This window comes from Muscardinus avellanarius (assembly GCF_963383645.1).
Source record: "Muscardinus avellanarius genome assembly, chromosome: 13".
NCBI lineage: Eukaryota > Metazoa > Chordata > Mammalia > Rodentia > Gliridae > Muscardinus > Muscardinus avellanarius.
The window spans coordinates 7,483,424-7,535,706 of NC_137799.1; the positions used below are offsets into that span (position 1 = coordinate 7,483,424).

At 56.3% G+C, this 52,283-nt stretch overlaps 2 protein-coding genes across 8 annotated transcripts; one reads left to right on the forward strand and one right to left on the reverse strand.

The window, feature by feature from the left end:
• Window positions 1–4,373: 4,373 nt before the first annotated feature.
• On the reverse strand, window positions 4,374–28,864 carry MIGA2 (mitoguardin 2; the record flags this gene model as incomplete). Of its 2 annotated transcripts, XM_080709619.1 has the most annotated exons (15): window positions 4,374–4,577; window positions 4,786–4,902; window positions 5,488–5,541; window positions 7,734–7,868; window positions 8,099–8,197; window positions 13,015–13,101; window positions 13,269–13,341; window positions 15,145–15,260; window positions 16,359–16,459; window positions 16,543–16,660; window positions 22,121–22,257; window positions 22,567–22,684; window positions 23,332–23,444; window positions 27,857–28,067; window positions 28,769–28,864. In XM_080709619.1, the coding sequence occupies 15 exons, from the start codon at window positions 28,862–28,864 to the stop codon at window positions 4,374–4,376; spliced, it is 1,779 nt and encodes a 592-aa protein (XP_080565745.1). The 2 variants fall into 2 exon arrangements, with proteins under 2 accessions (XP_080565745.1, XP_080565746.1); XM_080709620.1 differs by lacking the exon at window positions 4,786–4,902.
• An 8,427-nt stretch (window positions 28,865–37,291) lies between these two features.
• SH3GLB2 (SH3 domain containing GRB2 like, endophilin B2) lies at window positions 37,292–51,919 on the forward strand (the record flags this gene model as incomplete). Of its 6 annotated transcripts, XM_080708478.1 has the most annotated exons (13): window positions 37,292–37,354; window positions 41,829–41,970; window positions 42,444–42,572; window positions 47,022–47,155; window positions 47,403–47,495; window positions 48,260–48,271; window positions 48,925–48,987; window positions 50,237–50,260; window positions 50,601–50,690; window positions 50,952–51,052; window positions 51,339–51,353; window positions 51,436–51,676; window positions 51,812–51,919. In XM_080708478.1, 13 exons carry the CDS (start codon window positions 37,292–37,294, stop codon window positions 51,917–51,919), a joined length of 1,215 nt encoding a protein of 404 aa, XP_080564604.1. The 6 variants fall into 6 exon arrangements, with proteins under 6 accessions (XP_080564604.1, XP_080564603.1, XP_080564602.1 ...); XM_080708477.1 differs by lacking the exon at window positions 48,260–48,271; XM_080708476.1 differs by lacking the exons at window positions 48,260–48,271; window positions 51,339–51,353.
• Window positions 51,920–52,283: the final 364 nt, after the last annotated feature.

The window sequence follows — 52,283 nt, forward strand, 5'->3', positions numbered from 1 at the left end:
GTTGCAAAGGGCCTAAGTAGCTGAGGCTGTCTGTGAACCCAGATCCTCCAGTCTCAGCCTCCGAATGCTGGGATTATAAGTGTGTGCCACCATGCCCGGCTCTATTTTATATTTTATTTGGAAACAGGGTCTCACTAAGTTGCTGAGAGCCTCACTAAGTAGCTGAGGCGGCTTTGAACCTGTGCGGTCCTCCTGTCTCAGCCTCCCGAATGCTGGGATTATAAGCGTGCGCCACCACGGATGGCCCCCAAGGCTGTTTTAGAACCATCGATCCTGTCTCAGCCTCCCAAGTACTGGGATTAGAGGTGTGCGCCAGCCCACCTGGTGACCACTGTCTTGTGAGTGTTCTGGAGAACTGGAGACTGACCCAGAGCCAGTCTACCTCTGGGCTGCACACCAAGGCCTTTGTATGCTTTTGTTTGGAAATCGTCTCACTAGGTTGCTGAGTCTCTACATATCTGAAGCTGGTCTCGAACCTACGACCCTTCTGTCTCAGCCTTCCAAGTACTGGGATGAGGGGCCAGACGTAGCTCAGTGGCAAAGTGCCTGCTTTGCATGTGTGGCACTCTGGGTTTGATCCCTGGTTCCAAAAAGACCAAAAAAATTTAAAATAAAAAGAACCCCCCAAGTCCTGGGATTACAGGTGCATGACCACTGTCATCTTTACGGCGGCACAGCGAGCGGTGGGCAGGATGTGAACGGAAGCTGCACGGCTGCTCCTGGCTGCGGAAGCTCCGTCCATGGCGAGGGCCCTGGACAGAGGGCGGAGCATTGGGCTGGGGATGGGAGGACCCGTGTCCATGCTGGGGCTGCCATGACTCGTTGGATGCACTGGGCCAGCCCCCCGCCCCCAGATCCCCCTTTCACTAATGGGAGCACAGTTCCTACTTTATGTAAAACAAGCCTAAAGCCTGGTGCTGAGAGCTGCAGGTCTGCACCCGTGCCCGGCCTCCACTGGGGGCTGTGCCTGCCGGCTCCTGCCGCTGGTGACTCAGCTGGGCCTCTGTGGTCCCAGCCAGCCTCCTCCAAGAAACTGAGATTTTGAGCTTCCTAGGGCAGCGTGTTGGCGTGAGCACACACTCAAAGACCGATGGGGGCGTGCATTACAAAGACCACGGAGCCAGCTTGAAGGGGCTCCTACCGGCCAAATCTGTGACTATGTGAACATCAGAAAATGACTGTAAGCCGGGCGTGGCGGTGCACGTTTGTAATCACAACATTCAGAAGGGAGACTGGAGGATCGCAGTTCATGGACAGCCTCAGCTGCTTAGCGCAGCCCTTTGCATTTCAGGGAGACCGTTTCAAAAATACCTAGGGCTGGGGTGTAGCTTGGAGGTACAATGTTCCATCCCCAGTACCATTAAAAAAAAAAAAATACTGTAAGTGATTGTAACTTACCAGAGGCTGAGACGGGAGGATCGTGGTTTGTGGACAGCCTCAGCTACTTAGTGAGGCCCTCTGAAACTGAGTGAGACCCTGTTTCAAAATAAAGAATAAAAAATAGCCAGGCGTGGTAGCACAAGCTTGTAATCCCGGCATTCGGGAGGCTGACGCTGGGGGATTGTGGTTCGTGGACGGCCTCAGCTACTTAGTGAGGCTCTTTGCAACTCAGTGAGAGCCTGTTTCAAAAAAATTAAGAATAAAAAATTGGGCTGGGGTGTCGCTTGGAATGCCCCTAGATTCCATCCCCAGACTCACAAAAACAAAAACTATGATTTACCAGGTATGGGGGTACACACCTGTCATCCCAGCGCTTGGGCGGCTGAGAGAGGAGGATTGCAAATTGGAAGGCAGCTCCAGCAACTTAGTGAGACTCTATTTCAAAATCAAAAGTGAAGAAGGATGGGAATATAGCTTGGAGGTAGAATGTCCCTGGGCTGAACTCCCAGTACCAAAAGGAAGTAAAAGCCGTAACTGAACAAGCAGGAAAAAATTTGCTTGTGGAATAGCCTGCAACGACAAAGAAATAAAGGACTGACACATGCCGCAGGTGCATGAGGCTCAGAAACAGCACCTGCTGGAAGCAGCTAAAACCCCAGGAAGAACATCGCACGATTCCATTTATAGTAAACGTCCAGAAAAGGCAAGTTCAGAGAGTGCTTGGGAGACCGAGGCGGGAGCATCACAGAGTCGAGGCCAGCGCCAGCAACTTAGCGAAGCCCTCCACAACTTAGCAGGACCCTGTTTCCAATAGAAAATAAGAATAGGGCTGGAGGTGTAGCTCAGAGGTAGAGGCCCCTGGGCTGAATCCCCAGCACCACTGACCCCAAAAAGTAGACTAGTAGTTGCCTGAAGAACATACTGAGAGCGCGCTTTTGGGGGTGAGGAAAATATTCTAGAACTATATTGTAAGTTGGGTGCAGTGGCACATGCCTGTAATCCCAGTACTTGGGAGGCTGAGACAGAAGGGACACGGGTTCAGGACCAGCCTCAGCAATTTGGCAAGGACCTTGGCAACTTAGTGAGACTGTTTCAAAATGAATTATTAAGGGCTGGAGGTGTAGCTCAGAGGCAGAATTCCCCAGGTTCAATCCTTACTTCAAAAAGTCTTTTCGAACATAATTTATGGTTTCCAACTGCTTGTGAAAATGCCTAGTCCTGGCAGGCTGGCACTGCCTGTTCCCTACTGCTGGCCCCTGCTTGGGGCCTCCCACTCAGGAGGTTAGAGAGGGTGACCTGCAAGCCGAGGCTCAGAGAGAAGGGGCCTTCCTGCGCTGGCACCCGAGGGTGATGTGCACCTAGGCTGCCCACGACTGTGCCTTGAGCACTCCAGTGCCAGGACTTGACGACCCTGCCAGGCGGCTCCCAAGGGATGCTTCACCAGCCCTCCCCAGGCCTCCGACCACACCCAGGAGCTCCACCCCGCCCCGCCCTGGGCGCAGGCTAGACAGATGGGTTCAATCCTTTATTTGACTCGCGGTCCTCACGCTCCCTCTACCATACTGACGTGGAAGCTCACAGGTCAGGCGCTCGCGGCAGTGCACAGACAATGTGTAAACAAAGACCAAACCAGGACGCCACTTCTTGTGATTCAGGGCAGATGAGGGTGGCCGCCGCCCAGGCTTACATTCACAGCGGGTAAGGTCAGTGCAATCGATCGATCGGAATGTAGGGTGGAGGGGTCCTGAGCGAGCCAAGCTAGCGCCTGGGAGCTGAGAGATGGGCGCCACCACCTCTGCTGTGCCCCTCCCACTCCAGGACAGGGCCTGGTCCAGGAGCTGGGGCTCCTGCTCCAGAACTGGAAACCAAGAGGAGTCTTTCTCCTGCAGGCTTCCAAACCCGGAAGGGCCGACCTCCAAATAAAGTGTTAAGGCAATAAATAAAAGTTCCCAGCTCAGGCAAAACGCAGGCAGAGGGGACCCGCCGGGGCTGCGGGAGCCCTGCGGGCAGCAGCGGGACCAGTGCTAACAGGCTCAAGGCAGGCCAGCAGGTGGCACCCGCCGGGAGGCGGCCACGACCCGTGCAATGGCCAGACACTTTGTCTGCCAGACACCTTGTTGTGGGCCCTAAGCTAAGCGCCAGGCAGTTTCTCCTCCCAGTGAGGGTGGGGAGCTGGCCCTGCGGTGCGCACCCTCTGACCTCCTCTCGGGGCCAGGGCCCTCACTCCTGTAGCCAAAGCACAGGTGAAGGGCCTCACGGGTCCCTGGTCAGAGCCCCAGCTCCAAACCTTGCGCTGCCCAGGGAGCCCCGGGCTTGCAGGGAGGCGGATGGGGCTGCAGGGCTCAGGCCACCGCCTCAGCCTCTGGTGGGAGGGGCAAGGGCGGTCTTTGGCAGGGAGCCTGGGGACAGGGCGGCCTGGGTTTACCGGGCCTGGGTGGGGGAGCAGGCTCACCTCTGCCCCACCCTCCTGGGAACAGAGCGGCCTGGGTTTGCCAGGCCTGGGAGCGGAAGCAGGCTCACCTCTGCCCCACCCTTTAGTGGAACTGGGATGGAACCCAGGGCCTCCGGGCGCTGGGCAAGCACTAACCTGCTGCCCCGGGCACCCCTCCCCTGTGCAGCTGCTCCTCCCTAGGAGGGGGCCGGGGTTCTGAGCCCACTCAGCTGCAGGCTGCTTCCAACTGGGGCACCCAGACCTTGGCCCAAATCCAGCTGGTCCCTTCCTTTGCCTCCACCCTCCCAGACCCCTTGCCCGCGGCCCTGGGGTGGTTGCAGGTCCTAGGGTCCCACATTCTGGCTCTTCCGGCCCCAAACCTCCACAGCACCCTCCTCTCTCTGCACCGCCCTTTTCTGCTGGCCCTGAGCTTTGGGGATTCCCAGATGAGGGGGATGGGGCGAGCTCCGGGCACTGCCTTCGGCAACCTCGACATCCGGATGCCAACCCAAGGAGGGGCAGGCACATCCACGGCCACCGCCTCCAGCCTGTGCCAGCTATGCTACAGCTCGGTCAGGGGCCCGTTCTCCCGGGGCAGCGCCCCATTCAGACCAGTGCTGCTGGCCGCTGGCACCCCCAGGTAGCCCAGCAGGATGTCACTGCGGCGCCGGGACAGCTGCAGGATGTCGTCCGCCAGCGCCGGCACTGATGTGTAGCGTACGTTGTCCAGGTCGAACATGTCCCTCAGGTACTGCACAATCTGGTGCTGGGGCACAGGGCTGGTGTTGGCCTGGGCGCCCCAGACACCCCGCAGGCCTGAGGAAGTCCCCCTCCCAGCACAGGAGCCCGACCCATTCCCTCCGGTCCCTGGGCATGTGCCCTCCTGGGGCTCCCTGGGGCTTTCCCTCCAGGGCAGACTTGGACCCTCTGAACTGTGGCATCTCTGGGGCTGAGAGCGCACTGCTCCTGCATACCTTGAAGAAAGCACAGACTTCAGCCAGCTGGGGCTTGGGTCCAAGGAAGCCGAAGGCCAGGACGGGGCTAACGTGCTCCGATACGGAGTAGAAGTGGGAGATGAAGCCGTCGGGGACCTGTGGGGGACGGCAGGGCTGAGGAGCCAGACTGGGCTGGGGGAGGACCACCAGACCCTCATCTAAAGGCTCACTGACGTCCTGGCTAGATGGCCCTGGGCAAGCAACTCGAGCTCCTGCAGCCGGGGGTCCTTGGGGCGGCCAGAGGGGTGCCCGCTGCAGGGCCCTGGTGGGCTGGGCAAGGGCGGGCCCAGAGCAGTGGCAGCCGCAGCTGGTACCAGCTGGGCAGAAGGGCCCAAAGTAGAGGGGAGCGGAGACGGCAACCAAGGTAGTGCAGTCTTCCTGGGGCAGAGGTAAGTGTGGCCTGCTGGGCAGGAGGGCTCTGCCTGTGCCCCCGCAGTGAGCCCCCAGGCCGCCTCGGCCCAGCCAGCCCGTCCTATGCATAAGCAGCTCCGGGTGCCCTTCTCCTCCCCTGAGACAAAACGGACAGCCGACTCCACCAGGCCCCGGGGAGACCAAAGGGATCCACCTGCCCTAGGAGGGCTCCCGCCAACAGAGACAGCGCAGCGCCGTGGGAGGGATACAGGCCAAAGGGGGCCGGGGGGAGGGGCCCCAGTACCCTGCCTGGGCTGTTGGGTCACTCACCATCAGGAGCCTCCTCTTGGCTTTCAGGACCGACCAGCAAGCAGTGGCCAGGGCCTAAGGTAGAGAAGGCATGCCAGCATTGGAAAACTGCTCCAGTCTTAAATTTCCAAACTGTAAAAAGCAGTTGGAGTCTGGGTGCTGTGCAGGCGTGCAGGTGGGGGTTGGGGGGAGTCTGTCCTACTGCAGAGCTCCCCTCTCTGGCCTTTGTCCTAATGACTAACCTATAGTAAGAACGCAAAGAGCCCGGCGTGGTGGCGCAGGTTTGTAACCCCAGCGTTTGAGAGTCCAGATTTAAGTCAAGGATCGTGACCAGCCTCAGCTGCTTAGCGAGGCCCTCTGCAACTCAGCGAGACCCTGTTTCAAAATGAAGAACAAAAAATAGGGCTGGGGGTGCATCTTGGAGGCAGAATGCCCCTGGGTTCCGTCCCGAGTACCACACATACAGAAAAAAGAATGTAAAGGAAATGAAGGTCTTTAGCCTTAGAGGTCCTAAAGACAACTGAAGGCGTTAGTCCTAAAGATATGGGAAGGCGATCAGAGCCTCTGTGTGCCTCCTCTCCTCGTGGCCCGGCCTGGGTACAGGAAAGGTGACTGGGGCTGCTTCAAAGCATAGTTGATGAGCAGCCGATACAGCCTGATAAAGCAGAGGTGGAGCGAGGTGGGTACTGACCTCTGCGCTTAGTAAGCCACTGTCTGGAGACGAAAAGGTACCACCTGGCAAAAACCTGAGCAGCTGCTGCCTGGTAACTGCTAAGAACATCCCGATACAAAATCTGTATTTACAGGCCGGGACGGAGAGGGGGGCAGAGCTCTCCGGCGTACCCCACGCACACTACTTTTCTTCTCTTCCCTTTCTATCTCCTACGATTTTGTCATAAGGACTCGCTGAAGCTGCGCCAAGCTGCCTGTTAGTTTTAATTTCCCTATTCAACAAGTTTTAGTTGAATTGAGAAAAAGAGCCCTCAGCACCATTACAACCGTAACAGAAGCACAGCACCCCTCTGTCAGGAGAGGCACCACGCAGCCCCGAGCACCCCACCCGGCCCACACAGGAAGACGGGCTGGGCCCGAGCACCCCTGCTTCTCCTCATTAACCTGGCGGCTGCCCCTTGACTTAGGTCTGGGCTCCAGCCCTTACTGCCGGCTCTCTGGAGAGGTGCTGATCTCTGAGCCTCAGATTCCTCCTCTATAAAACGGCCCTGGCGCAGCCCCTGCAGCTGGTGCCTGTGAGGAGCCAAGGTGACTGCCGGCTGAGGAGCAGCCCGGGGGGCATGGCCCGGGCGTCGTGCCCGTCCCTGCGGGGCTCTCCCCCACGCCGACTCTTTTTGGTACTGGGGATTGAATCTAGGGGCACCCCACCTACATGCTACACCCCAGCCCAATTCCTATTTTCTTTCTTTTTTTTTTTTGTACTGGGGATGGAAACCAGGGGCAGTCTACCTCCCAGCCCTATTTTTTATTCTTTATTTTGAAACAGGTTCTCACTGAGTTGCAAAGGGCCTCACTTAGTAGCTGAGGCTGGCTTTGAACCTGTGCGATCCTCCTGTCTCAGCCTCCCAAATGCTGGGATTACAAGTGTGCGCCACCACGCCCTACTTTATTTCTTTAGATGAAATCCAGGGGCATTCTACCTTCAAGCTATACCCCCAGCCCTATTTTTTATTCTTTATTTTGAAACAGGGTCTCACTAAGTTGCAGAGGGCCTCACTAAGTAGCTGAGGCTGTCCTCTAACTGCGGTCCTCCGGTCTCAGCCTCTCGAATGCTGGGATTACAAGTATGCGCCACCATGCCTGGCTTCCAAATTTTTTTTTCTTGGCACTAGGATTGAACCCAGGGGAATTCTACTTCTGAGTTACACTCCAGCCCTTTTTATTTTGAAAGAGGGTCTTACTAAGTTGCTGAGGCTGGCCCCAAACCTGTGACCCTCCTGCCTCAGCCTTCCAAATGACTGGGATTACAGGTATGTGTGTCCCACCAGGCCCAGCTCTCATTTTTTTAATTTAATAGAATGCATTAAAATTGCAGTAGAATGAATCCAGACACAATGAGTAGAGCTCAGTGCAGCCGCACTGTGGGAGCAACCCATCCGTTCTGAACTAGGGCGGAGGGGAGCACTGCGGGCCTGGACTGCATCCCAGGCCTGGCAGCCTCGGGTCCTGCACAGAGCAGCCCGATGGGGGGTGCCCCAAGCGGGTGGAGTGGGAAGGGTGGGGCGAGTGCCTCTGGGCGTGGGGCGGGGGCTCACCGTCTCCTTGAAGCTGTCCGACAGCCAGCGGTTCCGCAGGACGGCGAGCACGGAGGATGGGGGGCTCTCCAGGTCCTCGAAGGCGTCCATGAGGATGAAGTCCAGCACGATGTCGAAGAAGCCCATGCACACCACCTGCGGGGCGGGGGCTGTGACCAGAGCCAGCGCAGAGGCGGAGGCAGGCGAGGGCAGCGCTGGCTTTGCGGCCCAGGGAAGGACACTCTCTCCAAGTGGGGTGCAGCTCAGGCCGGGACCAGGGCCTGAGCAGCCAAGGAGCCATCACGGCTGCCCGGGACCCGAGGGGAACCCAGCCTGCCCCCACAGAGCGGAGGGGCGAGGCCCCGGAGGCAGACCGGCCCACTCACCCCGCGGCCCTCCAGCTCCAGCCGGGTGGTGGCCCAGGTCTCAGGCCGCAGGGCATAGCTCAGCATCTCCTCATAGCTCTCCAGGAAGCCTTTGGGACTCTGTGGGGAGAAGCGCATTCTGTTCTGAGTGGGCGAGGCCCCAAGACCCAGCTGGAGTAGACCCACAGGGACGGCCGGCCTGTGGATGGGGCCATGCCGAGGTGGGCCTTGCCCCAGAGAGATGAGGCAAGCAAGCAGCTCCCGCCTGCCGCAACGGCCTCCAGAGGCCCCGGGCGCCCGAGGCAGAGGCCACCCCGCGCCTGCTGCCTTCCAGAGGCGCAGAGTCCACAGCACGGCCTCGCTCGGGAGGGACGCGGGAGAACAGGAGGCTTAAGTCAGGAGCCGGAGAGCCGCACCTCCTGACCCCAGGCCTCAGCGGTGAGACGGAGGAGCCACAGCCCACACTCTACGGCCATCCTGGCTGAGCCGAGGGGCTCATACCTGTCAACCAGCCCAGTGCCCAGCCCCTAAGCATTCAGTAACACAAGACTGCTGCAGGAGCTGGGCACGGCAGGCTCGCCGATAATCCCAGCCCTTGAGAGACTGAGACAGGAGGATCACAAGTTCAAGGCTCCCAGCAACTTAGCAAGACCCTATTTCAAAATAAAAAATAAAAACCGGACAGAGTTGTGCACACTTGTAATCCCAGTACCTGGGAGGTGGAGACAGGGGGATCACTGGTTTGAGGGCCGCTGAGGTAACTTAACAAGGCCCTCTGCAACTTAGTGAGACTCTGTTTCAAAATAAAAATGAAACAGGGCTGGGGGTGTAGCTCGAAGGTAGATGCCCCTGGGTTCTATCCCCAGTACCATACAAATAAATAAATAAAATGACATAAAAAGGTTTGGGGGTATAGCGCAGAGGCAGAATGCCCCTGGGGTCCATCTCCAATACTATAAAATACAAACATATATTTTTCGTTAAGTTCCCTTGAGGTGGACTCTCATCGTGTTGCCTGGGCTGGTCTTGAGCTCCTGGGCTGAGGTGATCCTCCGATCTCAGCCTCCGAATAGCCAGGGCTCCGAGCCAGCCCAGCCCACCCAGCTGTTTTCATGAGAATTTCCTGGAATGATCCTGGGCTGTGCATTGACCTCCGAGCCTCAGTCATAAATGGGAGGGAGGTCAGGGCTGGCCCCCAGGCCTCTAGCAGCCAGCTGAGCAGGTCAGATAAGGAACACGCCCTCGTAAGCCCATGTGCTGAAGCTCAGAGGTTTTGGTGGCAGCTAAGAGACACACAGCCAGAAGTCCTCGGTGATGCTAGGACCCCAGAGCCTGGCACTGCCCACGGGGCTGGCCCAGACCACACTGGGAAGCCTACCGGGGCCACTTGGGCTCCTGCTCCATCACCGGCTCTGCACAGGCCTGGTGCTCCGGGGCTGCCGAACAGCCACTTTCCTTTCTCTTTCTTTCTCTTCTTTTTTTTCTTTTTCCTTTCTTCCTTCCTTTCTTCCTTCCTTTCTTTCTTTCTTTCTTTCTTTCTTTCTTTCTTTCTTTCTTTCTTTCTTTCTTTCTTTTGTGTGTGTGGTATTAAGGATGGAACTTCAGGGCCTTCTACCACTGACCTACCCCCTCTAACCCTACTTTATTTTTTCTTTCTTTCTGGTTTTTGTTTGTTTGTTTGTTTGTTTGTTTCCCAGTACTAAGATGGAACCCAGGGGCATTCTACCTCCGAGCTACACTCCCATCCCAACTTTTTTATTCTTTATTTTGAAACAGTGTCTCACTGAGTTGCAGAGGGCCCTCAGTTACTAAGGAGCTGAGGCTGTCCTTGAACCATGATCCTCCGGTCTCAGCCTCCCAAATGCTGAGATTACAAGCTGCTCCACCACTCCTGGCTTATTTTTTAATTAATTAATTAATTTTTTGGTGACAATGTTTCAAGTACTTAAAAGGCTGTGACAGGAGGATCATAGGTTCGCAGCCAGCCTCAGCTACTTAGTGAGACCCTGTTTCAAAATAAAGAATAAAAAATAGAGCTGGGGGTGTACCTTGGAGGTAGAATGCCCCTGGATTCAATCCCTGGTACTGAAAAAAATAAATAAATAAAGTTCTCAATAAATTGATGAGAATTTCACCATTTGTTGAGGCCGTCCTCAAACCTGTGATCCTCCTCTCGGCCTCCCAAGTACTGGGATTAGAAGCATGCGCCACCATACCTAGCTCCCCAGACCTATTTTATTTATTTTGAAGCAGGGTTTCACTAAGTTGCTGAGGCTAGCGTCAAAACTACAATCCTCCTGTGTCAGCCTCCCAAGTAGTGAGATTACAGGTGTGCATGCCACCATGCCCAACCAAACAGCCTCTTTTTTTGGGCTGTTTTTGCGAGTTTGGGGATGGAACCCAGGGCCATTTGACCTCCAAGCTACACACTCTGCCCTATTTTTTACTCTTTATTTTGAAACAGGGTCTCACTAAGTTGCAGAGGGCCTCACTAAGTAGCTGAGGCTGTCTGTGAACCGTGATCCCCTGGTCTCAGCCTCCCAAATGCTGGGATTACAAGCGTGCGCCACCATACTCAGCTCCAAACAGCCTCTTTAACTTTTTTTTTTTTTTTTTTTTTTTTGGTACTGGGGATGGAACCCAGGGGCTTCTACCTCTGAGCTACACCCCATCCCTATTTTTTATTCTTTATTTTAAAACACGATCTCAGTAAATTCTAGAGGGCCTCTAAGTAGCTGAGGCTGGCCGCGAACCTGTGATCCTCCTGTCTCAGCCTCCCAATTACTGGAATTACAAGCATGCGCCACTTCTTGGAGACTCTGAAAACCCAACTCCATGCTAGGTGGAGGCTGGTGCTGGCCTTGTCTCCCCACCCCCACCCTGGGGCCACACTGAGCAGCGTAGGACACAGGCCGGGCCAAGCCCACCCGGCTGCAAAGCCAGGTCCACAGTCGCTTGCCCAGAGCCCAGGCAGGCCCTTGCCCTCTCCAGGCGGTTTCGTCTGCCGCCAGTGGTGAGGCCCAGGAACAACTGGCGGTGAAGATGTGTGAGTTCAGCACAGAGCCCGCTGCTGGGTAAACAGCAGGTGCTGGGGGGTAATGAACCCAGAGCATTGCGAAGAGGCTGCAGCTCCAGGACAGGAAGGATGCACACCCCACACCCATGCCAGGGGCGCCCTGCTGAGTAAGGGGTCAGACACCCCCAAGCAGGATGCAGGGCCAAGTGGCTGGGTGAGCCCTCAGGGTTCCTTTCATTTGTTAAAACCAATACATCATTTTCCATGCTCTCTTTGTGTGTATTTCACAACAGAGTTGTTTAAATAAAAAAGGGTAAAGGCAGGCGTGGTGGCACATGCTTCTAATCCCATTACTTGGGAGGCTGAGACAGGAGGATCACGGGTTCAAGGACAGTCTCAGCACAGAGTGAGGCTCTCATCAACCCAGAGAGACCCTGTTTCAAAATAAAATAGGAGCTGGGCGTGGTGGGCACGCTTGTCATCCCAGCATTTGGGAGGCAGAGACAGGAGGATCGCGGTTCGCGGACATCCTCAGCTACTTAGTGAGGCCCTCTGCAACTCAGTGAGACTCGGTTTCAAAATAAAGAATAAAAAATTGGGCAGGGGGTGTAGCTGGGAGGTCAAATGCCCCTGGGTTCCATCCCCAGACCCGCAAAATAATTTTAAAAAATAAAAATTAAATTAAATTAAATAGGGCTGGGCAGCTCAGAGGTAGAATGTCCCTGATTCAATCCCCAGTACCACATTTACCAAAAAAAGTATGTATGTATGTATGTATGTATGTATGTATGTATGTATGTATTTAGTGGTACTAGGGATTGAATCCAGAGGCACTCTACCTGCAAGCTGCACCCCCAGCTCTATTTTATTTTTATTTTGAAACAGGATCTCACTCAGTTGCCGCGGGCCTTTCTAAGCTGCTGAGGCTGGCTGCGAGTCTGCAATCCTCCTGTCTCAGCCTCCCCTCTACTTGGATTACAAATCTGTGCCATTGTGCCAGGCTAATTTTCTTTTTGAAACCGGGTCGTGCTAAATTGCAGTGGGCCTCACTGAGTTGCTGAAGCTGGCCTCAATCCTGCGATCCTCCTCTCTCAGCCTCACTGGGATGCACTACTACACCTAGCTTACACTGGTTTTTTTTTTTTTTTTTCCCCTGGTACTAGAGATAGAACTCAGACATTCTACCTCTGAGCCACACTCCCAGCCCTATTTTAGTCTTTATATTTTCTTTTTTTTTTTTTTTTTGGTGGTGGTACTGGGGTTCCTGGAAGCCCTTCTACTTCTGGCTACACTCCCAGACCTATTTTTTATACTTTTTTAAAATTTGGAAACAGGGTCTCTTAAGCCAGCGCGGCTGGCTTCGAACCTGCGCGCTCCTCCTGTCTCCGCCTCCCAAGCGCGGGGATTACGAGCGTGCGCCACCACGCCTGGCAGTAGTCTTTATATTTTCAAACAAAGTCTCACTAAGTTGCCGAGGATGTCCTCTAACCTGTGATCCTCCTGTCTCAGTCTCCCAAGTACTGAAATTACAGGTGTGCGTCATCATGTGCAGCGATGGTTTGTTAAAAAAGAAGAAAAGAAAAAGAAAAAGAAAAAAGAAAGAGGAGCCGGGCATGGTGTCGCATGCTTGTCACCCCATCATTCGGGAGGCTGAGACAGGAGGATCCGTATTCACCGCCAGCTTCAGCTACTAAGTGAGGCCCTGTTTCCAAAAACAGAATAAAAAATAGGGCAGGGGGTGTATCTCTAAGGTAGAATGCCCCTGGGTTTCATCCCCAGTACCACGGGGAGGGAGGAAGGGAAGGAGGGAGGGAGGGAGGGAGGGAGGAAGGGAGGAAGGGAGGAAGGGAGGAAGAAGTTTGGGAGGAAAAAAAGGTTGCAGGGGTGCAAAGCCTGAAGGCAGGGCCCGCAGCCCGGCTACCTTCTCGGCCTTAGTCATGAGGCCCGTCACCATCTGCCGGCCGACCTCCCCGAAGAACATCTGGTTACTTTCATCTTCCAGAAGCCCCTAGGGGACAAGGGAGGAGGGCGTGAGCGCTGCCCAGAGCCCAGGGCACTGCTGGGTGGGAGCCTGCGGTCACGGGGCGCCCGGGAGGGAGAGAGCTGGCCCGAGACGGAGGCCGCTAGACACCACGCGCCGTGGCCGCCCTCCCCAGCGGCCCTGACCACACGCACCTCAAAGGCCTGCCGCACGCAGTGCAGCTTGGCCAGGAAGTCCTGGTCACTGTAGCAGCCCAGCAGCTCTGTCCTGCGGGGAAGAACAGACGGTGTCACAGCCAGCGCTGCCCACAGGCGCCGTGGGCGGCACCTAGGAGGGGAGGGGAGCTGGCATCCAGCCGCCTGCCCGGCCCGCACTGTCGCCTCTGGCTGCTGCCAGCTTCTGTCCTGGCTGCGGGGCCACGGGGCACAGGCAGAGGCTGACTGCACGGTCTAGGCCACGCCGGCCTCTCTGGCCCTGGGCACAGGTGGCAGCGTGGCCCCGGGGCTGGGCTGACCTTAACCCTTTAGGCTACAACCAGCCCTCAGCCCTCGCTGGCAAAGACCAAAATGGCCAAACCGCTCCAGGATGCAGCGCACTGGGCAGGGGCTTCTGCTGGTCCTTGCCGCCCGCTATTCACAGCTTTAACTGGAGTTTTCAGCTTTTGTGTGTGTGATACTGGGGATTGAACCCAGGAACATTCTACCTCTCAGCTACACCCCCTATTTGTTTATTTATTTATTGGGGATGAAATCCAGGGTATTCTACCTCCGAGCTACACCCCCCAGCCCTATTTTTTATTCTTTATTTTGAAACAGGGTCTCACTAAATTGAGAAGGACCTCACTAAGTAGCTGAGGCTGTCTGCGAACCGCGATCCTCCAGTCTCAGCCTCCCAAATGCTGGGATTACAAGCGTGCGCCACCACGCCCAGCTTACTTTTTATTTTGAAAGAGAGTCTCACTAAGATGTGGAGGGCCTCACGAGGTTGCTGAGGCTGGCCATGAACCTGTGCTCCTCCTGTCTCAGCCGCCTAAGTACTGGGATTATAGGCGTGTACTATACCTGGCTTATTTTTCTTATTTTGAACAGGGTCTTGCTATATTGCTGAGGCTGGCCCCAAACTTGCAATCCTCCTGTCTCAGTCTTACAGCTATTGATTAGAAGACTTTCTTTTTGCAGTACTGAGTATGGAACCCAGGGGCATTCTACCTACGAGCTACATCCTCTACCAGCCCTGTTTTTTATTCTTTGTTTTGAAACAGAATCTTGCTGAGTCGCAAAGGGCCTCACTAAGCAGCTGAAGCTGTCCACGAACCTGGATCCTTGTTTCACCCTCCCAAATGCTGGGATTACAAGCATGTGCCACCATCCCCAGCTTACTGCAGGTGTGTGTGTGTGTGTGTGTGTGTGTGTGTGTGTGTGGTACTGGGGATGGAACCCAGGGGCATTCTACCTCCGACCTACACCTGTAGACCTATTTTTTATTCTTTATTTTGAAACAGGGTCTCACTGAGTTGCGAAGGGCCTAAGTAGCTGAGGCTGTCCACGAACCGCGATCCTCCGGTCTCAGCCTCCTGAATGCTGGGATGACAAGCGTGCGCCACCACGCCCGGCTCCAGAGGACTTTTAAACACACTTAAATCCTGGAACCATAACCAGAAAACCATCCAGGAAAGTCAACTAAGATGGCCAGGAGACCTACGTATGGCCACAGATGACAACGCGGGCCGAGGGCGGTGCGGGGCTGGTCCAGGCCGCCCTAAGGGGTGGTTCTTGACCTCTGCACTGAAGGGCTGTGTCAGGACACAGGCTGAGGAACCGTGTCCACTGCTGTGCCGGGGCTGGACCCCTGAGAACTTAGGACAATAATGAACTATTAACGACCTTTTTAGTTGATTTGTTATCGTTATTTAGTTAATTGTTACAGACCTGCTAGTCTCAGTTCTCAGGGCCGGACAGGTCCTCCACAGCAAGGGCAGGCGCCAATGATGGCTACCACGGCCTTGGCCGCCTGCTCGCACCCAGCACCGCGGCTCCCCCACTCTCTGCGTGGGAAGGACCCCGTCCTCACCTGAGGGTCCGGCAGGGCACCTTCCCGTCCTTCACCAGCTGCAGGGCCTCCTCGTACGCAGCGGCTGGTCTGGAGAGTGGGATCGGGAAGTCTTCAACGTGTAGGGACTCGAAGAGCTAGGGAGGTGCACAGGAGCGGCCGGGAGGCCCGTGAGCAGCACCCCCTGGGCGAGGGTGCCGCCCATCAGCCTGCCAGCAGGGCTGCCCCTCAGAGGGGACAGCAGAACGAACAGGGCCCATGAAACAGGAGGCCTGGGTTCCAGGCCAGCTCTGGCCCTCAGGACCCCTCTCCAGGCACCCTTCCCAAAGGAGTGTCTACTAGACACAACTCCTGTCCTTCTGTGCCCAAAGCATCTTTTTTATTTTTATTTTTTGTGATACTAGGGATGGAACTCAGCGGCAGTCTACCTTTAAGCTACACCCCCTAACGCCGGGCGTGGTGGCACACGCTTGTAATCCCCGCGCTTGGGAGGCTGAGACAGGAGGAGCGCACGGGTTCGAAGCCAGCCTGAGCTACTTAGTGAGGCTCTCAGCAACTTAGTGAGACCCTGTTTCCAAATAAAATATAAAAAAGGTCTGGGAGTATAGCCTGGAGGTAGAAAGCCTCTGGGCTCCACCCCCAGTACCACACACACACAAAAAAGCTACACCCCCAGCCCTATTTTATATTCTTTTCTTTTTATTTTTCTTTTCTTTCTTTTCTTTTTTTTTGCAGTGCTGGAGATGGAACCAGGGGCATTCTACCTCTGAGTTACACCCCCAGCCCTATTTTTTATTCTTTATTTTGAAACAGGGTCTCACTGAGTTGCAAAGGGCCTCACTAAGTAGCTGAGGCTGTCCTCAAACCGCGATCCTCCTGTCTCAGCCTCCCAAATGCTGGGATTGCAAGTGTGCGCCACCACGCCCGGCTTAGGCAAGAGCATCATGGCCAGCACGAGGCCATGGCAGGAGACTGATGCTGAACAAAGGCCCCAGTGGCTGGAGGAGGAGGAGAGCACGGGAGCCTTTCTCCAGCCTGGGTGCCCCAACGCCTGGCTTCCCAGGCCTCCCGGCCTCAAGTGACTTCCCAGCAGCCCAGGAGGCAGCGCCTGGTCTCTGCCGAATGCTGCTCCATTGGGAGAAACGCCTCGCTTCCCCGCAGCCCAGGACTCATCTAGCGGCCTCCATGGGAGCCCGAGGCCCAGCCTCACCCCGCGCCGCCCCACGCTGCGTCACCTCTGTGGCCGAGAAGAAGGAGTCCTCCGAGGTCAGGCTGTCCTCGTCGTCGGCCCGCAGACGCAGGGAGCCCTCAGTGAGGGGCAGCATGAGGGTCCTCTCTGGAAGAGCGGCGAGAGAGGGTGAGCCGGCTCCCCTGCTCCAGCAGGCCGAGCCGGGCACGCCACACGCCAGCCCGGCTCACCCAGGTCCAGCAGCATGCTGTCGGCGGGGAAGGAGGAGCCGAACTCCTCCTGCAGGTGGTAGGCCCGATGCAGCAGGGACTCCAGCTTCTCCGCAAACTCCCTGCGCTGTGACTCGGGCTGTGGGAAGAACGGTGACAGTCAGCCGCTCCCGTCAACTCCCCGGGCGCAGGGCGGCTCTGGGACCCCAGCACCGGGAGCTCAAGCGCCAGGCCTGCGCTGCCCATCACAGAGGCACCACTGCGTGCGGCCCCCGAGCACGCGACGCCCAGTCTCAAATGGGGCGTCCTGTGAGTGCCAATGTTCAGCTTAACCAGAAGTGTTAACTATCTCAGCAGAGCCCGTGTGGCAGCACATGCCTGTAACACCAGTACTTGGGAGGCTGAGACAGGAGAACCATGGGTTCGAAGCCAGCCTCAGCAGTCTCGGCATGCTAGCAAGGCTCTCAGCAACTTAGTGAGACCCTATTTCTTTTTTTGCGGGTCTGGGGATGGAACCCAGGGGCATTCAGCTTCCGAGCTACATCCCCTGCCCTACTTTTTTATTCTTTATTTTGAAACAGGGTCTCACTAAGTTGCGGAGGGCCTCACTAAGTAGCTGAGGCTATCCGCGAACCGCGATCCTCCGGTCTCAGCTTCCTGAATGTTGGGATTACACGTGTGTGCCATCAAGCCCGGCTGGGACCCTATTTCTAAATGAAAAATAAAATAGGGCTGAAGGTGTAGTTCAGAAGTAGAATGCCCCTGGGCTCAATCACTGACACCAAAACGTCTCAGCAATGTTTTTATGTTGACCACAGGTTGAAATGATCAGATTTTAGATATACCAGATTGCATGAAGCAAATAATAATAATAATAACAATAATAATAATAGTTATTATTATTATTATTGTTATTATTATTATTAGCGGGTCTGGGGATGGAACCCAGGGGCATTTGACCTCTGAGCTACACTCTATTTTTCATTCTTTTTTTGAAACAGGGCCTCACTGAGTAGCTGAGGCTGTCCGCGAACTGCGATCCTCCAGTCCCAGCCTCCCAAATGCTGGGATTACAAGCATGTGCCACCACGCCCAGACAACATGAAGCATATTATTAAATGAATCTCACCCATTTCTTTCTGCCTTTTAATGTGATCTCTAGAAAACACTCAGTGTGACCTGGGACTTTCTACTAAACGGCACTGCTCTATAGCCAAGCCCTCCTGGTGCAGATCTTGGTAACACCAGTTCCAAACTGCATGATCTGTGGCAAACAATTTCCCTATTCCAAACCTGAGTTTATGTGTCGGTGGAAATAACTGTGCCCCCTCCTAGGGTTTTAGGGAAAACTTCCAGGAGACAAGGCCAACAAGGTACTTAGCCAGTGCCAGCCCGTGGGGACGAACGGCAGGTGTCGGCTCTCATAATAATGACTGTAATTACTGTTTCTACTCTAGGAGAACAGGGCAGAGCCCAGAGTGTGCGGGGCTGAAATCCTGGGGTGTGCTAAGCGCATGTGCCTGGGAGAGCGCTGCACACCAGTTCATCTTGCTGCAGAATGGGGTGACGACACTGCTGTCATGTGCGTGACCCACACAGGGCGGCCGCTGCAGGTGGTGGTTGCGGCCACGGCATGGCTCTGGCCTGTCCCCAGAGGCTACATGTCAAAGGCCTGGCCCGGGAAGCCACGTCCCGAGGTGGTCTTGTGGGATGTGTCTGGATGTGAGGGCTCCGACCTCGAGAGGATTGTCCACTGAAGGGTTAGTATTTGAGGGCAGCATGGGGGGCTGGCCGGAGAGGGCCCACGGAGTGCGCCCCAGAAGGGTGACCCTTGTGCTGGCCTTCCTCACTCTCAGCCCCCTTGCCTGCCCGCCTCCGGCTCGGCTCTTTGGTCTCAGACACCTCTCGCCCAAAACCCTGGAGTGAGCCAACCATGGACTGGGAAGCCGACCCTGAAACCATGAGCCCAAATACACTTTCCTCCCGCACGTTGCACACGTCAGGTGTCTAGGGCAGAGCGGCACAAGGCTGGGAGCAGGGAGGAGGCACTGCAGGGCGTGGCGCTCTGGACTCACAGCCACCAGGTAACACGACCCGCAGCGTCCAGGTGGCCGTGTGAGGAGGATGCGGGTGCCAGGAGGATCCTCACAGAGAGGCCCAGGTTGGACGCTGGCAAGAGGCAGAGGGAGGAGCCCAAGAGGAGTGTGAAGGGTCACCTGGCACCACCCTCCAAGAAGGGTACAGCATTTGGGACTCCCTCGGGCCTCTGGGCCGGGCGCGGAGGACAGGGCACTGTTCCCTCAACCCTGGGAGCTTCTGGGCCCAAAGCCAGCCGACTACTGTTTCCATGCAGGCTGCCAGGGCCTGCCCCTGCACGTAACTGGACCCTGGGAGGAGACGGGGCCAGCTCAGCACTGAGGCCTCGGGAGAAGGGCCGGATGAGCCCAAAGGCAGCCAACACTGAGGGGGCGCCTGGCCCGGGACCCCCGTCCAACCTCCAGGGACCCTCCCACTTATGGAGGGCACTCCAAATGGGGGCGCTTACGGAGGCAGCAGGACACAGTGGTGCATGCCTGTAATCTCAGTTGCTCAGGAGGCTGAGACAGGAGGATCACAAGCACGAGCCCACCTGGCTCAAAATAAAAACTAAAAAGGGCCAGAGGAGCTCAGTGGTGGAGCGCTTATATTCAACCCCCAGTACTCCAAAAAGTACTGAACAGTGGGTACAACGTGGGACGCACGGCCACCTCCCCCAGGCCTCTTTCCTCCCGTGTTCTGCAGGAGCCCACCTGCCCAAGCACTGGGGTCTCCGCCTTCCACCCCAGGCACTGCCCCACCTTCATATCCTAGTGGTCACGCCCACGGGGCGGGACTTCTGAGCTGTACCCCTGCCAGAGAAGAGGCCAAGTGGGCCTGCAACCTGCGACTGGCTACACCAGGCACAGCCCACCCCTGTCCTGCAAACTTCCCCACTGGCCAGCTGGCTCCTGGTGGAGGTGCCAAGGCAGAGGTGAAGGGTACGAGGAGTGGGCAAAGAAATGCTCCCTCCGCACTCTGCCAGACCGCACCTGCCCCCCACGCAGGCAAGCCTCCTCGGTCAGCCCACCGTGGCGCCAGCTCCAGCCTGCGGTCCTGCCTGAGCCTGGGGAACACAGCCTCCCCACCCGGTCCTTCAGGCTCCTCCCTTGTTGTGGCAACTCTGGATTAACCTCCCGGTTTTTGGTCCTGGGGATGGAACTCAGAGACATCTACCTCCTCCAAGCTATACTCTCAGCCCTTTACCTTTTTGTTTGGAAATAGGCTCTTGCTAGGTTACTGCGGCTCGCTACTTTGCTGAGGCTGTCCTCGAACCTGCAATCATTCTATTTCAGCCTCCAAGTGCTGAGATTACAGGCGGGCGCCACCATGCCTGGCTTTCCTCCCTCTGTTTTTTTGTTTTTGCGGTACCGGAGATGGATTGAACCCAGGGACACTCTACCTCCGGGCTACACCCCCATCCCTATTTCATTTTTATTGGGAAACAGGGTCTTACTAAATTGCTGAGGTTGGCTTTGAATTTGCAATCCTCCTGTCTAAGCCTCCCGAGTACTAGGATTACAAGTGTGTGCCAACATGACTGGCCTCCCCCGTTTTTTTTTGTTTTGTTTTGTTTTACAGTACTAGGGATGGAACCCAGGAGCATTCTACCTCCGAGCTACACCTGCTGCCCTATTTTTTATTCTTTATTTTGAAACAGGGTCTCACTGAGTTGCAGAGGGCCTCACTAAATAGCTGAGGCTGTCTGCGAACTGCAATGTTCCTGTCTCAGCCTCCCCAATGCTGGGATTACAAGCGTGCGCTACCATATCAGGACCACATGTTTGAGGCCAGCCTCAGCAATTTAGCAAGACCTTCAGCAACTCAGTGATTCCCTGTTTCAAAATCAAAACTAAGCTGGGTGTGGTGGCACATGCTTGTAGTCCCCGCGCTTGGGAGGCAGAGACAGGAGGATCGTGCAGGTTTAAAGCCAGCCTTGCTGGCTTAAGAGACCCTGTTTCCAAATAAAAATACAAAAAATAGGTGTCTGGGAGTGTAGCCTGAAGGTAAAAGGGTTTCCAGGAACCCCAGTACCACCAAAATAAAAAATAAAAGCCGAGCGTGGTGGCATATGTTTGTAATCCCAGCATTCGGGAGGCTGAGACCTGAGGATCGCAGTTCGCAGACAGCCTCAGCTACTTAGTGAGGCCCTCTGCAACTCAGTGAGACCCTGTTTCAAAATAAAGAATAAAAAATAGGGCAGGAGGTGTAGCTCGGAGGTCAAATGCCCCTGGGTTCCGTCCCCAGACCTGCAAAAATAAATAAATTAATTAATTAAATAAAATAAATAAATAAATAAAAAGGGCCAGTCAGGCGTGGTGGCACATGCTTGTAATCCCAGCATTCGGGAGGTGGAGACTGAGGATCGAGGTTTGTGGACAGCCTCAACTACTTAGTGAGGCCCTTCGCAACTCAGTGAGACCATTTCAAGAAAAAAAAAAAAAAAAAAAGACTAAAAAATAGGGCTGGAGGTATATATCAAAGGTACAATGCCCTGGGTTCTATCCCCGGTACTGCAAGGAGAAAAAAAAAAAGGGCTGGACATGTAGCTCAGAGATAGACTACCCCTAGGTTCCATCTCCTATACCAAAAATATCAAACCATTGATTAATCAATCAGTTAAAAAAATTTTTTTGGTGGTACTGGGGGTGGAACCCAGAGGCTTTCTACCTCCGGGCTATTCTCCCAGACCTTTTTTATATTTTATTTGGAAACAGGGTTTCACTAAGTTGCTGAGAGCCTCACTAAGTAGCTGAGGCTGGCTTCGAACCCGTGCGATCCTCCTGTCTCAGCCTCCCAAGCGCGGGGATTACAATCGTGAGCCACCACACCCGGTCTTCAATTAAAATTTAAAAAAAAAGAGTTGAGGGTGCAGCTTGAAGACAGAATGCCATTGGGTTCAGTCCCCAGTACCACAAAAAAGAATAATTAATAATAATAAATAAATATTCACTACAGAAAATTTGGAGAGTGCCCCTCAAAAAAATGTATTAAGGAAAAGCAAGGTCCAATAATTTGATACTATGGAGCACGGTCCGTTTCCTCCCATCCTTCACCAACGCAAGCTTTCCTCCAGAGGTGGGGTGACGGTCTGATTGTCACTTCCGGTCCATTTACTGAGAACTAGCCCGTGGCAGGCTGTCTGCTAAGCATGTTACATGAAATACATTACATGGGATAGTTATTTCATGTAAATATGTTACGTGAAATGTTATTTATTTACTTACTTACTGCAGCACTGGGGATGGAACCCAGGGGCATTCTACCTCTGAGCTACACCCCCAGCCCTAATTTTTATTCTTTGTTTTGAAACAGAGTATCCCTAAGTTGTAGAGGGCCCCACTGAGTAGCTGAGGCTGGCCACGAACCACGATCCTCCTTGTCTCAGCCTCCCAAGTACTGAGATTACAAGCACCCGGCTCACACGAACTTGTGAATGGGAAATTTCAGTCCAAGAGGGGAGGCTGCCTGTTGGGAGAGGGTGGGCTGCCGACCCGCGCAGGGTCGCGAGGAGGCCACCCACCTCCGACAGCACCTCTGAGGCGGTCTCTGGATTCCGGAGGCTGTCCCCCGGCGTGGGGGTGCTGCCGTTGTCCCCTCTCTGGCCCACGCTCAGCGCCTGCTCCCACTTCTGCAGAGCCTCCTCGAACAGCTCCATGCCTGGGCACAGGAGGGAGAGAAAGTCAGGCCCCCACCCGCACCGCAGTCAAGAGGGGCGCAGCCAGTGCCGAGGCAGAGGCCCTGGGAACAGACCCGGGCAGGACGGAGGCGGGCCCTGGGCGCCTCAGAGGGGCCCCGGAGGCCTTCATTCAGGCCAGATGTGTTCCTAGCCACTGTTTCCTGTGCAGAAAGAGCTGGAAAGCACTGAAGGGGCGCGTGGGCAGGGTGGGGTAGCACTGGGAGAAGGGACCCGAGCCCCTCCCGGCTCCCACCAAGCGTTCCTCCCGCCACCCTGCTCCCCAGGCCCACCTTGCACATAGAGGCTCTCCGCACTGCCGTCGGTGGCGGGCACTGACTCCTCCATCCCTCTGACTTCCCACGGGCCTGAGCAAGCCGCCGTGGGGCTGGACGAGTTCACCACCACCATCTGCGTGCCAAGCATGGGGCCAGGACTGAGGCTCTGCAGGGCCTGAGCCGCCCCACCCCGCCACAGGCCAGCCGCGATGCCCACCCGCCCTGGGCCCCGTTCCCGGCCGGGTTACAGTCGCTGCCGCGCTAGGAGGTACGGAGGGCAGAGAGCGCCCAGGGTGTGCCAGGGCCTCTCGCCCGCTCTGCTGAGGAGGCTGCTGCTCCTCCAGGACACACGAGGCCGTCTCTAGCTCGCCTCTGTGTCCGCAGACAGTGCCAGGCTCCAACCAAGTTGAATGAATAACTATGTAAATAAATGAGCCAGAGCCACACTCCAGGAAGACACAAGCGTCCCTGTCCTATCACCTCAAGATCCTCAACACCTGGCAGGGCCCCGTCACCACGCGGTGCTGGCTCAGCGTCTTAGGAATAGGCATGCACCTTCTCGGGGACCCTCGGCCTCTCTTCTGCACCTACCCACTGTCTCCCACCCGTGCCTTCGGGGATCAGTGATCAGTGGCCATCCTGGACGGCTGCGTGCATGGGGGCGTGAATGGATGAATGAATGAATGGACACTGTCTCCCTGCCAGCCCGGAGGCCTCCTGAGGTCCCAGTCCGGGGCTGTGCTGGGCGCCCGGCCTCCCCCAGAGCCCGCAGCTCCTCACCGAGGCCAAGCTGTGGGAGGAGCCTGAGCGCTTGCTGGGCTCGATGGAGGAGATGCCGCTGAGCGTGTCGTTGCTCTTGCTGCTGGGGCTCTGCACCCGCCGGCTGGAGTAGCCTGTGGGGACAGGAGGGCGGCTCACACCGGCGCCCCTGCACTGCCCCTGCTTCTGCAGCTGGGGGCAGGTCCTGACCTCCTAAGCCAGGGTCACAGCAGAGCGCCCCGCCAGGGCACTTGGTAGAGGGAGGCAGGGCACCGTTCCAGGTCGCCAGAGGAGCAGCAGGGTCCAGCCATTCCCCGCCACCCTCCCGGCTCAGCCCGCCTGTGCTGTGGGTTGATTAATTCTCTTTCCAAAAGGGAGTCAAGATAATAACTGTTTATTTCTTTTGGTTCTGGGGGTGGAAGCCAGGGCTACTCTTCCTCTGAGCTACACCTCCAGTCCTATTTTATTTTATTCTGAATCAGGATCTTGCTAAGTTACTCTGCATTAGACTCAGTCCTGAGCCCGGCGTGGTGGCGCACACTTGCAAATCCCGCGCTTGGGAGGCTGAGACAGGAGGATCGCGCAGGTTCGAAGCCAGCCTCAGCTACTTAGTGAGGCTCTCAGCAACTTAGTGAGACCCTGTTTCCAAATAAAATATAAAATGGGTCTGGAAGCATAGCCTGGAGGTAGAAAGCCTCTGAGTTCCACCTCCAGTACCACACATGCACACAAAAAAAGACTCAGTCCTGCAACCCTCCTGTCTCAGCCTCCCAAATACTGGGACTACAGATGTGTACCACCACACTTATACTTCATTGTGCGTGTGTGCGTGTGTTATACTGGAAAATAAACTCAGGGGCATTCTATCTCTGAGTTACAACCCCAGCCCTTTTATTTTTTGTTTAGAAACAATGTCTTGCTAAGTTGTTGAGGCTGGCCTCGAACCTGCCACCTTCCTGATTCAACCTCCCAAGTACTGAGATTATAGGAGTGAGCCGTCATGCCCAGAGGGCTTTATCTTTTACTCTTTTATTTTGTATTAGAGATTGAACTAAGGTGTATTCTACCTCAAGCTACACCCCCCGCCCTTTTTATCTTTTTGTCTTGAAATAGGGTCTTTCTAGGTTGCTGAGAATCTCATTACATTGCTAAGGCTGTCCTCAAACCTGTAATCCTCCTGTTTCAGCCTCCCCAGTATGGGAATTACAGGCATTGCCACCATGCTCAGCTCATCTTTAAATTTTTTTTTTTTTTTTTCGGTACTGGGGATGGAGCCCAGGGGCACTCTACCTTCAAGCTACACCCCCAGCCCTATTTTTTATTCTTTATTTTGAAACAGGGACTCACTGAGTTGCAGAGGGCCTCACTAAGTAGCTGAGGCTGGCCATGAACCCTGACCCTCCTGTCTCAGCTTCTCAAGTACTGAGCTTACAAGCCTGTGCCACCACGCCCGGCTCATCTTGTAATCTTATTTATTTATTTTGCAGGTACTGCGGATGGAGCCCAGGGGCACTGTGCCTCTGGCCTATTCCTCCAGTCCTATTTTTTAGTATTTTTATTTATTTATTTATTTTTGCGGGTCTGGGGATGGAACCCGGGGGCATTCTACCTCCGAGCTACACCCCCTGCCCTATTTTTTTTTCTTTATTTTGAAACCGGGTCTCACTGAGTTACAGAGGGCCTCACTAAGTAGCTGAGGCTGTCCACGAACCGTGATCCTCCAGGTCTCAGCCTCCCGAATGCTGGGATGACAAGCGTGCGCCACCACGCCCGGCTAGTATTTTTATTTTTTGAAACAGGGTCTCACTGAGTTGCAAAGGGCCTCACTAAGTAGCTGAGGCTGTCCGTGAACCGTCCACCCGAGTGCTGGGATTGCACGCCTGGCCTCATCTTTAATTTTTTTTTTTCTTTTTTCGGTGGTACGGGGGTTCCTGGAAACCCTTCTTCCTCCAGGCTATACTCCCAGACCTATTTTTTATACTTTTATTTGGAAACAGGGTCTCTTAAGCCAGCGTGGCTGGCTTTGAACCTGCGCAATCCTCCTGTCTCCGCCTCCCAGGCCCAGGGATTACAAGTGTGGGCCACCACACGCGGCCATCTTTAATCTTAAAACAAGATTCTCGAGTGTATTCATTTCGAGTCACCCCTCCGTGCCAGTCTGGTATGGAGCTGTATTTCAATTTTCTGTATTTCTATCTTTCTAATAAACTTCTTTAAATCTTCAAAAAAAAAAAAAAACACAAAAAAAACCCCCAAGATTTTCCCAAAATGAGAGCCTATAAAAAACTTGCTTTCAAAAGAGATTGATAAAAAACCACTCTGGTGTGGTAAACAGCAGCGTTACATTCTGAGGGACCATAGAGGTTTCTAAAACCACACCAGCCAGCTGGACAGAGTGGTGCACACCTGCAACCTCAGTGACTCTGGACGCTGAGGCAGGACTGCAAACTCAAGGCCAGCCGGGGGTGGTTGCGTATGCTTGTCATCTCGGTACTTGGGAGTCTGAGACGGGAGGACCGCAGGTTCGAAGCCAGCCTCGGTGACTTAGCGAGGCCCCCCTCAACCTAGGGAGACCCTGTTTTCAAATAAAATTGTGTTGGGGGCATAACTTGGAGGTAGAATGCAGCTGGGCTCAACCCTCATACCAAAAATATTGATAAATAAAAATAAAAATAAGCCAGGCGTGGTGGCGCACGCTTGTCATCCCAGCATTTGGGAGGCTGAGACCGGAGGATCGCGGTTCATGGACAGCCTCAGCTACTTAGTGAGGCCCTTTGCAACTCAGTGAGATTATAAATAAATAATAATAAAGAAAGAATAAAATAAAGAATAAAAAATAGGGCAGGGGGTGTAGCTTGGAGGTTGAATGCCCCTAGTTCCAGCCCCCGACCCGCAAAAATAAATAAATAAATTAATTAATTAAAAAAATTAAACATCCAGGTGTGGTGGCTCACACTTGTAATCCTAGTACTTGGGAGACAGGAGGATTGCAGGTTTGAGGAACAGCCTCAGAAGTAGTGAGACTCCAGCTGGGGGTGGAATTTGGAGGTAGAATGCCCCTGAGTTTGATCCCTAGTGCCAGTAAAATAAATAAACAAATAAACAAAACAGTACACGGGAGGCTGAGGCAGGAGGATTGCAGGTTCAAAGCCTGCCTCAGCAATTGAGTAAGACTGTCGCAACTTAATGAGACTATTTCCAAATCCAGATAAATAGGGCTGGGGGTATAGCTCAGAGGCAGGATGCCCCTGGATTCAATCCGCAGCACCACACACACACAAAACAACAACAAGAACCAAATTAGTGGCTGCTAGGGCTGCAGCGGGGAGCGCGGCTGATGGCGGAGGAGGGGTGGCGGGCCTGGCAGAGCAATTATTGGTCATGGGGGCGACTATGACGATGTGCGTGTCAAAGCTCAGAGCACAGATTAAAAACTATGACTCGGGTGGGGGGAGAGGGCGCCGAGTGCAGTTTAAATGTATACCATGTATTTTCAATCAAAAATATGTATAAAAATAAATAAATAAATAAAAAGTATGACTCCGCATAGAATTTCACTTTTTTTTATTTTTGATTTTTGATAGTACTGGGGTTTCTGGAAGCCCTTCTACCTCCGGGCTATACTCCCAGACCTATTTTTTATATTTTTATTTGGAAACAGGGTCTCTTAAGCCAGCGCGGCTGGCTTCGAACCTGCGCGATCCTCCTGTCTCTGCCTCCCAAGCCTGGGGATTACAAGCGTGCGCCACCACGCCTGGCATCATTTTTTTTTTTTTAAAGTACTGGGAATGGAACCCAGGGGCATTCTACCTTTGAGCTATACCTCAATTTTTTATTCTTTATTTTGAAACAGGGTCTCACTGAGTTGCAGAGGGCCTCACTAAGTGGCTGAGGCTGCCTTCAAATCTGCGCAATCCTCCTGTCTCAGCCTTCCAGATGCTGGGATCACAAGTGTGTGCCACCACATCTGGCTTCATCCTTCATGTTTTAAAAACAAGGGGCATAGGAGGAATGCTGTTTCAAGGAGCCCTCTCTATTCCTGAGCAGGGCACGTCCCTCTCTGGCTTTAAGCCACGCCCGCCAGCTCTCTCTAGCTGGGTCCTCAAACAGTGAGAACGCCCAGAGCCGCCACCGCTGGCGCCTGGACAAGTGCCCCCGGCACGCTGTGCGCCCACTCCTGCGATGACTGGAGCAGGGCTTCTACCGTCACCCTACTTGCTGGATGAGGGATCCTGGCCGTGCAACAGGCAGGCACTAGCCTGAGATCCCACTTATTTGTTTATTTATTTATTTGGGGGTACTGGGATGGAACCCAGGGGCATTCTACCTCCAAGCTACACCCCCAGCCCTATTTTTTATTCTTTATCTTGAAACAGGGTCTCACAGAGTTGCAGAGGGCCTAAGCAGTAGGCTGTCTTCAAACAGCAATCCTCTTGTCTCTGCCTCCAAAATGGTGGAATTACAAGCATGTGCCACCACGCCTTGAGATCCCAGTTATTTACGCCCCCGACGTTTCCAGGCCAATGCTGGCCCACTGCGCACTGACCTTTCTTAACCGATGGGACCTTCCGGGCCATGAGGATGGGCAGGGGCACGGAGCCCAGCTGCTCACCTCCCACCTCGGGGCCAACCTGCTTCTTCCTCCGCCGGCGCCTCTTCAGCTGGTGAGCAGCCAATGCCAAGGCCACGGTCCCCAGGGCCGTGGCAAAGAGGACCTTGCGCAGGCCAGGTGTCAGCCGCAGCTGTGAGAACGCAGACTGCAGGAGAGAGGAAGGTGGCCAGGTCATGCCGCCCCAGGGAAGCTAGCCAGAGCTCCTAGGTCAGGGCAGCGCTCCTCTGCCAACCAGACGAGTGGCAGAGGCAGGCACCACCGGGGAGGGACCTGGGAAGCGCAGCCCGCAGGGGTACGTATTCAGCAAAAGGCCATCGCTGCGGAGATGGGGTCTGGTGAGCCCAACGATCACGGGCACGGTGATGCAGTGCCTACTGCGCCAGGCAGTGCCCAGAGACTGAGCGGCACCTGCCAGCATCCTCATTACTCTCCAAACGAGGAACCGAGCTTAGGGGTTAAGAGACACGCTCATGGGGACAGGGACAGCACTCGAACCCTGTTTTGGTGGCCCGGAAACCCCTTGGGCACGACTGCATCCCGCAGGGCAGAGTGTCAAGAAATATCAAGGGGCCTAGGAAGTTGCATACATCCAAGGCTGTTGGGAAAAGCAATCGTGACCACTTCTATGGACTGGGACTCGGAGGTCGAGAGCTCACGCAGCCGTAGAGTGAAGACCAGGTTGGCACCCAGGTCCTAACCCTCAGAGAAGCAGAACAGAGACAGGTGGCTGCGCCAGCAGTGACCAGGGCCGGGCTCCCCCAGGTGCGGAGGGACACTGGGCTGAGAGGCTCAGCGTTTCAGATCAGAGGGGTCAGCGGCAGGACCGCGGCACAGCTCAACCCCTACCTGCCCAAAGGTCGTGTACAGGAACACGGGGATCTCAGCCACCGTCATGGCCAGAGCCTGGATCATGGACACACCCTCGGTGCGCCGGAACGCCATGGCAAGACCGGCACCCAAGAGCTTCCTAGGAGAACGCCTTCAACTGGCTGCTGACTGGGTCCTGGGCACTGTCCACATTCCCGCAGAGCAGGGACACGCAGACCAGAGGGTACCTGCACAGAGCTGAGAGACAGAGGACCAGGTCAGACACGCGAAGGCGCACACAGACAGAAGCACACCGGGCACAGGGAGAGCAAAGCCTACCTCGGGAGTACCAGGCCTGGACTCAGGCCTGCCCCCTGCACCTGCCCGCAGGCAGCCAGACAGAAGCCTCAGACCCTGTGCCCAGCCCCAGCCCTGGGGGCAGAAGACAGCGCCTCTGCTCTGCTGGCCGAGGGAGGCCCAGGCCTGGGAGCCGAGTAGTTCTGCTCCAACTTCCACTCTCTCACCCCTTTAAAACCCATGAGGCAGCCGGGCGTGGTGGAGCACGCTTATAATCCCAGCGCTTGGGAGGCTGAGACAGGAGGATCGTACAGGTTCAAAGCCAGCCTCAGGTACTTAGTGAGGCCCTTAGAAGCTTAGTGAAACCCTGTTTCCAAATAAAATATAAAATAGGTCTGGGAGTGCAACCGGGAGGTAGAAAGCCCCTGGGTTCCATCCCCAGTACCAATAAAACAAAATAAAACCCATGAGCCATGTGCTAAACAAGATTCTCAGCCCCAGACGGAGAATCATTACATCTTTACCTTCCACAAAGTTAAGAGCATTTCACTTCCTATGGACTCTGCTATGAAGATTAGCAAGAAGTTTTCCCCAAACAATAACAGCTCTACACAGTCCATGCTCGTGCGGGTGGTATGTGCACTGCAGAGGCGTTCCTCCTCCAAGCGACACCTCCAGCCCAACTTTATTTCTTATAAAAGAAAGGTCTTACTGGGTTGCTAAGAGCCTCGCTAAGCTGCAGGGGCTGGCTTCGAACCTGTCTCAGCCTCCTGAGGACTGAGATTACAAGCATGTGCCACTGTGCCGGCTAGTTCATGCATATTTTTTGCTTAGATCTTTATGCATGTTATTTATTGATTGATTGATTGATTGATACTGGGGATGGAACCCGGGGGCATTCTACCTCTGAGCTACACCCCAGACCTATTTTTTGTTTTTTTGGTACTGGGGGTAGAACCCAGGGGCTTTTCTACCTCCAGGCTATAATCCCAGACCTATTTTATATTTTATTTGGAAACAAGGTCTCACTAAGTAGCTGAGGCTGGCTTTGAACCTGTGTGATCCTCCTGTCTCAGCCTCCCAAGCGCTGGGATTACAAGCATGCGCCACCAGGCCCAGCTCTATTTTTTATTCTTTATGTTGAAACAGGGTCTCACTGAGTTGTAAAGGGCCTCACTAAGTAGCTGAGGCTGGCCGTGAACCTTGATCCTCCTGTTTCAACCTTGCAAATACTGGGATTACAAGCGTGCGCCCCCACGCCCGGTTTATGCATGTTATTTCACCAGATCATCACAATTCTTCTTGGGGGGGAGGGGAGGAGATGAGGGTGTCCTAAGTTGCCCAGGCTGGCCCCCAACTCGCAATCCTCCCACCTCAGTCTTCAGAGTAGCTGGGAATCATTACAGGTCTGTGAAGCAGATTGCCTTCCTCTGCCTTCCAAGAGGAAACTGAGTCAGGAATCGCAACCCAGAGGCGTGAGGTGGAGTCAGGATTTGCATCAGGATCTATTGGACTCTAGACTCTGCTCCACAAAACCCTCTTGCTAAATCTGACACGAGGCAGGAAGTGCAGCCCTGCAGCACCGCAGAGGACAAGGGCGGCCTTCCCTGGACGCTGAGCCTCTCCCAGAGTGCCTCACTGCCCCATCCCAAGGCCAGGGAGTGAGGGGCCTCATCACACACAGCCCAGCTCGAGACCCTGCAGGGTGTTCCTGACTGCCAGCACCAAGCCTTCACGGTCTCCTGGGACCTCAAGCGGAAGGAACATGCAGGCCAGGACAGACCCTGTCTCCCTGGGAAGCAGCCAACGTCACTGGGCCAGCACAAGAGACAGCTTATCCCCAGTGAGTGAGTGGGAGGACGGAAGGTCCTATCAGTCTAGCTCTGGGCCTGGGGCTGGGGGGGCAGGGCAGTGTTCTGGGACCAAGGAAACTACCCCATTGTCAAGGTTGGAAACATTCTGCTCGGAGGCTGTGAAACTCCAGTGGGTGGCCTGGGATGAACTATCAACCCCTATAAACACACACACACACACACACACACACACACACACACACACACACACACACACAGTCTGGCTCAGGCCTCAGGGGAAAAGACAAGAAAATCCGAGGGTCAGCAGCTGTATTTTCCCAAGGTCCAATGCAGGGGCAGACCCTTTCGAGTCCAGTTCACAGAATCCTTGAGGCAATCACAGCGCATCTCAAGGGGCACAAAATGGGAAGCCACCAACCTCAGCGAGGTCGCTCACATGTCCCAAGGCCATCGGGGTGCTTCCGGCCCCTGCCGGCCACTTAAAGGACTCCTGAGCCGCCAAGCCTGGACACCCGCTCCAGGAGCCAGCAGGCGGAGGTGGGGACTGAGGTCTGGTGTCTGTCTACAGGCACCAGGGAGCTTCCGTCCCCACTGAGAAGAAACTAACTCCTTCCCCCCAAAGCCGGCTTTACTGTGAGAAAGGACTCAAATCCAGCCCACCCATGCCCAATCCATCCCTCTGGCACAACCCAGCGCTTGAGGAAGACATTTCCACTTTTTCCCACAGTGAAAAGTCCATGGCAGCCAGGTGTGGAGGTGCACGCTTGTAATCCCAGGCCTTGGGAGGCTGAGACAGGAGGATCACAGGTTTGCAGCCAACTTCAACTACTTAGGTGAGACCCTATGAAACTTAGTGAGACCGTGTTTCAAAATAAAAAATAAAAATAAGGCTAGAGGTGTAGCTCAGTGGTAGAATGCCCCTGGGTTCAATTCCCAATACCTTAAAAAAATGGCAATGTCCCCCACAGCAAAGACACTTCTGATGCCGGGCAGGGCCTGGCCCCACCAGGGCAGCCACCTCTCCTGCACCAGTTGGGCGGGCACCTCCTCATTCCACCTCCAAGCACTTTCAACACCCTGAGCCCGGCTGCTCCAGCCCTCTTCCCTGCCCCGGACAATCCTCAAATGCCTTTGGCCTGAGCACACCCCCTCCCACCCTGACCCAGTAAGGTCCCCAGGCCCGACACTCCCTAGGGCCACCTTCTGCTAAGTCTCCTGTACCGCCCAACCTGGAAGCCTTAGAAGTCCTACCTGGCCCAGAATTGGGCAGCCCTGCACCGGACCTCAGCAATATCCACATCTGCAGGATTAGCTCACTCCATTCCGGTCATCTCCTCGCGCGGCTGGGTCATGCCCCTTCCTCTCTGGCACCGAGCCCTGGAATATCCTTGAGGATCGTCCAGGTACCCTTCGGTGCCGCCACGGCCGGCACACCTGCTCCTTGCATCCCGGGTACCTTGCCAGCCCGGGTTCGGGAGCCTGCACCCCCGCTCGGATACCCGCAACAGTCCAGGCCCCGGCGCCTCCTCCCTGACCCAGGTCTCGTTCCACCCCTAAGCGAGGCGCTCTCCCGTGCCGGGCCCGGGTACCTACTCATCCTCACGCGAGCACCTTCCCGGTGCGGCCAGGCCAGGACACCTGCGCCCGCACAGTCCCCCGCGCGAGGCCGGCGCCCCTGCCAGCCGCAAGCTGCCTGGGACCCGGCCGCCAGGCGTACTCGGCCGCAGCCACCACTCACCCCGGATCCCATCGCTGCGGAAGGGCAGCGTCTCCTTTCCCCGCGGCCGCGCAACCAAGCTCGGGGCCGCTGGGAGGCGTGGCCTCGCGGCGGGCCAACCTCGCTCTGGCCAATGAGCGTCACCAAAACACTCCGGAGAGCTGTGGCTCTTGGCCAATGAAACGAGTCACGTGACCGCCCGCGCCCGGCCTTTCCCACCCTCCGCTCCTCCCCCTAAGTGCGGTTGAGGCGCGGAAGTGGTCTCTTCTCCCCCTACGATTGGCCATCAGGATTAGATTGACACAGGAGGCTGAGGGGGCGGGGCCACCAAAAAGAGGATGAGGCGAAGCTGTCAGGTTTCCAGGGGGTTTTCTGGAAGGGAACTGGGACACTCCTAATTGTTTTGTTTGTTTATTTGTTTGTTTGTTTGTTTGTTTGTTGTGGTACTCGAGATTGAACCCAGGGTCACTCTACCTCCAAATTACACCCCCAACCCTTTTTATTTTTTATCTATGAACAGGGTCTTGCTAAATTGCTAAGGCTGGCCTTGAACCTGTGATCTTCCGGTCTTGGCCTTCTAAATACTAGGATTACCGGCATATGCCACCACTCCCGGCTTCAAAAGCCCACTTTCAAACACCACCACCTCTGCCTTCCCTCCAGCATCCTCTGAATCGTTTGCTACTCTCCGCCTCCTCCTGGAGCTGTTTGCTAAAAACAACATCACCCTGAGGGTTGGAGTCCAGGGGCCAGGGGCATTCAGGTCTGGACACCTAGCCGCCCTGTGCTAAGCTCTGGGCCCTTGTTCAGTGTGGCAGCCCCAGTGCCTGGAAACGACTGCTGTCACATAGCAGGTGCTCTGCAGGAGTTACTGATTTTTTTCTTTTTCTTTTTCTTTTTCTTTTTCTTTGCAGTACTGGGGATGGAACCCAGGGGGATTCTACCTCCGAGCTACATCCACCCTACTTTTTTATTCTTTATCTTGAAACAGTGTCTCACTAATTTACAGAGGGCCTCACTAAGTAGCTGAGGCTGTCCGTGAACTGCAGCCCTCCAGTCTCAGCCTCCCAAATGCTGGGATTACAAGCGTGCACCACCATGCCCGGCTCAAGTTACTGATGTTTTGAAATTAATGTGCATTAGTGGATGAACAAACATATACCTATGTTGGTCCATGGCTATTAGATGATAGTCCTATTAGATGTTGGTCCATGGCTATTAGATGATATGGTTGTATGCTGGCTAAATACTATGAACAGCCATAGGCAGATAGTATTAAATAATTCAATAATGACCAATACAGATTAAAAACATAGGGAACAGTCGGGAGTGGTGACACATGCTTGTAATCCCAGCATTCGGGAGGCTGAGACAGGAGGATTGCGGTTCGTGGACAGCCTCTGCTACTTAGTGATTGATTGTAGAAAAATGCGGGGGCCGGTGCCCCACCAGCAGCATAGAGACACGCCGAGATCCATAATAAATTACGAGAGGCTTTATTCGTGGGGGGTCAACCCCCAGCCCCCGCGGGGGCGCGGGGGCCGGTGGCCGGCGGGAGAATACCTCCCTCACTCTCTGGATCCTCTCTGAACTCTCCTCTTCCGGGCCAGGAGGTCTGGTCCCCGGAATCGCAGGCTCCACCTCCTAGCTCTCGGCCCTGCCCCCACTTTACACTTAGGCCCTCTGCAACTTAATGAGACCCTGTTTACAATAAAGAATAAAAAATAGGGCAGGGGGTGTAGCTCAGAGGTAGAATGCCCCTGGGTTCCATCCCCAGACCTGCAAATAAATAAATAAATAAATAAATAACAATAAAACGTAGGAAACATATAAAACGTAGAGTTGAATTACAAGTGAGTGACATGACAGTCATAAGGTCCCATAAAAACAGTAAGTCACCAGTGGTTTTGAGCAAGTAAGTAGTTCTGACACTGAATCACAGGGGAGCTTTTAAAAACTCCACCTAAGCCAGGCATGGTGGTGCACGCTTGTAATCCCAGCATTCGGGGGGCTGAGACGGGGGATCGCGGTTCGTGGACAGCCTCAGCTACTTAGTGAGGCCCTCTGCAACTTAGTGAGACCCTGTTTCACAATAAAGAATAAAAAAAATATAGGGCAGGGGGTGTCGCTTGGAGGTCAAATGCCTCTGGGTTCCATCCTCAGACCCACAAAAATAAATAAATTAAATAAAAAAAAACTCCACCTAAACCTGTGTGTGGTGGCACATGTCTATACTCCCAAGACTTGTGAGGCTGAGATAGGACGATTGCAGGTTTGAAACCAGCCTCAGCAACTTAGTAAGCTTCTCAGTAACCTAGCAAGACCATTTCCAAATAAAAAATTAACATTGGGGGTTTCTGGGGATGGAACCCAGGGCAACCTCCAAGCTACACTCCCAGCTTGCTTGCTTGCTTTCTTACTTTCTTTCTTTCTTTCTTTCTTGGGATGACTCGAAAGGTTGACGAGAGTCTCGCTACTTGCTGAGGCTGTTCTTGAACTTGTGACCCTCCTGTCTCAGCCTATCAAGTATGGTGACTATAGACATCACTACCACACCTGGCTAGCCAAATAAAAATCTTTTTTTTCAGCACTGGGGATGAATTCCAGGGGCACTGACCTCTGAGCTAAACCCCAGACCTATTTTATTCTTTTTTTTTTTCTTTCAGAACTGGGAATGGAACCCAGGGGCATTCTACCTCTGAGCCACACTTCTAGCCCTACTTTTAGTTTTTATTTTGAAACATGGTCTCAGTGAGTTGCAGAGGCCTCACTAAGTATCTGAGGCTGGCTGCGAACCGCGATCCTCCTGTCTCAGCCTCCCGAATGCTGGGATGACAAGCTGCGCTGCCACGCCCGGCTTACTATTCTTTTTTTCTTTTTTTTTTTTTTTTCGGTACTAGGGATGGAACCCAGGGGCATGCTACCTCTGAGCTATACTCCCAGCCCTATTTTTTTATTCTTTATTTTGAAACAGGGTCTCACTGAGTTGCAGAGGGCCTCACTAAGTAGCTGAGGCTGTCTGCGAACCGCGATCCTCCTGTCTCAGCCTCCCAAATGCTGGGATTACAAGCACGCACCACCATACCTGGCTAGCTGTTCTTTATTTTGAAACAGGGTCTCACTAAGTTGAGGAGGGCTTCACTGGGTAGCTGATGCTGACCCCGACCCTGCAATTCTCCTGTCTCAGCCTCCCAAGTATTGGGATTACAAGATATAAAATTTTTTTTAAAAGGCTGGCGGTTCACCTGGAAGGGTTCAATCCTCAGTACCACAAAAAAGAAAACAAAAAAGAAAGGAAAGGATTTTTAAAAAAGGCCGGGGATGTAGCTCAGTGATAAAGTGCTTATCTTTTGTGTGAGGCCCTGGGTTCCATCCCAGTACTGGAAGAAGAAAAAGAAGCCAAGCATGGTGGTACAATACTGTCCTGGAACCATCAATCCTCTGGTCTCAGCCTCCTGGTATTGGGGGTTTTGGTGTGGAGTATCACACCCTGGTTTTATAATTGCTGAAGAAGTAGACTGGAAATATTCTTACCACCAAAAAAATGATACATAGGCGAGGGCGATGAGGGATATGTTAATTAGCCTGATTCATCATTCATCATTTCATGAGGGAAAACTCCATCGAAACATCCTTTGGGTGCACGCCTGTAATCCCACTACTTGGGAGGCTGAGACAGGAGGAACGCGGGCTGGAAGCCAGCCTCAGCAATTTAGCGAGACCCTATTTCAAATAAAAAAAAAAAAAAAATAGGTCTGGGGATACATCAGAGAACGCCCTTCGGGTTCAACCCCCAATGCCACACACACACTCACAAAATCACTTTGTACTCCCCACATATATACAGTTCTTGTCAATTAAGAATTAAATTTGCAAAACGCATCAGCAAGATGGAAAATCGAATGTAATTAATTATGCTGTGCTCCTGCACTTAAAAGGCCGCGAGCTGTCAGTGGGAATACTTTGCTAAGGAAGAGGCCGACAGGGCGCCGGTCGGCAGGGGCGGAAGCGAGCTCAGGCGCGGTCCCGCAGGCCCCGCCCCTCGGGCTCCGCCTACAGCCCCGCCCCGCAGGCCCCTCCGCGGGCTCCGCCTCTCAGGTTCCTCTCTCCCCGAATTCCCGCAGGCCCCTCCCCCCAGGCCCATCACCCGGGCTCCGCCCTGCAGGCCCTTCCCTCAGGCCCCGCCCCTCAGGTTTCTCCCCCTCTCACCCGCCCCTCAGGCCCCTCCCCGCGGGCCCCGCCCCTCTAGCTCCTCCCCTCTGACCGGCCCCTCAGGCTCCTCCCCGCTGACCCCGCCCCAGGCTCCTCCCCTCTGACCCGCCCCTCAGGCTCCTCCCGACGGACCCCGCCCCAGGCTCCTCCCCCTGACCCGCCCCTAGGCCCCTCCCTGCGGGCCCCGCCCTTCAGGCTCCTCCTCCCTGACCCGCCCTCAGGCCCCTCCCCGCAGGCCCCGCCCCGCGGGCTCCTCCCCTGACCCGCCCCTCAGGCCCAGCGGGCCCCGCCCCGCGGGCTCCTCCCCTGACCCGCCCCTCAGCCCCAGCGGGCCCCGCCCCTCATGCCCCTCCCCTGACCCCGCCCCTCCGGCCCCTCCCCGCGGCCCCGCCCTGCGCGCGGGCTGCTGGGCTGCGGGGCTGCGGGGCTGCGGGCAGCAGGTGGGCGGGGTGCGGCGCGGCCGGGGCTGGCGGCGGTGCAGGGCCGGCGCGGCTGCCGTGCGTGCGTGCGTGCGGGCGCGCCATGGACTTCAACATGAAGAAGCTGGCGTCGGACGCGGGCATCTTCTTCACCCGCGCCGTGCAGGTGAGGCCTGGCGGCGCCGGACGCCCGGGGCCCGGATGTGGGGCGCGGGGAGCCTCCAGGCCGCGGCCGCCGTGGCTGCGTGGGGACGCCTCGCCCCCCGGGCCCTGCTCCCCCTGCGCTGCCTGGGGGAGGGAAGGAGCCGCGGCCCTGGCCCCGGCCGCACCTGCTGCGTGGCGGGCGCGGGCCTGCGGGGAGGCATCAGCGCCCGACATTCGGGCGGGCACGTCGCCCGCTGCCCTGGCGCCTGCCCAGCTGCCGAGGGGCGGGGGCCCTGGCGGGTCCTACCTCCCTGCCCTGGTCCCGCAGTGCTTCTGGGCCCCGTGGGGCGTTTGGAGGCCTGGGGCTCGTGCGCTCTCCACCACCCAGTCGTCCAGCCTCAGTCTCCGAACCTGTGCAATGGGCGGGTGGTCCTCTGGTGCCCCCGGGCTCTTTCCACCCTTTGACACGCTTGGATAGTCAGGCCGGAAGCCATGAGTTGTTTTTTTCTGCTCCATAAAGGCCTGTTTCCTCTTACCTCCCAGGCCTGGGGGATGGGGAGAGGGCTAAGGTCTGGTTGAAGCCCCTCCTTGGGAAGTTGTCCAGGCCCAAGATGCTGACATTTGAATGAGTCCTATCCATTTGGGGTCAGGGAGAGAAACTGAGGCAAGCTTGGTGTTTGGGGGAGACCTAAAGTGAGATATGGGTGCAAATGCCCCTCTGTGACCTTGGAGGAAGGGGCTTCACCTGGCTGGGCTGTTTGCAATGAATTGAGAAGTAGAGGCGCATCCCCCCACCCAGGGTGGATGTGAGGGACTCTGTCTGCAGTGCTCACCAAAGGCAGGCTCCTGAGTGGTGGTGGGGGGGCTTAAAGTGCACCTGTGCAGCACGTGACCTTGGGCATGCCCCTGTCCAGCCTCAGTCTGCCCGGCTGTGGACCAGGTAGAAGGTAGTGTCTGCCTCCGAGGGTGGGTGTTGGGACCCAGCGGGACTCTGCCGACTGGGCTGCCAGCCCATCTCCCACCCAGGGGGACAGCTTTGCTGTGTTGTGCTTGGGGCTCTTGGCTCTGCTGAGCAGTCCTCCCTCCCTGGAGGAGCCCAGCCCCAGCCCAGCCATCTCAAGCCCATGTGGCCATGTTTACTAGAAAGCACAGCGTCCATGAATCCTTTGAGGATTCGTGTCCCAGTGAGCATTGCTTCTCCATCCTCCAAGCCCGGTGGATGCTGGGACCCTGAGCCCCAGTCCAGCCGGGGGGTGGGAACCCTTCCTGGCGTTGGTATGGCAACTGTTCTATCTCCCACATCTGGGAAGAACCCGATCTGCCAGTTTCCTGCTGCTGGTGAGGCCCTGCCACCTGACCTGGCTAGGCCCATAGACAGTGTGGGGGTGGGGTCGGGCTCCGCAGCCTGGTCCGGCAGGCCCACAGGGTCACTCCTACTGGACACGGAGCCGAGCCAGTGCCCAGCACGGGGTGGAGGAGGGAGCCGGGAGTGTTATAAATAGAGGCTTTCTCTGCTCTGCACGCCCACCCCCTGCTGCTGCCATCTTGCTGAGAGCAGCCTCAGACTCAAGCAACAAGCCCTTTCCCATTGGCGGGAGCAGGCCAGAGGAGAAGGGGTCTGAAATGTGACCTGGCAGGCTCGGCCACAGAGGGGCCCGCCCTGGGCCAGGCTGCCCTGGGCAGGAGTCAGCCAGCATGGAGGGATTCTTAATTTTCGGTGTGTGGGCAGCTCCTTTGCAGCAGCGGCGCTGCCTTGCCAGGCTCCAGGACCTGCTGGGTAAGCGCCCATCCCCAGCGCATACCAGGGACGACTGTAAGAGCATCACCCACTCCAGCCTGCCCACAGGGACCAAGCCTTGGCCCTGAGATAAAAACCCACAGGTCAGGATCCTTTGTTTTTTCTCTTTTCTTTTTTTGGTACTGGGGATTGAACCCCGGGGCATTCTTTGGGCTTAGAGCCACCATATTCCCAGCCTTTTTTTTTTTTTTTGAGAGAGGATCTCGCTAAGTTGTGGAGGCTGGCCTTAACACTGCCTGCAGTCCTGCCAGACATGGTGGCTCACGCTTGTGATCCCAGCATTCGGGAGGCTGAGACAGGAGGATCACAGTTCACGGACAGCCTCAGCTACTTAGCGAGGCCCTTTGCAACTCAGTGAGACCCTGTTTCAAAATAAAAAATAGGGCTGGGGGTGTGGCTTGAAGGTAGAATGGCTCTGGGTTCCATCCCCAGTATTGCAAAAATAAATAAATAAAATAAAACTGCAATCCTTCCAGACATGGTGGCACACGCTTGTAATCCCAGTACTTGGGAGGCTGAGACAGGAGGATCACGGTTCAAGGGCAGCCTCAGCTTCTTAGTGAGGCCCTCTGCAACTTAGTGAGACCCTGTTTCAAAATAAAGAATAAAAAATACGGCTGGATATGTAACTCCAAGGTAGAATGACCTTGGGTTTACTCCCAGTACTGCAAAACAACCAAAAACTGCAATCCTCCTGTCACAGCCTCCTGAGTACTGGAATTGCAGGCAGGCACCACTGTGCCCAGCTGGCAGGATCCCTTTTGCAGGGTGATTGTGGGGTGGCGTCTTAGATGGAGGGCCCCGGAGCTGTGCCTGGAAAGTGAGGAGGGGTTCGTGCGTTGGGTCCAGGGCGAGCATCTGAGGTGGCTGAGCAGCCCAGTCGGCACCGAGGCAGGACCGGAGGGTGCGTTTGGATAAGATGCCCATTGGGACGTGGGCAGTGACCCTGCTGAGACCATTAGCAGTCATTTCGGCAAGGGCCATCAGAGGGGGAGTGGTTCTGACGATGAAGCCAGAGAGGGGCAGCCTCTCTGCCGTCCAGGCCAGACGGGCAGCCAGGGACGAGGGTGCGCACCTGGGGCGTGGCAAGGACCTCGTAGGACCTCAGACTTGGGTGTACATGACAGCAAGGCTGGTGGCCTGTGGGGAGGGGCAGCCTCCGAGGTACACATCGAGGGTGACGCCATCGGTGGCTCTGGGGCAGCCTCCGAGGTCAGGAGGGACCCGAGGGAGGCCTCCCAGTAGTACTCATCCAGTCCATACTGTGTGCTGGCCACACGCTGTGAGACGGGTTGTCTGCATTCTCTAGGAAACTGAGGCCAGAGAGCCGACTTTGAGTTTCTCAGCCTCGGTGTCCTCACCCGGGAAGTGGGGCTAACAGCAGCCCCTTCAGAGGGCGGGGCAGGGAGGGTCCTGTGGGGCCTGGCCCCAGTGAGGGATGGCCACAGCGAGCGTGGTGCAGGGGAGGGCCAGACCCGAGCCCCCTCGTGTGGGGAGTGAGTGGAAGGGGAGGCAGAGCCAGCCAGGGCAGGGGCTGGGGAGCAGGAGGCTAGAACCGGCCCCCCACGCTCTGGGGGGAACTGAAGCCCTGCCACATAATTGATGGCTGCCGAGCGGCCTGAGCGCCGCAGCTGGAGCCGGCGGCAGCCCCCGTGTGACTCCTCAGAGCCGAGGGCCCCCAGATCACGCTGGCCCTGAGCTGAGCCAGCACGGTCCTGCACAGTGCAGCCTCAGTGGCCACGTCCGTAGAGTGGGGGCTTGGCATTTCCCGCTGTGGACTCCCGCAAGGTCCTGGGCGTGAAGCCCCTAGCCCGGGGCTGCTCCACAGCGCCTTCCATCTCTGACCTTTTGGGTCTTTGGCAGTGACCTTGGGCTGGCCTTCTCCCCCTCTGGAGACTACCTAGGGGTCTTGTTTGGAAAATGGGGACATTCGTCCCAGGGCCCTTCTAGATCAGGCCAGGACTTGGGCCAATTTCTGGTTGTTCCTAGGCGGCCTTCTCCCTCCTGCCAGCTCTGACGGGGGACCCGTGTGACCTCCCGGCCCAGAATGTGCCCAGCTGCTGGCTCTGATGGGCTGGCGGGCTCCTCTTCCACCATACTAGCCGCCAGAGGCCAGGCGCTTGGCTGCCCCCCTTAGTTTGCCCTCTTCCTCCCCGGACCCTTCGCTCGGCAGCAGCACCCACGGGGAGCCTCGGCCATGTGGCAGGCCCCATCGAGGCCCCATCTTTCCCGTCCCTCTTTGTAGCCCACAGGAGAGGTGATATTTTGTGCTTTCAGCTTGAAGAACCCATGCTCAAAGAGGCATAGCCCCTTTCCTGAGCTCACAGGGCTCAGCAGTGCAGAGCTAAAACTTCAGATCGGGTTTCCATGACCCTGGAGCCCGGTTCTTCCGATGCCCAGCTGCCCGTGGTGCCCAGAGAGCCCAGGCCTTGTTCAGTGCCTCTTTTGTTCCCTGTGCACTGGCTCCTGAGTCTTTCCCCTCACAGCCAGGCCCGAAAGACCCTGGGGGGGCCTCAGGGTGTGGGAGGGTCTCCTTGGGTTGTGGGAGGAGCTGTGAGGCCCTCGCTCAGTGCAGCCCCTGGTCCAGCTGAGGCCCAGATGGAGATGGGACTTGGTGAGCTGGTAAAGGTCCTCGACCCGGGGCCTGTGGGGCTTGGCCCTCGCCTCTTCTGAACCCTCCTTTCCCTCTTCACCCCAGTTCACCGAGGAGAAGTTCGGCCAGGCTGAAAAGACCGAGCTCGATGCCCACTTTGAAAACCTGCTGGCGCGTGCCGACAGCACCAAGAACTGGACGGAGCGGATCCTGCGGCAGACGGAGGTGCTGCTGCAGCCCAACCCCAGTGAGTGCCGCGGCGCGGGCCGCAGGGGCTCTGGACGCGAGCGGCCGCGACGACAGCCTGGAAACTAAAGCCACGGGGGAAGAGGCAGCAAACACACCTGTGCGGGCGGGCGAAGCCCAGAGGGAAGAAAGGGGCTTACCCAGGGCCAGCGGGAGGGAGCGGACCGCGGGAGGCTTGCCGCTTGTCCACGCAGAGAGCCTTCGGAGGCCACGGCCACAGACTTGTTCAATGCCTACTCTACATCTTTGTCATAAGGGAGACGCGGACAGCATCACGGTGGCCGTCTTCCCCGTTCATGTCTCTGTGGAGGAGGGCGGGTAGCAGCCGCCTCACGGGGTAGAGGGGCGCATGTGCAGGGCTGCTCTGGGAGTCACCGCCCGCTCGTAGTCCGGGCCTGGTTCTCCTTCTGTCCCCGGGGCTTCTTTGGGCTCAGACCGCAGACCCCCGTGGTGCTGACTGCTGTGTCCACACAGGTGTCCGCGTGGAGGAGTTCTTGTATGAGAAGCTGGACAGGAAGGTCCCCTCGCGGGTCACCAACGGGGAGCTGCTGGCCCAGTACATGGCGGAGGCGGCCAGCGAGCTGGGGCCCACCACGCCCTACGGTGAGCAGGCAGCCAGGGCCGGCGCCGCCTCGCCCTCACTTGGGTTCTTCTCCTTTCTCTCACGCCCTTCCTTCCTTTTTAAAAATTATATAAGAGCAGGGTACACTTATAATCCCGACATTTAGGAGGCTGAGACAGGAGGATTGTGGTTCAAGGACAGCCTCAGCTACTTAGTGAGGCCCTTTGCAACTGTTTCAAAAATAAAGAATAAAAACAGGGCTGGGGATGTAGCTCAAAGGTAAAATGCCCTTGGGTTCCATCCTCAGTACTGCAAAAAAATAATAATAATACAAATAATACCTAAAAGCCAGGCGTGGTGGTGCATGCTTGTAACCCCAGCGCTTGGGAGGCTGAGACAGGAGGATCGCGCAGGTTCAAAGCCAGCCTTAGCAGCTTAATGAGGCTCTCAGCAACTTAGTGAGACCCTGATTCCAAATAAAGTATAAAACAGGGTCTGCCGCCGGGCGTGGCGGCGCACACTTGTAATTCCCGCGCTTGGGAGGTGGAGACAGGAGGCTCGCGCAGGTTCGGAGCTAGCTGCACTGGCTTAAGAGACCCTGTTTCCAAATAAAAATGTATAAAAATAGGTCTGGGAGTGTAGCCCGGAGGTAGAAGGGCTTCCAGGAACCCCAGTACCACCAAAAAAAAAAAAAAAAAAATAATAATAATAATAAATAAATAAAACAGGTCTGGGAGTATAGCCTGGAGGTAGAAAGCCCCTGGGTTCCATCCCCAGTACCACCAAAAACCCAAACAAAGCAAATAACACTTGAGCTCCTTCTGAATGTAAAACCCTCCACCAGTGTAAATCATAGAGTACAAATTTTTTTGGTACTAGGAATTGAAGATGGGGGGCTCTATGCTTAGCAGCCCCCCTGTGTTTGTTTGAAACAGAGTCTTGCTTCATCGTTCAGGCTGCCTAAAACTTGTCATCCTTCTGCCTCGGCCTCCGTGGTAGCTGAGATTACAGACATGTGCAACCGGCTATTTGTTTGGGTTTTTTTTTTCCCCCCCTTGGTGCTGGGGATTGAACCCAGGAGGGTTGAGCTATAGCCCCAGCCCAATTTTTTTTATTTTTTATTTTGAAACAGGGTCTCACTAAGTTGTGGAGGGCCTAAGTAGCTGTTTCTGAGGCACTGAAGATAGAAGCCGGGGCCTTGTGTTTGGGAGGCAGCCACTATACCATGAGCCACACCCACAGTGCTATGTGTATTTTTTTCCTTGAAGCTGGGGATTGAACTCGGCATTCTTCCTCCAAGTTATACGCCCAGTCCTATTTTTTAATTTTTGTTTTGAAACTAAGGTCTCACTATGTTGATAAATGTCTCATTACTTGCTGAGGCTATCCTTGAACCTGCGATCCTCCTGTCTTAGCCTCCCAAGACCTGAGATTACAAGCCTGTGCCACCACACCCGGTTATTTTTTGTTTTGAAACAGGGTCTTGCTAGGTTGCTGAGGCCCTCGAACCTGTAATCCTGTCTCAGTCTCTCAAGTACTGGGAGTAGGTGTGTGCCACCATATCCAGCTTTTGTTCTTTTATTTTGAAACAGGGTCTTGCTGAATTGCTGAGGCCTTCCTACAATCTATGACCCTCTTGTCTCAGCCTCCCAAGTACTGGGATTAAAAGTACACTACAAGCCAGGCGTGGTGGCGCACCCTTGTAATCCCAGCAATCGGGAGGCTGAGACAGGAGGATCGCGGTTCGCAGACAGCCTCAGCTACTTAGTGAGGCCCTTTACAATACAATGAGACTCTATTTCCAAGTAAAGAATAAATGCTGGGCGTGGTGGCGGACGTTTATAATCCCAGAGCTTGGGAGGCTGAGACAGGAGGATCACACAGGTTCGAAGCCAGCCTCAGCTACTGAGTGAGGCTCTCAGCAACTTAGTGAGACCCTGTTTCCAGATAAAGTATAAAATACGTCTGGGAGTATAGCCCAGAGGTGAAAGTCACTGGGTTCCATCCCCAGTACCACACACACACAAAAAAAGTATGCACTATCACACCTAGCTTATTTTTATTTATTTATTTTTTTTATCTTTTGGTACTGGGGATTGAATTCAGAGGCTTTCTACCTTCAAGCTACACCCCCAGCCTGATTTTATTTATTTGAAAACAGGGTCTCACTAGGTTACTGAGAGCCTTGCTAAATTGCTGGGGCTGGCTTTGAACCTGTGCGATCCTCCTGTCTCAGCCTCCCAAGCTCTGGGATTATAAACGTCCGCCTCCACGCCCAGCATTTATTCTTTACTTGGAAATAGAGTCTCACTGTATTTTTCCTCCTGTCTCAGCCTCCTAAGTACTGAGATTCAAAGTGTGCGCTACCACACCTGGCTTATTTTTATTTTTATTTTTATTTTTATTTTTTTGGTGGTGGTACTGGGGTTCCTGGAAACCCTTCTACCTCTGGGTTACACTCCCAGACCTATTTTATACTTTTTATTTGGAAACAGGGTCTCTTTTTTTTTTTTTTTTTGGCGGTACTGGGGAGGGAACCCAGGGTGCTTCTACCTCCAGGCTACACTCCCAGACCTATTTTATATTTTATTTGGAAACAGGGTCTCTTAAGCCAGCTGAGGCTGGCTTCAAACCTGCATGATCCTCCTGTCTCCGCCTCCCAAGTGCGCCACCACGCCCGGCTTATTTTAATTTTTTGAAACAGGGTCTCACTAGGTTGATGAGAGTCTCACTACTTGCTGAGGCTGTCCTCGAGGGTGCAGTCCTCCTCTCTCAGCCTTCCAGGTGCTGGGATTCCAGGATGCCCCACCACGTCCGCTGCCTCTGTTCGTGGTGAGAAGCAGTTGTTAATCTTGTAGCATCTCTTGGCTCTGGCTGTTTTGAAGGTCCTTGTCTTCCTCTCCCAGGAGCAGGACTGTGATGTGCCATTTGTGGGTCTCTTGGTGGCTCTTAATCCTCTTGAGTCTCTTGAGCTCCTTGGATATGTAGGCCAATGGTTTCCATCAGGGTGCCTGGGCTACTATTTCTTCAAATAGTTCTTATGAGCTGGGCGTGGTGGGCACGCTTGTAATCCCAGCACTTGGGAGGCTGAGATGGGGGTTGCAGGTTCACAGCCAGCCTCAGCTACTTCGTGAGGCCTCTGAAGCTCAGTGAGAGCCTGTTTCAAAATAAGGATCAAGTGCCAGGCGTGGTGGGCACACTTGTCATCCTGGCGCTTGGAGGCGGGGACAGGAGGATCGCGCAGGTTCGAAGCCAGCCGCGCTGGCTTAAGAGACCCTGTTTCCAAATAAAAATATAAAATAGGTCTGGGAGTGTAGCCGGAGGTAGAAGGGCTTCCAGGAACCCCAGTACCACCAAAATAATGATGATGATAATAATAATAATAACAACAACAACAACAACAACAACAACTAAATAAAGAATCAGAAATGGGGCTGGGGTAGAGCTTGGAAAGTAGTTCTTGTGGCCCTCTCTCCTCTTCTGAGACCGGCCCTGCCTGCCCTTGAAGGAGGCCCGCGGGGCTCTGGGCGCTGTCGGTTTCCTTGTATCATTGTTTCTTTCTGTTCTTTAGTCTGTTTTTTCCCTTCTGTTATTCACATGGGGTAATATCTATTGATCTATGTTCAAAGTTGCTGATTTTTCTTCAGCCTTACTGAAACCATTTTTTTTCTTTTGTGGTATTGGGGTTTGAACCCAGGAGCATTCTACCTCTCCGTTACATGCTCAGCCCTACTTATTTATTTACTTATTTATTTTTGTTTATGGTACTAGGGATGGAACCCAAAGGCACTCTACCTCTGAGCTACATACAGCCCAGACCCATTTTATCTCTTAAGTGGAAACGGGGTCTCACTAAGTTGCAGGTGGCTTCATTATGTCCCTGAGGTTGGCCTTGAACCTGTGATCCTTCTGTCCGGCCTTGAACCTGTGATCCTTCTGTCCAGCCTTGAACTTGTGATCTTTCTGTCATAGGTATGTGCCACTGTGCCTGGCTCAGCCCCCCCCATTTTTTTTTTTTTTTTTTTTTTTTGCAATACTGGGGATGGAACCCAGGGGCATCTAACTCCAAACTATACTGCCAGCCCTATTTTATTTTATTTTGAAACAGGGTCTCACTGAGTTTCAATGGGCCTCACTAAGTAGTAGCTGAGGCTGGCCACAAACCACGATCCTCCTGTCAGCCTCTCAAATGCTGGGATTACAAACGTGTGCCACCACGCCTGGCTAGTCCTTTTAATTTTTGATTTTTCACACAGCCTTGCTACATCTCTGAGGGCCTAAATTGCTGTGCCTAGATTCAAACCTGTGGTCCTCCTGTCTCAGTGTTTAAGTGCTGGGTTTACAGTGGGCAGCACCAGTCCCCCAGGCTTCCCAGGGACTAGTGTCTCAGCTGTGGAGTGCCCAGGGCGATCGCTGTGTCTGCTCTTCCTGCCTGCCTGGAGGTCGGCGCAGCCTCAGCCCGCCAGCCTCACCCTGGGCTCTTTCCTCAGGGAAGACGCTGATCCAGGTGTCGGAGGCTGAGAAGCGCCTGGGAGCCGCGGAGAGGGATTTTATCCACGCGGCCTCTATCAGCTTCCTCACACCCTTGCGCAACTTCCTGGAAGGAGACTGGAAGACAATCTCGGTGAGGGCCGGACCCCTCTCTGCCTCTTGCTGGCCACGTGGCCCCTCTCAGCACCCAGCTCTCAGCCATGCAGGGACCCAGGCCTCCCCAGAGGTGGCTCCCATGCTGCGGGCTACCTGGCTTCACCTCCCATCTCTGGGCCTTGGTTTCCCCATGCTTACTGGACAGCCTGTGGGCCAGTCTTGCCATGGCCAGGGATCCCCCAAGGCTGGCCGGCGCCTCACTGTCCCCCGCCCCCACCTCGCAGAAGGAGAGGCGGCTCCTCCAAAACCGGCGCCTGGACTTGGATGCCTGCAAAGCAAGGCTGAAGAAGGCCAAGGCTGCAGAGGCCAAGGCCACGGTAGGCGCCCCCACCCCGAGGTGTGGGAGTGCGGGAACCTGGTGTTTGGCATGGCCCCTCCCATCTCCCCTGGCTGGGGGCTGGATTAAGCAGGCCCGCAGGTCCTGTCTGTCCCCACCCCAAGAACCCTGGTGGTCCCAGGGCAGATTGTATGGGGTGGGCTGACCGACAGTGCCCCAGCCAGCTCGCGCCCCACAGCCTCCCCAGACAGCCAGTCGGAGTTTCTCGCATGTCTCTGCCCTGCCTCCCTGGATGCTGCTCTGTCTCCGGCTCTGCCCGGGCATGGCCCCCTACTAACCCCTACCGCCGCTTGACCGCTGGGAGCAGGCTTCCCTGAGCGCAGTCCCATGAGCTCAGGGCTCTGTCGGAGCTGTCCCTGTGCACCCAGCCCACTGTGGCTGCCACCCGCTCAGCCGAGGGGATGTTTGAGCAGGACTAGGAACGTTGGGCCTGTGTGGTGTGCCAGGCTGCTCGGGGTGCGAGGGCTCGGAGATGGCCACGTGTGCCTGCCAGGCTGTGAGCGAGAGGGCCCGGCGGGGGAGCAGGCGGGCTCACACTGCCCAGCGCCCTCCTTACCTCGCTCATCCGGGCACCAGGGCCCAGGCTGGAGGCCGAGGCTCCGCCGCTGCCGTAGAGGTGCCAGGCAGGGTGACCGTGGCTCCTGGGATGACCAGGCCGCTCTCGAGGGCCTCCCTGACGCCTGCTCGCCGCGCTCACTAACTCTCTGTTTTTGTTCCTTCCGTTCTGCTTGGTAACGTGCTCAGTGTGAGGGAGATGTGAGTATACCTGTCCCACGTGCTGTGCTGCTTCTGGTCCGCCTGTCCGGCCATGGCCCGGCGCTGGGCGGGCTCAGGACATGCCACGTCCTCGGGCGTTTTGCAATTAGCTGGTCTCTCTGCCCCCCGGCGCCTCCGCCCTGCAGAATCTCTGGTTTGGGGCGATGCTGGCATTGGTGCCATGAGACGGCTATTTGCAAATTTTGAGAGCCTGTCACTCTGTCCATCCGTGCATCCATCTGTCCACCCTCATCGTGGGGAGGGGCTGGTCCTCTGCAGGAGCCAGAGGTGTGGTGTGCAGACTCTGGGCCAGGGAAGGCCATGGCAGGGTGGGCCTGTGTGTGGGACTGTTGGGCCTTCCTGGCCTCTGAGTGCCACCAGGGTCCAGGGAGGAGGGCGCCAGGCGCAGACAGGCTGGATCAGAGGCAGGGACTGTGATGGCGGCGCGCTGTCCCCTTGCCACCTGTCTCGGGTTCCCCAACACCTCCAGCCCCGAAGCCCGCTGGCACGGGGTCCCTGTGTTTTTTTCTGGACGCTCCTGACCTTAGGGCCAGGGCCTCTGGCATCTCCTGGGGCATCTCCTGGGGCAGCCTCCTGGTCTCCCCAGCCCTGCCCAGGGTGACTCCTCCCCCATGAACTCTGTTCTCTGCCAGACGGTGCCTGACTTTCAGGAGACTAGACCTCGTAATTACATTCTGTCGGCCAGCGCCTCAGCGGTAAGCGCCCCGCCCTGCCCCGTGGCCGCCTATCCCCCGCTGCCCCCCACCGCTGGCCCTGACTGCAGGAAGCAGGAGCCAGCAGGTGATGCAGGCACTGCTCACCTGGCCAGGCTGCCCCAAGAGGCCGGGAAGGCGCTGCAGGGTGCAGGGATGCAGCGGTCCCCCCTTTCCATGGCTGGCCTCACGCCCCATGGTCATGCAGCTGGACTCGCTTCCCCTGCAAAACGTGGTGGTGGCTTGGCCTAGGACAGCACCATCCAGGCAGCGCGAGCGGCACTGTGGCTGGGCCTGAGGGAGGAGGCCTGGGCCTGCCTCCCCGAGGCCAGGTTCCCTGCCAGGTGGCCAGTAGCCCCCTGCAGCATAGCTGGCGAGCTGAAGGCGAAGGAGCCAGGGAGGGTGGTGCCGGCGGAGGCAGCTGGCCAGCCTTGTTGAGCGAGCGCGTCACCGTTTAGTGGGATGAGGCCACGCACACCAGTCCCCCGTGCCATCACCATCCTCTTGTCTCCCGGTCTTGGCCCTGGGCCTCCTCTGTCCTGAGCATGCCGCTGTGTGGTCTGTGCAGTCGTCGGACTGGTCGCTGTCCCTGGAGACGCCAAGCACAGTTCGCTCTGGCGGGGCCCGTTGCTGGGCTGTGAGTGCGGTGGGCGCGTGAGGCGCGCCGTCCACTCCGCCGGCCTGGCTCTGCTTCCCGCCCATGAGGGTGCCACCTAGGTCAGGAATGGGTCTCCTGAGTCACGGTGGGGCCCGGGGGTCTTTCTTCTCTAGACTCTGGATGACATTCCTCGCACCCCTCCCTGGGCCCAGTGGAAGGAGAAACACCCGGAGGGTGGAGGTCTACCTGTGTTTTTCTTTTGCCACTGACCCCCAGTGTGACTCAGGCCTGAGTTTGCCTTTATCTGGCAGAGAACAGAAAGGTTCCAATGACTGGCCCAGGGCCACAAGTCCTGCCTCCCAGCCCTCCACCGCAGTCAGGAGTCAGGGTGGGGTGGGGACACATGGCCTCTCTGGGCCGCACTGAGATGGGGGGCTGATACCACAGGACACACAGGCAGGACTTCGGCTGGCTGTCCCCTCCCTGCATGTGGCATGCAGCCTCACCCCAGCTCAGCTCCGGGTTGGGTTGGGCGGGAGGCAGAGGTCGGGCCCACGCTGGGCAGGGCAGGGCCTCTGGGGTCTGCTGTCCCCGCCTCTGCTGACCAGTGCCCACCTCCCTCCCCGCTGACTGGCGCTGTTGTGGTCTCCGCAGCTTTGGAACGATGAGGTGGACAAAGTGAGTTGGGGCCTGGGAGGGTTGGGGAAGATGGATGAGGAGTGGGCGGGCGGGTCCCCCTTAACCTGCCACTGTGGGGTTGGGAAGTTCTAGCTCTGGGCGCTGGTCCACACCTCTGGGAAACACCTGTTCCTTGGCGCCTGGTGCCTCGGAGCACGAGGGGCCCTGGAGCAGGTCGCCTGGGTGGAGGGAGGTCTGACCCCAAGGAGTCCTGAGTGGGCTCCGGCTCCTCCAGGGCTCCAGGTGCCGAGGCGGGTGGATGCAGACGTCTCCCCCCAGGGAGGGGCCTCTGCACACCGGGACGAGGGCTGCCATCTCACTCACGATCTACCCTGCCCAGGCCGAGCAGGAGCTCCGAGTGGCCCAGACCGAGTTTGACCGGCAGGCAGAGGTGACGCGGCTCCTGCTGGAGGGGATCAGCAGTACTCACGTGAGCCCGCCCGCATGCCCAGACACCCTGCACCCTGCGAGCAGGCAGCGCGCAGACCTGCCGCTGGGGCGGAGGGCACAGGTCGCAGCAGCGGCACTGTGAGACCAGGGGTGCCTTACAAAGCCAGTCCTGGGCATCTCCCTCTGTGCCGGCCCAGGGGAAGGGTACGCGGCAATGCTGGGCAGCGCCTGCCAGGGGACAGGGTGGGGCGGGACTTCCTGCCCCCGAAGATGGCACCTACCCCGGGGCCTCTTCCCATAGGTGAATCACCTTCGCTGCCTCCACGAGTTTGTCAAGTCTCAGGCGACCTACTACGCACAGGGCTACCGCCACATGCTGGACTTGCAGAAGCAGCTGGGCAGGTGTGGCTGGGTCCCGGGGTCCCCAGACCCAGTGAGTGGCCCTGCTGCTCTGGCCAAGGGTCTTCTCCCATGAGCTCAGAGCCCCCCAGGCGCCTCCTGTGTGGGTGGTATCCCCGGAACCCCAGCTCAGCACAGCTCAGGGGGTGCTGGGGCACAGCGGCTGGGGTGGCCGGGGCTGGGCACCTCCTGTATGGGTGGTGTCCCCGGAGCCCCAGCTCGGGGTGCTGGGGCACGGCAGCCGGGGCTGGGCCGTCTCACCTGCACTTGTTTTTCCTTGTGCTGCCAGCTCCCAGGGCACCATGTAAGTAGCCGGGGCCGGGACCAGGGGCCTCCTGGGCCATCGAGGGCACTGCCCTGGCCGCTGAGACTCCCTCCCCCCTCAGATTCCCAGGTACCTTCGTGGGCACCACCGAGCCTGCCTCCCCGCCCCTGAGCAGCACGTCGCCCACCACGGCTGCAGCCACCATGCCTGTGGTGCCCACCGCGGCCGGCTTGGCCCCTCCGGGAGAGGCTGCGCTCTGCGTGGAGGAGGTGGCCCCCTCTGCCAGCGGGACCCGCAAAGCCCGGGTGCTCTATGACTACGAGGCAGCCGACAGCAGTGAGCTGGCCCTGCTGGCTGACGAGGTGGGCCTGGAGCTTGGAGCGGGAGGCTGAGAGCGTGGGGGGCTGGGGGGAGAACGGCCCTGAAGCTGGCCGCTGGTGGAGTGGAGGTGCTGTCCACACTGGCGGGGGGCAGTCAGCCCTCCGTCTGCCCTGCAGCTCATCACCGTCTATAGCCTGCCCGGCATGGACCCTGACTGGCTCATTGGTGAGAGAGGAAACAAGAAGGGCAAGGTCCCCGTCACCTACTTGGAACTGCTCAGCTAAGGCCCAGGCCCCGCCACTGTCTGCTGGCGACACAGCCGCTCGGGGTGGGAGGCACGAGCTGCTCTGCCCGCGGCGAGGGCCCAACAGGCCGGCTGCCCCAGCCCTCCCTCCGCCAGCCCTGCTTCTGGCCTGGGTTCTGGAGCAGACCCTGCCTGCACCTCTGCACCCTCCCAGCTCCCGAGGGCAGGAGTGCCAGCTCAGCAAGGTGCCCTCGGCGAGCGCACCTGGCTTTAGTTGCCAAAGGCAGGGAGGGCGCAGCGAGGCAGGCAGGGCTCTGGCCACCCCAGGCCACAGTGCTGGGCCCCGGGAGGGGAGACCTGGCTGGGGGCGGCCGGGGCAGCTGCCCGGTGCTGCCCTTTGCCCT